At 48.2% G+C, this 71,544-nt stretch overlaps 1 protein-coding gene and 1 non-coding gene across 3 annotated transcripts; both read right to left on the reverse strand.

The window, feature by feature from the left end:
* Window positions 1-6,397: 6,397 nt before the first annotated feature.
* Window positions 6,398-32,405, reverse strand: NMUR1 (neuromedin U receptor 1). Of its 2 annotated transcripts, none has more exons than XM_060274293.1 (3): window positions 32,340-32,405; window positions 11,839-12,736; window positions 6,398-7,957 (listed from the first exon to the last, which is right to left on the reverse strand). In XM_060274293.1, the coding sequence occupies exons 1-3, from the start codon at window positions 32,352-32,354 to the stop codon at window positions 7,557-7,559; spliced, it is 1,314 nt and encodes a 437-aa protein (XP_060130276.1). In that variant the 5' UTR covers window positions 32,355-32,405; the 3' UTR covers window positions 6,398-7,556. The 2 variants fall into 2 exon arrangements, with proteins under 2 accessions (XP_060130276.1, XP_034989377.1); XM_035133486.2 differs by lacking the exon at window positions 32,340-32,405 and adding an exon at window positions 14,819-15,370.
* Window positions 11,664-11,729, reverse strand: LOC118094113 (small nucleolar RNA SNORA13). The gene has a single exon (XR_004693722.1). It is a non-coding gene; the product is annotated as a small nucleolar RNA SNORA13 (small nucleolar RNA).
* Window positions 32,406-71,544: the final 39,139 nt, after the last annotated feature.

Below are 71,544 nucleotides of genomic sequence, written 5' to 3' on the forward strand. Positions count from 1 at the left end.
TGGCAGCAACGCCACCAATTCAGACAGAAACGTTTTTTTAAAAAAATTGGGGTGGCAGGGGCGTGAGACCTGCACTTTTCATCATCATCTTTCATAGAATCGTGGAATTGCATACCCTCCAAGTGTCCCGATTTTCCAGGAACAGTCCTGGAATTACAGAAGCCATTCCGGTTTCTGATTTGATCCCAGAATGTACTGGTCTCTGCAGCCACGGCAAGGGCTGTGATTCTCCAGCAGTTTGACTTCACCCCCGGAGGCACACTCCATTGTCTCTTATATATACACCGGATTTTTCCGTGTATGAGACAACAGCTATTTTTTGGGACTACGACAAAAAATGGGGGAGGGGGGGAATTGCCCAGAGTTGTTGATCTATTTTTGGGGGGAGATTTTTCTAAGCTTTTGGGCGGGGTGGGGGGTGTCACCGCCGCCAATCGCGCTACAGCCTGCCCACAAATTTCATGCATCGTTAGCATGCTCGCTACAAATCACACGCCCAAGCGCTAATGCCAAAAGGAAAAGGATCTAGCAGTCTTGGTAGACCACAAACTTGACATGAGTCAACAGTGTGATGCAGCAGCTAAAAAAGCCAATGCAATTCTGGGCTGCATCAATAGGAGTATAGCATCTAGATCAAGGGAAGTAATAGTACCACTGTATTCTGCTCTGGTCAGACCTCACCTGGAGTACTGTGTCCAGTTCTGGGCACCACAGTTCAAGAAGGATACTGACAAGCTGGAACGTGTCCAGAGGAGGGCAACGAAAATGATCAAAGGCCTGGAAACGATGCCTTATGAGGAACGGCTTAGGGAGCTGGGTATGTTTAGCCTGGAGAAGAGAAGGTTAAGGGGTGATATGACAGCCATGTTCAAATATATAAAAGGATGTCATATAGAGGAGGGAGAAAGGTTGTTTTCTGCTGCTCCAGAGAAGCGGACACGGAGCAATGGATTCAAACTACAAGAAAGAAGATTCCACCTAAACATTAGGAAGAACTTACTGACAGTAAGAGCTGTTTGGCAGTGGAATTTGCTGCCAAGGAGTGTGGTGGAGTCTCCTTCTTTGGAGGTCTTTAAGCGGAGGCTTGACAGCCATCTGTCAAGAATGCTTTGATGGTGTTTCCTGCTTGGCAGGGGGTTGGGCTGGATGGCCCTTGTGGTCTTTTCCAACTCTATGATTCTATGATTCTATGATTCTATCTCCTGCTGGCTGCTACCACCAATCGCCTGTCTCCCCACTGCTATCTGTGTATAAGACGACCAGCAATTTTTGCCTATTATTTCTAAGGGAAAAAACATTGTCTTATACACAGAAAAATACGGTATGTATCTATAAATTTTATTTCTCAATTTTTCTGAAATACTCTGACACAAGTACAAGCCAGTATTTCCCAACAAATATATGTATTTTGACTTCCCCTCACTCCTTTTGCGGTTTCTTATACATTATTTTAAAAATTTGTAACACTGCATCTCCTTCATTACTCCAATTAATAATTTATCCCTAGTTATTTTCTCACATTAATTTTAACTGTTTGGTTTAAGTTAATCCTGCTTGTGAATTTATATGTGTACAATAACAATTCAAATAGCCACAATCCCCCCACCCCATCTTTTATTGTCTCTTGAGACAGACGCATGCTGATCCTGAAAAAGCTCTAGAGGGGTGTGTGTTTTAGGGTGGGCAATCCTGAGAGACAGGATTTGCATGGTATGAAGCTGAACCAAAACATTACGTCTGTTTTGTAGATAAATGGGTTAGAGGGAGTTAGTAGGGGCTCTTTTAGGCTTTGCCAATGCAACTGTTAGTTCATGCCATTATTAAACCAATGCAACTCCCTTTATTCATTTATTCCATTGCTTTGTTTCCCTCAAATTTCACAACGCCACTAAGCTTTGCACATCAATAAACAAACTGTTTTGTCTCATGTTGCTTCCAGGCAAGCTGTTTGTTGCTCATTTGATCCTTAATCCTCATTGGTTTGAACATGCATCAAAGCAAGTCTTTCCAGGTGTTTTCCTGCCGCTCTCTTTATCCCAAAAAGTATCATAATTTTATTACTGTATTTGCATCTCGCCCATCTGATTGGCAGCTTCCAACATATATTAAAACGTAATAAAACATTACACATTAATGTTTTTTTTGAGAAGCAGATCTATTATGCACTGCCTCCCAATCAACTGTAATTGTGCAACCCCAATTTGCCCGAAGGTGGTAGAATCCCACCCAAAAAGAGCGACAGTCCGGAAGAGCCCAGGGTCACTGCCAAGGAAATTTAACCCCTGATTAAAGGACATACTTAGCATGGACTCATTGACATATTACAAACTAGTGTAGATTGGAAACTGACACTGGATGATGGGAATTGTAGTCCATGCAGAGGACACAACGCCAGCTATTCCTGATGCAGAGTGAATGCAGCAGTTCCCTTCTCCTTCTCTACCTCTATCTACCCTGGGAGTGTTTCTTGATGAGGGAGTAGGGATCAGTTTTCCCTCGTGGTATTTCGGGAAAGGTGTCTTGTTCATTTTCCCAGGGAAATAAGAACTATTTATCCCCGGTGAGCATCTCTTGCCTGTCCAAAGCCAATTGCCACATGGCTGTTACAGTAATAGGCCTTGACATTTCAGTGGCATTTTCAAAACATGCTGTCCGAAAGCCATTTGCCACAGTGTGCGGATGAGCAATCTATGAACTATTAAAGCGGTGAATTAAAGGTGTCTGCTGCCTCCCTCTTCTAATATAGCTCTTCTGCCCACAAAACTCTGAGCATCCCTTCAGTTGCTCCAACAAAGACAGTCCACATACCTGCATATGGGGTTTTCTGGAATAGTTCACAGTTCACCAAGGGGCAGGGGCTAAGGGACTGTCTATAAAATATGGGCATCACAGAAGGCATTGCCCATTACAGTGGTACCTCGGTTTATGAACACAATTGGTTCCGGAAGTCTGTTCATAAACTGAAGCGTTCATAAACTGAAGCGAACTTTCCCATTGAAAGTAATGGAAAGTGAATTAATCCGTTCCAGACGGGTCCGCGGAGTACTCAACCTGAAGCATACTTAACCCGAAGCATGGGTGTAATTGGTTCCGGAAGTCTGTTCATAAACTGAAGCGTTCATAAACTGAAGTGAACTTTCCCATTGAAAGTAATGGAAAGTGAATTAATCCATTCCAGATGGGTACGCAGTGTTCCTAAACCGAAAATTCGTAAACCGAGGTGTTCATAAACTGAGGTACTGGCACAGGGTGTGTGTTTCTTTAAGAGCCCTTTAAAGTGACAGTATCCTTTATGGATGCTCCCTAGCCATGCCTAGTCCCTGCTGGATTCTGTTTGCATCTGTATGCAAAGGGGTTTGGCAGACTGGCTTGTTGTTGTTGTTGTTGTTATTTCTACCCCGCCCATCTGGCTGGGTTTCCCCAGCCACTCTACGTGGCTTCCATCAGAAGGTTAAAACTGCATTAAAACTTGTAAAGGTAGAAACATGAAAATAACTCATGGCTATTAATCAGTATTGCTGCTAGTTGCAGTGGATGCTCGGGTTGCGAAGTGATCCGTGAGGGACGCACGTTCGCAACCCGCAGCGTTTGCAACCCGCGAAGTCTGCTGCAACTGGATTTCTTATGGACAGTGGCAATCCTGAATGCATTGAATTTGTGACCATTATGCTCATTTGCCTTCAGTAGCAGCAAAGCTCTGCCGGATTAACTATTTTTGGGGAATCCTGCAATGTGTTTAAGCTTTTACTCTGCTAACGATACGTCCGAGTCCTGCTCTGGATCATATTGAGCAGAATTTCATGACAGAGATGGCTGTAAGCAGAGACCCCTGGCTTTTACTGGACAAAGGATAAAAGTCATATTCGCTCCTCCATCCTCTTTTGACATCACCCAGTGACATCACCCACCCACTTCTGACATCACCCAGTGACATCAGCTGATGGAGAGCCTGGCGTCATTTTGGGGAAATGGCCTCACGGCTCAGTTTGAACCCCACGAGGAACCAAGAGTGGCCTGCAGGCGAAAAACAGAAGTACTTACATGGAGGTTAGATGTCATCATAGAATCATAGAATTGTACAGTTGGAAAGGACCCCAAGGGTCATCTAGTCCAACCTCCTGCAGTTGTGTCAAAGCGAGTGATGTTCCACACTTTCCAGTGCATTTTCCTCTACCTTTCCTTGTTGCAGAGTCTGATCTTTTGGGGAAGTTGGCTTGTTTTGCACAACCTCCCAAATATCCTGAATTTGCCATTGTTTGATGGGATCATTTTGCCCCGTTTCCACCGTTATATTTTTTTTTTGTGGGCTGATCCTCTCCTTGGCCATTGTTCTTTGTTCTTTCTTTGCTTTCAAAACTATATTCCCACTTACAAATGCTGTTAGTTTTAGGGTTTTTAAGAAGGGGGGAGTTTTAAATATCTATTCTCAACAGTAATAAAGAATCAGGAATAAGTAATACCCCCAGAGACCTCTTTCACTTAGATGAAGAATGGTGGGCAGAACTGCTGGTATTATTTTTACGTATTTAGATGAAACCAGAACATTCCCTGCTGGAAGGGTAATAAGAATTGCAGCAAATCTATTTATTTCTTATTTTTTGACAAAGAAAAGAGGCAGCAATAAAAAATTCTGTGGCCTGCAGACTTGCCAGTCAAGTCTTCTCAACGCAGTTATAAATGCCAAACACACTTTTAAAAATAAATATTTGCCTGAAGGGAAAAATAAGATTTTTGTGAATGACCCAGCTGGCTTTAGAGAACTCTCTTTAATATATTTACTGAATCGCTTGACCCTGAAATCGCTTTGTATCCAACTCTGTTCTTCCAAATAAAAGAGAAACAGCTGTAGGGTTTTATCCACAAGAAAGTAGGGTTCTGATTCAATTGACAGAAATAAAGCCTGGTTTTCTAGCGGCTAGACTCTTAGAGGACTACAAATTATCAGAGAGGGCTACTGATGAATGTTAGCTTGGCTGTTGCTCTTCCTCCAGTCGGACGCAGCAATGCTTCGGAATGCCAGTTGCTGGAAACTGCAGAAGGGGAGAGGGGTCTTGTGTTCGAATCCCGCTTGCAGGTTTCCCATTGGGGCATCTGGTCAGCCCCTGTGAGAACAGGATGCTGGACAAAATGGGCCCTTGGCTTGACCAGGGGTGGACTTTGGCAGTCTTTCATATCCTGGCACCCTGTGTGAGGCCAAAATTGGGCAACCCCCCCGAATGGATATACTCATTTGCACATTTTATTTGAGAATTACTTTTTATTCTGTGCAATAAGGAATTCTGGCGGATCTGACCCTGGTTTTTCTGCATATGTAGACTGCTGTTTTGCCGTAGTCTTTAGCTAGCGATATAAAAAAAATGTTAAATTTAAATTTAATGGGGGATCTTCTCAATTTTGCACCCCCTCAGCTCAGTGCCCTGTGGGGGAACCTCCAGCACCGCCCTAAATCTCCGCAGGCTCTTCTTACCGTCTTATGATCACAGTGGCCAGCCAAAATAGATCTGAGAAGCAGCCCACAAGTGGCTCCAGACATAGCTGCCAAGTCTCCCGTATTCTTCGGGAAATCCCCGTTTTTCCAGCTGTTCTTAGCTGGAAAAATGGATTTTTTTGTTTTTCCCCGGTTTATTCTGGCGCGACGGCCATTTTGGAACTGGGCAAAGCATAATCAAAAGTCACTTCTGAGCATGCTCCGCCCAGTTCCAAAATGGCGGCAGTGCTACTTCCGGTCTGCTACTTCGGCCCGGTCCCTTATTTCTCGGACAGCAACTTGGCAGGTATGGCGCCAGAGGACCCCAGCCCCAACCTTTGGACTCCCAGAACCTGGCATTCAGGGACCTCTCGACTGTGAGTAGCCACTGATGGCCTTCATCCTTCCTGGATGTGTCCAGTCTTCATTCTACTTGGTGGCCATTGCTCCATCCTTGTGGGAGGGAGTTCCGCAGTTAAACTAGGCACTGTGTGACAAATCTCTTTTGCCTGCCCCCAATCGTCCAACAATCGGCTTCATTGCCCCTGAGTTCTAGTATGGTGAGACAGGGAGAAAAAAATTATCAATATCCATCTTCTCCAAGGGCCCCCCCCCATGCATAATCTTTCCCACCTCAGTCATGCCCCTAGCCCTGCATTTGCCTTTGAGGATTTAAAAAAAGCATGGCAGATGACAGAATACAAAATATAGATGTTGTATTCAGGTCCTCCTTGGGCACTAAGTTTTGGAGCTCCTGGTCAGGATGAGCTTTTGGCCTGATCAGGGGTGTGTGTGTCTTTTCTGGAGTTTATTTGCCATATTTCAAAAAGTGAAAATCAAAGTTTTGGCGTTTATTTTTTTAGTTTTGCCCAAAGTTGCTGAGTTTTTTTGTTTCTTGCAAAATCTCAAAAAAAAACCCAACTCCCCCCACAGAGTTTTTGAGCTGTTTTTAAGGGAAATCACCAGCAATGACAGTGCCGACATGAGTTGCCCTACATTTGGATTTTCTTGGAAGTTTAATGCGATTTCCAACCGGACGCTGTTTCCGATGGCTGATTTCTGGCTATGTCTGGAAAAATTCCGGAGGTATGGCAACCCTGAGTTATGCTTACTTTTTTAAAAAGTGAAAAATACTTTCTTTTGGGTTAAGCCACCTGAAACATCTTGAGGGAAAGGCGGGGTACTGAAGCCTAGAAAAATAAAGAAACAAATGTACAGTTATGTAGATTTTAGAGCAGCAGCAGGCCAGTACACACAGGCATGAATTTGGAGACGAGGGTTCAAGTCCCTAATCCTCCGTGGAGCACAATGGGTGATCTTCTGAAAGAGCTGAAGGATGCATACGGCCTCCAGTGTCTTCTTTCCTCGCCACCCCTCAGCCCGGCCTACCTCGCAGGGGTTTTGTGCTGGGGATAAACCAGGAGGAAAGGAGGAGACCCACATATGCTGCCTTTGGAGAAAAAGGTGGGAATATCGCCACAACAAAATAAATAAATAAATAGGTTCAAACCAAGCACATGGCAGTCGCGAGGCAACCACAGTTAGAAAAACAGGGACGATGGGAGAGACATGAACCGCCAAGAGCGAACTCCCCTCCCCTAATCTCTTTTAGATTAAATCCAAAATTGGAAAGGGTAGAGGGTGTGGGAATCCCACAGAACTTTCTAGAACCTCCCGCCATGCGCCTTGCCGAGCATGGATTTGGGAGCAGCCTCAAGCCCCGCCCTCTTTGTGGCCGCCATTTTGACGGAGGCGTCAGAAGTGGCCATTTTGAAAAGCGCAAGCCGAACCAGGGAGCCTGGGGACGAGGCTCCCCTTTGCACTCACATCCACACACCCTTTATGACGGTGATGATTTTACAACTAGGGGCCGAGAAAGACAGTTCTGTGCGACCCCTTACAAAAGAAAGCCCTCTGTTCATAACACGGTTGAGTTCCTCAGGGCAAAGCAGCCGGGAACGGATGCAGGTCCAGGCAAGACCAGACCCATTATTTTACATAATGCTGCCAAGTGTCGGTGGTGCCTTGCGGTCCAAGAGGAAAGCTCCGTCCTCCAAAGACATGTGCGGCTGGACTAGTGGCTTCCTCCTCAGAGGAAAGGGCCCTCACACTCCTCGGCCTTGTCCCTCTCCGGGTCGGCCTCATAGTCCTCCAGGTCGGACAGCGGCTGCCCATCGCCTCCACCGACGTGCTCAGAGACGGTGCTGCGCATGGTGACGCGGGTGCTGCTGGGCGAGTGCTTGCGCGAGCGCAGCTTCTGGAAGCGCCGGCGGCACATCACGTCCTTGAACATCTCCCGGAAGCGGGTGGACATCAGGTTGTAGAGGATGGGGTTGGCGGCCGAGCTCAGGTAGAAGAAGACACCCGAGATGATGTGCACGTACTGGAACATCCTCAGCATCCGGTCGGTCCAGTGGGTCACGAAGCTCCAGACCAGGCGGTCGGTGTGGAAGGGAGCCCAGCAGATCCCAAAGACGACCACAAGCGCAACTGAGGGGCAGAGAGAAGAACGTGAGGGAGGAGAACATCTGTCCTCGAGGTGGCCGACTGGGTGCCACCTGTGGGAAACCCGCAAGCGGGATTTGAACACAAGACCACTCTTTCCCTGTGGAACATCGCCATCATGGCTAATAGCCATCGAGAGCCTTCCCCTGCGGGAATTTTTCTTAATCCTCTTTTAAAGCAATGGAGGAAATGGCGGTTAGGAACCAAAGGCCCCTTGGTGGTAGTAGCAAAGTACTGGAAAGTTCTGGAAGGAGCGTGGTGTAAGAGAGCATGGCAGTTAGCTGTGGCACAAAACCTAACAAATTAAAGCTTGTGAGGGGTTTGAAGCAAAAGGGCACATTTACAGCGGATCAGTATATCTTTATTGTGTACAGTGGAACCTCGGTTTATGAACACCTCGGTTTACGAACTTTCGGTTTACGAACTATCCTAACCCGGAAGTTAGTAAACCAAGGTGCCCGAGGCCTACTGAGCGTCCGATGCCTTCGGGGAGGCCAGGACTTCATTCCGATGCCTCCCAGAGGCCGGGGAGCGCTTTCGCGGCTGTAGCCCAGTCGCGGAAACGCTCCCCGGCCTCCGCAAAGGCATCGGAGCGAAGCCCCAGCCTCCGGAAGGCATCGGAGCCGGGACTTCATTCCGATGCCTTCGCGGAGGCTGGGGAGCGCTTTCGCGACTGGGCTGCAGCCGCGAAAGCGCTCCCCAGCCTCCGCAAAGGCATCGGAGCAAAGCAGTTAATCCTTCTAGACGAGGGAAAACACCCCCTAAAGCAGCAGGGCCTTCTCTCCGATGCCTTCGCGGAGGCCAGGGAGCACTCCCCGGCCTCCGCGAAGGCATCGGAGTGAAGGCCCTGCTGCTTTAGGGGGTGTTTTTCGTCGTCTAGAACGGATTAATCAACTTCCCATTACTTTCAATGGGAAAGTTCGCTTCGGTTTATGAACACTTCGGTTTATGAACAGATTTCTGGAACCAATTGTGTTCGTAAACCGAGGTTCCACTGTATTTAGCTAAGGCAGACATGGAAGAACCTTCCCTCACATCGGGAAATATTCTGGCGTATATAATTTTTAGCTAGAATCTGTTTATTCATTTGGATTGGGCTGGAATTGCGTTGCTCCAAGGGGTGTTAGCCTCTGCTGTGACAGGTGGAAATTTAATGACAAAATCAGAGAGAGGCAGAGAATTCTCTATGCTGATTAGCAACTGGGGGGGGGGGGGAATGAACAAGAAAAGCTCTCTGCCCCCCCCCCCAAGCAAGGGAGGTGAGGTGGGGGAAGAAGGAAAGTATTCTGTCTTAAATCCAGCACTTGGGTTTCCGCCAGCTTTCCTACAGACAGAGCCGTCTTAAGCATATCAGGCGCCATGGCGCAAAAATCCCTCTGGCGCCCCCTCCCTTTCCCAGAATGTAGAACTTGGGGCCCAACTTGCGGACCACCTCGTAGCCCCAGGAGCTGCCGCCCACAGAAGACGCCCCCGATGTGGTGGCCGCGGCGCAGCTGGCCAGCCCGCTGGAAACCTGCACTCGCTTGCGAGGCTCCGGGGCGCCTCCTCCTTCTCCGCTGCCTGACAATGACAGCTCGCTGCCGGCGCTCTCGCTGCTGCCCAGTGGCCCGAGGAGCAGGAAGTGGTTGCCATGCCGCCGCCTGTGCTCCGGGGAGTGGTGGTTAGTGGGGCGGCGGGCACTGGTGACGCAGAGGAGGCCCCTTTGAAGCCGCTCCTGCCACCGCCGCTCCCTCAGATGACAGGGGCTCAGCGGGCGGCGGCTGAGGGGATTCCCGCGGCCGAGGGAGAGAAGGCAGCGTCGGCGGTGGAGGAGCCATAGGGCTTAGTGGCTCGTTGCGCTCTGCCAACTATCTGGTGGCATGCAGGGAAAGGGGAGGCTGCCGGCAAAGGTCCCCCACTCACTGGGGCACCCCTGAGAGGCCGGCGCCCTGGCGCGGCGAGCCACTAGGTCCTATGGGAAAGACGGCTCTGCCTACAGAAAGTCCCCTGCCATGTCCCTCTTTGCTTCTCAGCTTATAAGAAGCTTTGAAGCAGATCCCCGCCCTTCAAATATTGAGTTTGCTTTTCCCTGTCCCAAAGTTTCCCCGTCATCCTCCCCACAACCCCCATTGTTCCGCCTATGCTGAAATTAATGTTAAATTTAAACTACATACCCAGTGCTTTCTTTCAGCCGGAACTCAGTTCCGACCCTTCTCAGGTAGGTGCCATTGTCGCTTTAAGAGAACAAGGGTGGTATTCATGGTGAGTTCCAGCACCATGCATGTGTGTGCGCGTGCGTGCGTGCATGCACACATTTACAAAAGGTTCTACTTTAGCTGAAATACAGTGGTACATTGGTTCTCAAATGCCTTGGTACTCAAAACGCCTTGGTTCTCAAACGCCGAAAACCCGGAGGTAAGGTCCAGATTTTGAACGTTTTTCGGAAGCCAAACATCCAATGCGGCTGTCGGCTATTATTTCCGGGGCGCCTGCACCAATCAGAAGCTGTGCCTTGGTTTTCGAACATTTCGGAAGTCAAACAGACCTCAGGAACGGATTAAGTTTGGCGCTTTTGTTTTTGCTATTTGTTTTTGAGGCTTTTTCGGTTAATTTGCTTTTGTGACTGTGTAGAACCCAGTTCAGCAACTGATTGATTGATTGAGTGTGTGACTGCGGAAATGGATAAAAAGCCCCCCCCCATCCAAACAATGACTATCATCAGTGCAGATTAAAAAAATAATAATAATTTTAATTTTTATCATCTACAATACTGTCTTATTTATTTTATAGTGCAGTACATTGATTATTGCTTTCATTTTATGGATCAATGGTCTCGTTAGATAGTAAAATTCATGTTAAATTGCTGTTTTAGGGCTTGTTTTTAAAAGTCTGGAATGGATTAGTCCGTTTTGCATTGCTTTCTAATGGAAAGTGCGCCTTGGTTTTGGAAAGCTTTGGTTTTGGAACAGAATTCTGGAACAAATTAAGCTTGAGAACCAAGGTGCCACTGTACAGAGAAGATACATAACCAATTCCTGGTAGTATGACAGCTAAAGATAATACAGGTAAAACTCGGAAAATTAGAATATCGTCAAAAAGTGCATTTATTTCTGTAACGCAACTTAAAAGGTGAAACCAATATATGAGATAGATGCATGACATGCAAAGCAAGATATGTCAAGCCTTTATTTGCTGTAATTGTAATTATTTGTCGTTAGACGGGTCAATTATAAATGGAGTGTAATTAATGAAATGTAATAGCGGTGTTCACTGAGTGCTCACTGGAAGGACAGATCGTGAAGCTGAGGCTCCAATACTTTGGCCACCTCATGAGAAGAGAAGAATCCTTGGAAAAGACCCTGATGTTGGGAAAGATTGAGGGCACAAGGAGAAGGGGACGACAGAGGACGAGATGGTTGGACAGTGTTCTCGAAGCTACGAACATGAGTTTGACCAAACTGCGGGAGGCAGTGCAAGACAAGAGTGCCTGGCGTGCTCTGGTCCATGGGGTCACGAAGAGTTGGACACGACTAAACGACTAAACAACAATAGCGGTGTTTATTTTTGTATTACTGTATTGTAACTATTTGTTTTATTACTGTGGAATTTCCAAAAGAAAGCATTTGTAAAAATTAAAAGAAAAATAAAAAACAATAAGTTGCATTACTGAAATAAATGCACTTTTTGACAATATTCTAATTTCCCGAGTTTCACCTGTATATGCCTTTTCTGACACCACATTCACTGGTGAAAGTAATGAATGGGCAACATAAAGGCAAAGACTGTAGCCCTAGTTCTGGGAATAAGAAGAATGCAAGTAACGCGTCCCCCCCCCCCACAATATTTCCCCCACAATCCCACACGGCTCCCGGGGTCCCTTGACTCACACAGCATGTTGGTCACCTGCCTCCTGCGGACTTTCTTCTGCTGGAGGCGGACGCTGTGGTAGTCGCAGTTGCTTGCCGACTTGGCCTCCAGAGCCTCGAGCATCTTCTCCTTCCTCAGCTGCAGGCCGATGAGCAGGTACAAGACACTGATGACTCCCATGGGCACAAAGAAGAAGATGATGGTGGTCACCTGGATGATGAGGTTGTACATCAGGCGGGACTTGACCAGGGTGCAGGTGGCTGAGTCGGGGACCACCCCCCGGGCGGGGACGCGGAGGGTCTGGATGCCGTGCAGGCTGGTGTTGGGGATGGAGCAGACGATGGACAGGACCCAGACAGTGACGATGACCCTCTTGGCGTGGTTCTTGGTCACCACGTACTTGGCCTTGAGAGGGTGCACCACGGCAATGTAGCGCTCCACGCTGAGCGCCGTCACGTTGAGGATGGAGGCGAAGCAGACGGCTTCAAAGAGCAGTGTCTTGAAGCAGCAGCCGGCCGCACCCAGCAGGAACGGGTAGTTGCTCCACATCTCGTAGATCTCCAGCGGCATGCCCAGCAGGAGGACCAGCAGGTCGGAGACGGCCAGGCTGAAGAGGTAATAGTTGGTAGGCGTCCTCATGAATCGGTGCTGGATGATGACCAGGCAGGTGAGGGCGTTGCCCACCGCACCAACCACGAAAATCAGGAGGTACGTGGTGCAGATGGGGACGAAGAACCCCGACCGGCGCGGCCCCAAGTACTTCAGGCGGAGCTGCTCTATGGTCATGTTCAGGTCTTCGGGGTCAAAGTAAGGCTCTTCTCGACTGCTATCATTGCACAGGTCCTTCTCCAGCACCTCCAGGGCGGACAGCTTTAATCCCAAATGGGAGCAGTTGACAGAGGAATACATGGCCCCGAGCTGGAAAAAAGAGAGAAGAGGAGTTAAGAAGAGCCTGGTTGCTGGATCAGGCCAAAGACCATTCTGATCCTGCCTCCTTATGAGGAACAGCTGAGTCAGTTGGTTATGCTTAACCTGCAAAAGAGGAGACTGACAGGAAATAAGATAGCCACCTTCAAATATCTCAAGGGCTGTAACAGGGAAGATGGAGCAAGCTTGTTTTCTCCTGCTCTGGAGGGTAGGACTCGAACCAATGGCTTCAAGTTAGATGAAAGGAGATCCCAACCGTTATGTATTCAGTGGTCTGTGCTTGCCTGAGCTTGAGTCTGGACTAAGGATTCTGAGCTCCTGTGTTCTGATTCGATATATGATGTCCAATCACAAAACATTTCAGGATTTGGCCCTCTGTCATTGGCCCTTGAACTCTTGAGTCGTGATTCGCAGCTTGGAAGCTTAGACAGCCAATCACGCTGGGAGTGGGAGTGGCCCAGGTTTCCAGGAATGTATATATGAGCAGTTGCTTTGCCCCCCGTTTCCCAGTTATGTAGTTCAATAAAGGTTCTTGCTGTTATTGATGTGTCTTGCCTTGTGAGAACCCACCTACACTTCACCATCTAAACATATGGAAAAGGTTTCTGATGGCAAAAGAGCTGTTTTACAGTGAAACAGTCTCCCTCGGAGGAGGTGGACTCTCCTTCCCGGGAGGTTTTTAAAGCAGAGGTTGGATGGTAATTTGCCATGGATGTTTCAGCTGAGATTTCTGCATTGCACGGGGTTGGACTAGATGACCCTCGGGGGTCCCTTCCAACTCTACCGTTCTATGATTCTACCGTATGCCTGTTCTCACAGTGGCCAGCCAGATGCCTTTGGGAATCCCACAAGCAGGACCTTCATGCGATGGCACATTCTCCACCTGTGATTCCCACTACCTCTCATGGTGAAATGCATGGCCATCGTGACTAGCAGCCATTGAGAGCCTGATCCTCCACGGAGTCATCTAATCCTCTTCTGCAGCTGTCCTGTCCAAGTTGGCAAACTGCTAGTGAAGCCTCTGCCTGTGGGGATCCTATGGGACTAAACCAGAATAAAACTAGCAAATGCTTAAGCCAAACAGAGTTGGAAGCATTCATTACAGCAAACAATACAAAGAGATGAATGTGCAAGTAGTTTGTCTGAACATGAGTGACGCTATTGATACGGCAAGTCCCTCGGAACCCAAAGGGAAGACAAGTAGGCAACGCATGCCTGCAAAAGCCACCGTCAGCCAGTCCAAAGGACCCTGTAATCCATCACGGTGCTGGACACAACTCCTTCTCTGCAAATGGCCTGAGTCCCAGAGCAACGGGATAAACCCGCAGCAAGCGGCAAACTTTCTAAATTGCAGCTTGTACGGGACGCAGCCCTGCAATTGTAACTCAGTTGTATGGAACAATGCCGGGTGATGAAGGACGAAGATTCCCCACCCCCTTGATAATCAACCGTGCATATACATTAATTAATTTGCATTATGCAAGATGGTAAGAGCCCAGAAATATTATTGAGCTCTGCTGTAGAACAAGCTCCAGCCCCAAGCCTTCTCGTCCTCCACTGAATGATCTTGCCCCTGCAGGGGCTTAGATGAGCAAGAGCACAGAGCAGGATCAAGCTCGGCTTGCCCCTGCTTCCCCAACGTGTTTGACAGATACCGTAGGATGATTCAGTCACCAGACCTGCTCCTTGCCTCCGCCCCTCCATGCTCCAGGCAGACTGTCTGCCTTTTTTATTAGTAAAACTAGCTGGCCCGGCCACGCGTTGCTGTGGGTTTTTGTGTTAAATGGACCTTTTTCTCTGTTCAATGGACCTTCGGAGTCTCCCTTTAGAGTCCCCTCACCTGCCCTGTCCCAACCCTGACTCCCCTACTGTAAGTTTCAAAAATAAGACTCCCCCACCCACGCGTGTTCCTGAAAATGTCCCCACCCCCCACTGCTTTGGCTGACTCAGGGTCCTACCCCCCCCAATGGCTATGTGTTTTCCCCCTCCTTTTGTTGTGCCTCATCCCTGTGATTCCCCCACGCTGTGAAAGGCCCATAAAATGCCGCACACACATTACTGAATTAAATTTACATTTGCTCGTCTCCTTTCTTTTTCCAAAAGCAGAATCAGAACTGGGAGGTGGGTTAGTGACGTTATTGGTTTCTTGCCAGTCGGAGCTGTACACAACTGACTTTGGCCACAGATGCACCGAACTTCTTCTTTTTCTTCCTGCGAGAGAAGAGTCACATCTAAACAACACAGGGAGCAGACTCAGCCTCACTACTCCTATTACACCCATCCATTTATACCAGGGGTCAGCAAACGTTTCCAGCAGGGGGCCAGTCCACTGTCCCTCAGACCTTGTGGGGGGCCGGACTATATTTGGAAAAAAAAATGAACGAATTCCTATGCCCCACAAATAACCCAGAGATGCATTTTAAATAAAAGGGCACATTCTACTCATGTAAAAACATGCTGATTCCCGGACCATCCGCGGGCCGGATTGAGAAGGCAATTGGGCTGCATCCGGCCCCCGGGCCTTAGTTTGGGGACCCCTGATTTATACTCTTTGTCCTTGGAGAGCTCCTTTATTGTATACTGACTCAGACTAAAGATCTATCTAGCTGAGCCCAGCCCAGGATGACTTGGAGGCATAAGGAATTGAACCCGGGGCTTTGCATTGCAGGGGGTTGGACTAGATGACCCATGGGAACCCTTCCAACTCTACGATTCTATGATTCTGCATGCAGAGCTTGTGCCCCACCCTCTGGGAACATGGGAAGCTGTTGCATGCTGGGAAGGGACTCTGTCACGAAACTAGTTCAAAATGCCTGCAGGGCAGCAGGTTCGAGAAGGGAAGGATAAGCAGCAGCAGAGAAACAGAAAAACTGGCTGGTTGTTTCTTTATGTGTGTGTGTGTGAGGGAGAGAAAGAGAGTGAGAGAGTGCTTGAGGACAGGCTTTTATCACCAATTGCATTTCCAGTTGTTGGCATTTGATTTAATCGTTAAAGCTATACTGGAATAGGTGGACAACAACTGATGTCAGAGATATTTTTCTCTCTCTATTAAAATGGTGGGAAAGCATGTAAGCTTTCGAGTTGTGCAGACTGTTCGTTGTGTTGAAGCAAACGAAAGGTGCTCGGAAGGTGGCAGGCTCTCCTTCCTTTTTTGCAATTGTTTTTATATATTTATACATTCTTACAATATTAGTGTGGGACATGGGTGGCCAGCTCCTGCCCACCTAGCAGTTCGAAAGCACGTAAAAGTGCAAGTAGATAAATAGGTACCACTCCGGCGGGAAGGTAAACGGCGTTTCCGTGCGCTGCTCTGGTTCGCCAGAAGCGGCTTAGTCATGCTGGCCACATGACCTGGAAGGTGTCTGCGGACAAACGCCAGCTCCCTCGGCTTATGGAGCAAGATGAGCGCTGCAACCCCAGAGTCATCAGCGACTGGACCTAACGGTCAGGGGTACATTTACCTTGACAATATTAGTAACCTAAAACTCTCAGGATTACCACTTCCCTCTACCCCTCTTCTGGTTTTCTTGTTTCCACACTATAATATTTACACACTGATTTATATCAGCATACTGTTCATATCTCTTGTCTTTGTCCATGGAGTTTTCTTGGCAGGGATACTGGAGTGGCTTGCCGGTTCCTTCTCCAGGTGGATCACGTTTGGTCAAAACATAACTTCTCTAAATTATTTAAGCCCCTTCGCCATGACAAGGTAGTGATCCATGAAGGGGTTTTCCCAGTAGTGATGTATGGAAGTGAGAGCTGGACCATAAAGAAGGCTGATCGCCAAAGAATTGATGCTTTTGAATTATGGTGCTGGAGGAGACTCTTGAGAGTCCCATGGACTGCAAGAAGATCAAACCTATCCATTCTGAAGGAAATCGGCCCTGAGTGCTCACTGGAAGGACAGATCGTGAATCTGAGGCTCCAATACTTTGGCCATCTCATGAGAAGAGAAGACTCCCTGGAAAAGACCCTGATGTTGGGAAAGATGGAGGGCACAAGGAGAAGGGGACGACAGAGGACGAGATGGTTGGACAGTGTTCTCGAAGCTACCAACATGAATTTGACCAAACTGTGAGAGGCAGTGGAAGACAGGAGTGCCTGGCATGCTCTGGTCCATGGGGTCACAAAGAGTCGGACACGACTAAACGACTAAACAACAACAACTGTTCATATCTATACATGGTTCTTTCTATAATCTCATATAGAATGCTCCATCAATTATACGTTGTAAGGTTTATCTCAGACCTGCCAGTGTTCTTATATGTAAACAGTGTTTCTCAAGGTAAGTTATAAATTTCTTCCAGTCTTTTTGGAACGTCTGGTCATCCTGCTCACGAATTCGTCCCGTCAGCCTGGCTAATTCTGCGTGCTCTACCATCTTTGTTTGCCATTCCTCGATAGTCGGCAGATCTTAATGTTTCCATCCTTGATCTATCAAAACTCTGGCCGCTGTTGTCGCATACAGAAATAGATTTTTGTCTTCTTTTTCGGGCTCTTCTTCCTTGGAGATTTTAAAGCAGAGGTTGGATGGCCATCTGCCAGGGATTTTTCAGTTGCGATTCCTGCATTCCAGGGGGTTGGACTAGATGACCCTTGGGTCCTGTCCAATTCTACGATTCAATGAATGCAGCCGAAGAGCAGCTGTGACGATAGCTTTAGAAAATTCAAAACTGGCCTTAGATGCAGTTGACGGGGAGGGAGGGGGAAGCAAATTGAACTGTCCCCTCAAAAGGCTTAAGAAGGGAGATTCCAGAGGCTCAACTTGAGAAATAAAACCAAGGTATCACACAAGCTAAAAACTGACGAGTTGACCCGTGATGGTGGAAAATGGCAATATGCTTTCTCTTCTTTATTTCTGCCTTCGTGAGAGTCTGTACACAGTTATGAGTTTGTGGGTGTCGGATTCCTGTAATTAATCCCTAGATCCAGCAAGTGTTGAAATCTATCTAATCAGGCCAAATTACCTTCTTCTTCGTCAAATATAGTTTTATTAAAACTTTTCAACATACAACAAAAAACAGAAGCAGAACAAGAAATAAGATAGATAGAAAGAAAGAAAATGAAGAAGATAGCAAATAAGCAAAGAGATAAGAATAATAACAGGAAAGATAAGTAAAAGCAACTTTCAGCCATCCATTTGTCAGTTGTGCCCGCAAGAATTCCTCATAATGGGAAGAAGATAGCCATACTTTTTAGAGAAACACACAGCGCAGAAAATAAATATCCCCAAAACTGAGCAGCTACAATGAAGCTCAAGCTTCCCTGGGGAAGTTCAAAAACTGCCACTTGCATTTTTTAATTAACCCCACATTGGCATTTGTCCAAACCCGACAGACAGCGGTTAATTGAAAAAAGTCAACTGCAAACTATAGCTTATGAATGAAATTGGCTGCTATCAAGCAAGCCGTAGTTAAGGTAAATAGGCAGGGTCTCTTTGTCACACGACAGCATGACCAAAGGCTGCAAACTAAGAGCAATCCATAGGAGAGCTTTCTCCCACTCCTCAAATTTCTATTCTAGGTGCCGGAGCATGGGGTGGGGGGGTGGGGAGATACCCCTCAGTTATTTTTCCAGGCTCTCTCATCTTTATTGTTGACTTCGACCCAAATACATTTAATTAGAGAGTTGATAGACAGCATAAGGTGGCTGGTGCTATTAGTTCGGGCTGTGCCAAAGTGGCTCTCTCTGGTTTTGGACTGTGATGGTTGGGAACTGTAGTCCACATCTGGAGGGCTCTCGGTGGGTGAAGGACATGACAGCTCATTGAAAGCCCTGGCGCTTTTCTTTCGACTTGGCAAGTGATCCTGGCTGCCATCGTCTGCGTGCCGGCCTGGGAGCAAGCGCCGCTGAACGCAGTCTGACTTCTCTGCAAGCAATCTCCTGCACTCCCTGGCTGGCCAGCAGGCATGGGGAGAATCCAGGGGGACAGCAAAAGACAGAGAAGGGTTCAATCATTTTCATGGCAGAGAGTGGACAGGCCAGAGGCCGCAGGGAAGACTAAACAAGCACCTGTCCGATACTTGAGATACCAGACTGGCTTAAGTGATGGATTCACGAGTGGGCCATTATCCGATTACTGGGTTAAATGAAAATTCAAAATGGAGATGTAATGAATTGCAGCCGGTTGATTGTAATCTCTCCAGAGCCCTGGCAGGTTTGTCACTTTGCCCCGTACTGACTTCTCGGTATCCTGTCCCCCTGGGCGAGAGATGAGAAGGGAGTGTGTATACATTCGGTGAGAGGGAGAGATGGGGCTGGAACAATGGATGGATCTTCTGTGTCTTTTGCCACAAGGTGAACTGGCACTCCTAAAACATTTCCTGTTTGCATGGTGGGCTATTTTGCGATATTTGGCATTCTATACTCTTTTTGATTGATTGATTGATTGAGTCCATTGTACTTCTGCTGTCTCTTTCCTTTGTATTCATACACAGTTCTTCACTTTGGGCCAGGCAGTAGAATTTCTAATCAAACCGTAAGGTAACATAGCACACCCAAACCTTGCTTCGAAGTACGGTATATTTTTAGCCAGGCCTCCGTCATCAGGGAACTGGTTTATTAAAACTTTTCAACATATAACAAAAAACAGAAACAGAACAAGAAATAAGAAAGAAAGAAAATGAAGAAGATAAAAAATAAGCAAAGGGATAAAAATAATAACAGTAAAGAGACCATAAGTGAAAAATAAGTTTCTTATCTTTCCCGGAAAGATCTGGTCCCGGAACTCAACCCTGTTATGTATGCAGCAGTAAAATGATCTCTGTGGCTGCAGGGCAGACAAAACACTTTGCAAACAGATGTCATGGATGATAGGAGTTGTAGTCAGAAATATCTGGAAGACAGGTGGATTGGGAGAAGGCTGGCTTAGTGGCTTTGTGGTGGAGCATTTGCTTTGAATACAGAAGGTGGCAAGTTGTATCCCCAGGTAAGGCTGGAAGGATCTGCAAATTTCATTTCTCTCCATTTCTCAATTTTTCCAGCCTTAAATTCAGCTCTCCAAAGTTTTCGTTCTGCAGCAATTTGCAATTTTTAATTTATTTTTAAAAACCTCATGGATATTATTCCACTTTTAGGGCCGAATTCTCCTCAATAGACACATTTTTTGCTTGTAGTCTTAACCAATGTCCACACTATTGCCAGCAATTGCTCCTAATATGATGATTTTTGTATGCTGTTTTCATATTGATTTTTTTGCACATTTCCCTCTACTCATTGTTGATTTCCTTCATCCGAGGACCACATGGCGACATACAGTATAAAAACACAAAAACACATATCATAATAACATTTTTGTAAATGTTTGCTTGGCTGGAGAACAGTGTTGCAGATTCAAATAAGTGTGAACTTGGAAGATGGTGGTACTTCAGTTCTCATATTGTTTCGGGACCTGGGAATTTAATAAATTCAACTTAAAATGCAAACTGAATCCAATTCCCCACCCCCAGAGAGACCCTTGTCTGAACCCTGGTATTTATATAGCACCCTCTCAAACCATCAGGGCAGCGTAAAGCACTTAAAACCCCCTCAATAACTGCAGTTCTGGTGGGGCAGGACAGTCAAAGAAACAGACCCCCGTTTCAGGCAGACATAAGCCTCAAATCGCCCTTTTTCTTAAACAGATATCACTGCTTGCAAGTCTTCAGAAGCTGCTCTGCCTGGGAAGGAAAGCTCCCCTGTGTTTAACCTGCAACGTAGTAAAGCAAAGGGCTTCTGGGCGCCTGTAGGATGCCTCTCCCAGTGAGCTGTTGCCATCATTGGGTGATGCCGGCAGGGGGGTTGATATTGGTGTGGGGCTGGCCCCAGAAAGCAGCAAGCTCAAGCATTTTCTGGGAATCCAAGACATAAAATGAGGCATGTTTAGGAACATAGGAAGCTGAATTTTACTGCCTTTTGCAGAATATCAGACCATTAGGAAGAACCTCCTGACAGTAAGAGCTGTTCGGCAGTGGAATTTGCTACCAAGGAGTGTGGTGGAGTCTCCTTCTTTGGAGGTCTTTAAGCAGAGGCTTGACAGCCGTATGTCAAGAATGCTTTGATGGTGTTTCCTGCTTGGCAGGGGGTTGGACTGGATGGCCCTTGTGGTCTCTTCCAACTCTATGATTCTATGATTAGGCCCGTCTAGCTCAATATTGCCTGCACAGACTGGCAGCAGCTCTCCAAGGTCTCTCCCAGCCCTACCCGGAGATGCTGCCAGGATCTGAACATGGGACCTTCTTCAATCAAAGCAGCTGCTCTGCCACCAAGTTTTATGCAAGGGACATAGGAAGAGGCAGGCCAGATCAGACTAGTTCCCTGGGTCTGCCTCTCGCATATGAAGGGGACCAACTGAAGAGTATATAGACATGCATACCGTATTGGAGCCAGCAGAGGTTTGGGTTTGTTTATAGATTTTGCAATGCTCTATATCCTTCTTCTTTAAAAACATCCCTATTTAAAACAACCCCTTTAACGCACCTGACAACCTCACCCATCAAAAGCCCAGAAGATTGCTTACCTGTTTCCCCATATCTGGCCAAACCACCCACCTTCCTCCAATTGACAATTTAGCACTGATATTAATCACGCTTGTGTACATACCCGGAGCGCAAAGTGAGTTACGGTCTATCCATCCATCTGCGGAAATCTACCCTGTCAGAGAGCTGACAGGTTGTCTCGTGGCAAGGAATTGCTTTCATTTGCCTGTCCACAAGCATTCATCAAGGCATGGGTGGGGGGCGGAGGGGGGGCTATATCTTGGGTACCTGTCTCCCCACCTGCACTAGCTGTGCAATATTCCAGCTGGGCATTGTGGAAAGTGCAGGGGGGGAAGAGGGGCATCTTGGCCAGCATCTCCTGGCTAAAGTCTTCCCCAAACAACCCTCCTCTTCAATTGTGGGAGCAGAGATGCCATTTTAAAGGGGGAGGGAAAGAAGTTCCAGGTATATCCCTTCTCCTTTTTATGTAAGAGCATCAGAAAAGCCTGCTGGATCAGGCCAGTGGCCCATCTAAGTCCAGCATCCTGTTCTGCATCCTGTTCTCAGAGTGGCCAACCAAATGCCCAAATGGGAAACTGGGAAACCTTGTAAGCAGGATTCGAACACAGGAGCAACTGTCCCCTCCTGGAGGGGAAGGGTTAAAGTCTCACTAACATATAGCTTCTCCTTTTGCGGTTGCCAAACAACACCCACCCACGGGGTGGGGGTGGGGGTGGGGGGTGGAATGGCTCAGATGTTGTTTTGGTTTAAAAGAACCGAATGTCTGGACTGGCTGCCAAAATGTATGTGCAAAAGACAGAATCCTGGAGAAGCTGCCAGAACTTTTCAGAGCAAAAAGCATCACGATGGCTTAAGCAAGTCAGCTTGAGCTGCAGAAATATTTTACAAGCGTTTTGGATATAAAGTGCAGTAAGTAAATAAATGAAATCAAACTGCGCCGCTCGGGTTGCGAGCTTAGCCGGAGAGCGCCCCGTTTCCCCTGTCGCCGCCTAGAGAGATGATGGGGTGCCATAGGCGCCCCCCCCCAAAAAAAAACAGGGCCTGCCCACTCCCAGGCACAGCTCCCCACCCAGCCTGGGCTCAACTCAGTGACAGAAGAGGAGAGAGATTTCCTTATTCGCCCCTGTTCCACCAGCCTTTGGCTCCTGAAGCACCGGATGCTCTGAGTCAGAGCCAGTCTAGCTCAGCACTCTTGACATCGGGTGAGGAGACATACCTTTGGTTCTCCAGATATTGCTGAACTACAAGTCCCATCAGATCCAGCCAGCAGAGCCATCGGTAAAAGCCGATGGGCGTTGCAGCCCAACGACATTCGGAATCAAGAAATTGTAGAGTTGGAAGGGACCCCGAGGGTCATCTAGTCCAACCCCCTGCAATGCAGGAATCGTAGCTGAAGTATCCCTGACCGATGGCCACCCAACCTCTGTTTAAAAACCTCCAGTGAAGGAGAGTCCACCACCTCCAAGGGAGTCCTCTCCCCAACCTCCTTCCTAAACTGTGGCATCCAGAACTGGACCCTGGACTCCCGGCGTGGTCTGACCAAGGCAGAAGAGAGCGAGACTATTGCCTCCCTTGATTTGCAGACTAGACTTCTGCTGATGCAGCCTAGAATCGCCTTGGCCTTTTTTGCTGCTGCATCACACTGTTGACCAGTCTCTCCCCGCTTTCCCTGGAGATGCCAGGCATGGAACTGGTCCCGAGGTTTTTGCATGCACAGCCTCTGAGCTATAGCCCTTCCCTTCCCCAGATGCTAAGTCCTTTTGAAGGCAGAAATGGGCAATTCTGATCTCCCCTGCGGTTCTGCTTCTCTTCCCCATTTTGCAGTGATCTGCTCCTTGTGGAGAGTGCAAAACAGAGAGCAACGGCTTGGCTTTGCCCTCCTTCATTCCGACAAGCCACCTCTCTCCCTTTACTTGCAAGCATGCAATTGCTCTAAACTTGCCTCAATCCCAACAGCAGGGGACACAGACACTCAACAAAACGCATTGCTTATTGCAAAACACACACACAAAGAGAACACAAGTGTTGAAAAGGAGAGGGGAGCGGACAACTTTCCGAGATTTTCTTCTTATTCTAAAATTAAGCGTGGTTTGAATGTAGGACATTACTACTGTACTGGCCTGGGGAAATAGTTATGAAGAATTGGCATGGACTTAAAGGGCTTCACAAGCACACACACATACACACACCCCAAGTTTGAGCACTCAGCTTCTGAAAATGGAAAAATAATGACAGATTACAGGCAAAAGGGCACCATAGCTCTACACATTAACATGCATTTTATAGAACACATACACGACCCCATCAGAAAGAGGATGCTCTGCTAGATGGGCCTGTTAAACAGCCTTGCACTTTTTCCTCTCGCCGCTCCCTCTTCCCAAACATTTCAGGTCTTCCTCCTGCTGCTCCGGAGGGCAGGATCAGAACCAGTGGATTCAAATGGCAAAGGAGATTCCGACTTAAGATCGGGAAGAACTTTCCGGCAGTCAGAGCTGTTCAGCAGTGGAGCAGACTCCCAGAAGAGGTGGTGGGTTCTCCTTCCTTGGAGGTTTCTAAGCCGAGGACGGGTGGCCGCCTGCCAGGGATTCCTGTAGCTGCGATTTCTGCATTGCAGAGGGTTGGGCTAGATGACCCGTGGGGTCCCTTCCAACTCTACAATTCTATGATTCTATGAAACCAATCTTTCCCCAGCTCTGCCTTCCTCTCCCTGCATCCCGAGACAGCCAAAGAGATCTGCACACAAGCCGTTGTCCACTTCCTGGGCAGGGAATTAACTGCATTGCTTTCGATAGGCTGTGCATTTTGGATCGCATTTGCATGTCCCTGTCCACCTTTTCGGCACAACCCATCGCTAATAAATACATTTTTACAGCACAGATTGAGGAATATATGTGGTCCCCCTCCTCTCTTTCCTCTGATGCTCTGCTAAAGCTTACTTAGACAAAGATATTCAGTTAAACCAAACTAACCCAAGTCTTCCATTATCTGCATAATGCTAAGCATACCATAAGAAAACAAGGATTTCCCTGCTGGGTCAGAGCAAAGGACCATCCAACTCAAGATCGTACAAAAGGGATGCTTTGGGGAAGCCCCTTCCCTCCATCGAAAAAGCAGGGCAACAAAAGGCAAGAGCCCAGCAATAACTCCCCCTCCAGGTATACTGCAGCCGAACTGGAGGCTCCATAGAGCCATCGTGGCAAATATACAGGGAGAAACCCGTTTCCCTCCACAAATTTGCCACATCCCTCTTTAAAACCCCGGCTTTAAGCCCTTTAAAGGTCTCACCCCTTTGTCGAGTGTTTTACTTTAAGCCATGGGTGTCAAACACAAGGCCCGGGGGCCAAATCCGGCCCGCCAGACCTCGTCATGCGGCCCGCCGAGCGCCCCAGCCAGCGAGACCCAGCAGCGGGACCTTGCTGCTGAACCGCCGCGCCGACAAAGCTCCGACAAACAGCTGGGGCCAGGGGGGGTAGAAAGGCAGCCGGAGCAGCGCTGCGTGGAGCGCCCCGAGCCACAGCAGGAGAAGGAGGAGGCAGCTTGCCAGGTCAGCGCCCGGCAGCACCGCACTGAGAGTCCTGAGCCTCTGCAACACAGCAGTGCTCTGTAGCACTTTGAATCCTCCTCCTCCTGCCATGGCTCGGCGCCTGGAAACTGCTGCTGCTGCTGCTGCTGAAGCACAGACAAAGCACCCAGCAGCGCCGCGTGGAGGAGGAGGAGGATTCAAAGTGCTACAGAGCACTGCTGCGTCCCAGAGGCTCGGGACTCTCCGCACGGCGCTGCCGGGCACCGACTCGGCAAGCCTCCTCCTCCTCTTCCTCTTGCCTCACCTCCTCCTCCTGCCACGGCTCAGCCTCATGAACGTGAGCTCAGCAGCGGCTCAGCCTCACAAACGTGCAACTCTGAGGCTTTACGCACTTCTCCTAAAACGGACACCCGCTGCCTCACGCTGCACGGTAAATGCTTTTTGCCCCTGGGTCCCTTCACGCTCTTTTCTGGTGCTGAATCAAGGCGGCGACCCCCCCCTTCCCTTTCTTTCTTCCTCTCTCTCGTTCTTATTCTTTCTTTCCCTCTCCTTCCTTCCTTCTTTATCTCTGTCTTCTCTCCCTCTTTCTTTTTCTTTCCTTCTTTATTCCTTCTTTCCTACTCTTCTTTCTCTCACCTCTTTCCTTCCTCTCTCCCTCCTGCTCCCTCTTTTCTTTCTTTCTTTCTTCCTTCCTTACTTCCTTCCTTTCTTCCTTCCGTCCTTCCCATCTTTCTTCCTCTCCCTCATTCTTATTCTTTCTTTCCCTCTACTTCCTTCCTTCTTTCTCCCTTTCCATCTTCTCTCCCTCTTTCTTTTTCTTTCCTTCTTTATTCCCTTCCTTATTTCCTACTCTTCTCTCTCTCCCCTCTTTCCTTCCTTCCTCTCTCCCTCCCACTCCCTCTTTTCTTCCTTTCTCCCTTCCTTCCTTCCTCCCCTCCCCTCCCCTCCTCTCCCCTCCCTCTCCTCAGAAACATAGGATGCTGCTTTATACTTCTGGCCCTTAAACCCTGGAACCAGGAGAGCAGCTCCAGTGAGTCAACCTCAGCCAGTCCCTTTGGTGAAGGGTGGTGGCTCACTGGCAGAACATCTGTCATGCATGCAGAAGGTCCCCAGCATCTCCAGGTACTAGTAGCTCTGCAAAGGTCCTGCATGAAACCCCAGTGAGCCTCCACCACCCAGTGCAGTTACCAAAAATAATTTTTCAATAAATTGTACAATAATTGTACATTTGAATATCTACTTGCCATTATTCTGACTATGTTTCTGCTTTCAGAGCTAGTTATTACTTACATTATTACAAAAAACAGTAATAATTGAATGCAGTGACAATAATTTATGATAATAAAGAGTGGACACATAGTCCTACAGATACAACCGGCCCTTTGAGGGTGACCAAACTGCTGATGCGGCCCCCGATGAATTTGAGTTTGACACCCCTGCTTTAAGCGTATTAGGTAGGAGCAGTCGTTCAATATTATTATTAAGCAACGGAAAGCTACGGACCGCTTTCTCTCGTACTGTTATGTTATCAGCGTTGCAACATCGCCGAGGGAGCACTCGGAGCAGGAGTCCAGGACCCCACTTTGCAGAAGCAACAGGAGGTCTGCAAACACAGCACCCCACATTCCAGAGCAAGTGAAATAACACAAAAGACCATTTAAGGGGGGGGCATTTACCGTAAGACCATTAAATCCAAATTTCTCTATGTTCACTGCTGAGCATTGCACAGACCTAATCGCATTTTGTGCCCTGTGCTGATTTTCTATGAAAAAGGGACCTTGTTTTTCCAGCCTGTCTGCGAGATTGAGGAGCCCCACACCCTCCTGCTTGCAAATCCTTTCCCTGGCCATTGATCTGTGCAAACTCCTTCCAATTTACCGAATATTGAAAGAAAGGGACTCTGCACACGCTCAGGGGCGCTGTCTTCTATTCCCGGTTCAAGTATTTCCCTACAATTACCCTCCCCCCCCCCGCACCAGAAGCAGATTCCAATGGCACCATATCAAAGCTTTACCTGTGTCCCGTCGAAGGCGGCCAGGAGCTCAGGAGATGTCCAGAGAATACACACGAGGGGGGGGTCTTTTCCCTCCCTCCCTCCCAGCCCAGACACACACCCCTGGGATGGGGAATCAGCTCTTCAAGCAGCCCACACTCTTCCCACAGCTGGCATGGCCAGGAGCGCTCAGCGCAACTGATGTGCAATTCCATGCACGCTGACTCAGAAGCGAGTCCAGCGCAGCTCTCACAGGCATTAAGTGGGTGATGGGTGCTGAGGGCTTTCCCCGCCTCCCCGAAGGTGTTTTATCACACTGCAAGCTGAGTGGTGGGTGCCCCACCCAACTGCCCTCGCAATGTTGCAGAGGCTGGACTGGTGGCAAGGAGAGGGGAGCTGCACGCAGCTTCACGGGCGTCTCTAAACATCACATACACACATACCCCAAGGAGATTTTTCCAGGACCAGGAGCCAGAAGACCGGCGCAACATAGTGGGGGGAGACCCAGGTTCAAATCTCCTCGCAGCCACGGAGCTCGCTTTTGTGACCTGGCTTCAGCTTCTCTCTCTCTGAGCCAGCCTAACCTACCTCGCAGGGTTGTGGGAAAGGTACAGCGGCGAGGCACAAACACCACCTCCAGCTCTTTAGAGAGAAGGTGCGCTATAAATACCAAGGCGGTGAACTCCCCCTTCCTTGGAGGTTTATATGCAGAGATTGGACGGCCACCTGCCAGGGACTCTTTAGTTGTGATTCCTGCATCGAAGGGGGTTGGGCTAGATGACCTCTGGGTTCCTTGCTGGTCTCCTTAGTCGCTTGGTGCATTTTGAATATAAATATTCAGGCTTTCTGAACAGCAAAGGCAAAACTGATCTGCGCTCAGGCTGTGATCCTGCTGTTTAAGAACAAGGCATCATTGCCTCATCCTTCCTAAATCCTCTGGTTACAATTCCCTCCATCCTGCCAACCATGGCTAAAAGACGAGGCCAAGGCAGAAACTTGCAGGGCATTTTCTTATCTCCATCCGTATGGATAAACTGCAGATTTCGGATGGCTTTTGGAGGGACCCTGTAAGCAGCAACGGGAAGAGGAGAAATGGCGCAGAAGGACACTGTATGTACGAAGCTGACTTATTTTCAGCCAGATCCATTCAGCTCCCCAGCCCAATGCTGTCAACTCTGGCTGGCAGTAGCTCTCAAGAGTTTCAGACAGGGGGCATCTCTTAACCCTACTGGAAGGTGCTGCCTTGGGACTGAACCTGGGACTTCAGGTGTTCTACTCCTGAGCCACCACACTCCTGTAGCCCAAAGCCTGTTTTAGGAACCTAGAAAGCTGAGCATTGGGTCCATCTAGCTCAATACTGTCTACACTGACTGGCAGCAGCTCCCCAGAGTTTCAAGCGGGCGACGCTTCCTGCCCTATTTATTGCCTTGATATCCAAGCTTTCCCTCCAAGGAGGTGGCCTACACAGCTCTCCCCCTCATTTAATCCCCCCCCACAACAGCCCTGCGAGGTGGGCGAAGGTGAGGGGCAGTGATTGGCCCCCAAGGTTATCCAGTGAGTTGGGAATTTGAACCCTGGTCTCCTGGGTACTAATCTGACATTCTCTAACCACTACACCACACAGCCCTGCCTGGAGATACTGCCAGGGATTGAACATGGGACCTTCTGGATGCAAAGCAGGTGTGCTACCACTGAGTCCCTGACCTCCCCAAGAACACTTCCGTTACTGACCATTTGCACGTATTTAGTATTGCAACACCCCTTCATGGATCAATGCCTTGTCGTGGCGAAGGGGCTTGAATAACTCAGAGAAGCTATGAGCTATGCCATGCAGAGCCACCCAAGATGGACAGGTCATAGTGGAGAGTTTTGACTAAACGTGATCCACCTGGAGAAGGAACTGGCAAGCCACTCCAGTATCCCTGCCAAGAAAACTCCATGGACAAAGACAACAGGCATATAAAAGTTATGACGCTGGAAGATGAGCCCCTCAGGTCGGAAGGCGTCCAACATGCTACTGAGGAAGAGCGGAGGACAAGTACAAGTAGATTCAGAGCTGATGAAGCGGCTGGGCCAAAGCCGAAAGGACGCTCAGTTGCGGATATGCCTGGAAGCGAAAGGAAAGTCCGATGCTGTAAAGAAAAATATTGCATAGGAACCTGGAATGTAAGAACCATGAATAGAGGTAAGCTGGATGTGGTCAAAAATGAGATGACAAGAATAAATATCGACATCCTGGGCATCAGTGAACTAAAATGGAAGGGAATGGGTGAATTCAGTTCGGGTGACTATCATATCTACTACTGTGGGCAAGAATCCTGTAGAAGAAATGGAGTGGCCCTCATAGTCAACAAAAGAGTGGCAAAAGCTGTGATGGGATGCAATCTCAAAAATGACAGAATGATCTCGATACGAATCCAAGGCAGACCTTTTAACATCACAGTAATCCAAGTTTATGCACCAACTACCGGTGCTGAAGAAAGGGAAATTGACCAATTCTATGAAGACCTACAACACCTTCTAGAAATGACACCAAAGAAGGATGTCCTTCTCATTACAGGGGATTGGAATGCTAAAGTAGGGAATCAAGAGATAAAAGGAACAACTGGCAAGTTTGGCCTTGGAGTTCAAAATGAAGCAGGGCAAAGGCTAATAGAGTTCTGTCAAGAGAACAAGCTGGTCATCACAAACACTCTCTTCCAACAACACAAGAGACGACTCTACACATGGATATCACCAAATGGGCAGCATCGAAATCAGATTGATTATATTCTCTGCAGCCAAAGATGGAGAAGCTCTATACAGTCAGCAAAAACAAGACCTGGAGCTGACTGTAACTCAGATCATCAGCTTCTTATAGCAAAATTCCAGCTTAAACTGAAGAAAGTAGGAAAAACCACTGGGCCAGTAAGATACAATCTGAATCAAATCCCTTATGAATACACAGTGGAAGTGAGGAACAGGTTTAAGGATTTAGATTTGGTGGACAGAGTGCCTGAAGAACTATGGATGGAGGCTCGTAACATTATACAGGAGGCAGCAACGAAAACCATCCCAAGGAAAAGGAAATGCAAGAAAGCAAAATGGCTGTCCAACGAGGCCTTACAAATAGCGGAGGAGAGGAGGCAAGCAAAATGCAAGGGAGATAGGGAAAGATACAGGAAACTGAATGCAGATTTCCAAAAAACAGCAAGGAGAGACAAGAGGGTCTTCTTAAATGAGCAATGCAAAGAAATAGAGGAAAACAATAGAATGGGGAAAACCAGAGATCTGTTCAAGAAAATTGGAGATATGAAAGGAACATTTCGTACAAAGATTACCATAATCAAGGACAAAAGTGGTAAGGACCTAACAGAAGCAGAAGACATCAAGAAGAGGTGGCAAGAATACACAGAGGAATTATACCAGAAAGATATGGAGGTCTCGTACACCCCAGGTAGTGTGGTTGCTGACCTTGAGCCAGACATCTTGGAGAGTGAAGTCAAATGGGCCTTAGAAAGCACTGCTAATAACAAGGCCAGTGGAAGTGATGATATTCCAGCTGAACTATTTAAAATTTTAAAAGATGATGCTGTTAAGGTGCTACACCCAATATGCCAGCAAGTTTGGAAAACTCAGCAATGGCCAGAGGATTGGAGAAGATCAGTCTACATCCCAATTCCAAAGAAGGGCAGTGCCAAAGAATGCTCCAACTACCGCACAATTGCCCTCATTTCACACGCTAGCAAGGTTATGCTTAAAATTCTACAAGGCAGGCTTAGGCAGTATGTGGACCGAGAACTCCCAGAAGTGCAAGCTGGATTTCGAAAGGGCAGAGGAACCAGAGACCAAATAGCAAACATGCGCTGGATTATGGAGAAAGCTAGAGAGTTCCAGAAAAACGTCTACTTCTGCTTCATTGACTATGCAAAAGCCTTTGACTGTGTCGACCACAGCAAACTATGGCAAGTTCTTAAAGAAATGGGAGTGCCTGATCACCTCATCTGTCTCCTGAGAAATCTCTATGTGGGACAAGAAGCTACAGTTAGAACTGGATATGGAACAACTGAGTGGTTCAAAATTGGGAAAGGAGTACGACAAGGTTGTATATTGTCTCCCTGCTTATTTAACTTATATGCAGAATTCATCATGCGAAAGGCTGGACTAGATGAATCCCAAGCAGGAATTAAGATTGCCGGAAGAAATATCAACAACCTCAGATATGCAGATGACACAACCTTGATGGCAGAAAGTGAGGAGGAATTAAAGAACCTTTTAATGAGGGTGAAAGAGGAGAGCGCAAAATATGGTCTGAAGCTCAACATCAAAAAAACCAAGATCATGGCCACTGGTCCCATCACCTCCTGGCAAATAGAAGGGGAAGAAATGGAGGCAGTGAGAGATTTTACTTTCTTGGGTTCCTTGATCACTGCAGATGGTGACAGCAGTCACGAAATTAAAAGACGCCTGCTTCTTGGGAGAAAAGCAATGACAAACCTAGACAGCATCTTAAAAAGCAGAGACATCACCTTGCCGACAAAGGTCCGTATAGTTAAAGCTATGGTTTTCCCAATAGTGATGTATGGAAGCGAGAGCTGGACCATAAAGAAGGCTGATCGCCGAAGAATTGATGCTTTTGAATTATGGTGCTGGAGGAGACTCTTGAGAGTCCCATGGACTGCAAGAAGATCAAACCTATCCATTCTTAAGGAAATCAGCCCTGAGTGCTCCCTGGAAGGACAGATCGTGAAGCTGAGGCTCCAATACTTTGGCCACCTCATGAGAAGAGAAGAATCCTTGGAAAAGACCCTGATGTTGGGAAAGATTGAGGGCACTAGGAGAAGGGGACGACAGAGGACAAGATGGTTGGACAGTGTTCTCGAAGCTACGAACATGAGTTTGACCAAACTACGGGAGGCAGTGGAAGACAGGAGTGCCTGGCGTGCTATGGTCCATGGGGTCACGAAGAGTCGGACACGACTAAACGACTAAACAACAACAACAAGTATTGCAACAAGCAGTCTTTTGCTGCCCCCAATGTCCAAAGGCAGCTCCTAAGGATCTAGTTTAGCACCCTCGCTGTCTGCCTACTAGATCTCTCCGGGTCCTCCTTCCATCCAGCCGCCACCCCAACCTCCCTGTCGATCCGGCTCACCTCTTGCTCCCTAACCCCTCATCACCTCCACTTGCAGCCGGGGTTGGACTAGGGTTGGACCCGTGGTGTCCCTTCCACCTCGACCTTCCGCTTTCTTCATCGGATGAACAGGCTCCCCCCCCCCAACCGGGCTTATTCATCCCGCGCCTCAGCCGAGCCCCCCAAAACCACTGGGCAAAGATGAAAGAGAATCGCCTCTAGGCATGTGCAGAGTGCATGCCGCCTTCCGCTTGGCAATTCCAGAATAACCACCATTTAGGATTCATGGACAGGGCTTTCGAGAGCGCACGTCGAGTGCCCAGAGCCCAAACTCTCTCTCTCTCCTAACCGCCGCTCGCCCCGATCTCTCCCCGCAGTCCCCGCGCCCCTTCCCGCGAGCAAGGCAGGCAGCAGGCACGTCCGTCCGCCTCGACGGCTGCCAGGGGGGCTTCCCCTGCAGCCACCCCAAGAGGGACCGCGCTCACCTCGGCTCCGTCCATCGCCCGTCTCCTGTCGCCGCCGCCGCCGCTGCATCTTCGCCCGGTGCCCCGGCCGTCGGAAGCGCCTGCCTGCCGCTCGCTCCGCCGCTTGCAGGGCTTTTAAAGCGCCGCCAGAGGGCGTGCCCGCGCCACGAGACGCCCGACGGGACGGCGAGGCGGAGCAGGATCGCGCCGGCTCCTTCTCTGCTGCTAAAAGCTCCGCCCTCGGATGGGAGGGAAGGAGGGGGCAGTGGCTCTGCCATGGGGAGAGGGTCGCGCTCTGCATATGCCCAGGGGCACGCTGCTGTTTTCCCCCCTTTTCTTTTCAGATTGATTTTTTTTTAAGTGCAAACATGACAAAAGAAAAGCAAACAGAACAAAAAAAAATCTAACCCCCAAAGCGTCCCAGGCTGGAAGGACCTAAGTGCAAAGAATAATAGAGTTGGAAGGGAAACCTGAGGGTCATCTAGTCCAACCCCCTGCAATGTAGGAGTATGGGAAAGGAGTACGACAAGGTTGTATATTGTCTCCCTGCTTATTTAACTTATATGCAGAATTCATCATGCGGAAGGCTGGACTGGATGAATCCCAAGCCGGAATTAAGATTGCCGGAAGAAATATCAACAACCTCAGATATGCAGATGACACAACCTTGATGGCAGAAAGGGAGGAGGAATTAAAGAACCTTTTAATGAGGGTGAAAGAGGAGAGCGCAAAATATGGTCTGAAGCTCAACATCAAAAAAACCAAGATCATGGCCACTGGTCCCATCACCTCCTGGCAAATAGAAGGGGAAGAAATGGAGGCAGTGAGAGATTTTACTTTCTTGGGCTCCTTGATCACTGCAGATGGTGACAGCAGTCACGAAATTAAAAGACGCCTGCTTCTTGGGAGAAAAGCAATGACAAACCTAGACAGCATCTTAAAAAGCAGAGACATCACCTTGCCTACAAAGGTCCGTATAGTTAAAGCTATGGTTTTCCCAGTAGTGATGTATGGAAGTGAGAGCTGGACCATAAAGAAGGCTGATCGCCGAAGAATTGATGCTTTTGAATTATGGTGCTGGAGGAGACTCTTGAGAGTCCCATGGACTGCAAGAAGATCAAACCTATCCATTCTGAAGGAAATCAGCCCTGAGTGCTCACTGGAAGGACAGATCCTGAAGCTGAGGCTCCAAGACTTTGGCCACCTCATGAGAAGAGAAGACTCCTTGGAAAAGACCCTGATGTTGGGAAAGATGGAGGGCACAAGGAGAAGGGGACGACAGAGGACGAGATGGTTGGACAGTGTTCTTGAAGCTACGAACATGAGTTTGACCAAACTGTGGGAGGCAGTGCAAGACAGGAGTGCCTGGCGTGCTATGGTCCATGGGGTCACGAAGAGTCGGACACGACTAAACGACTAAACAACAACAACAAGCAATACTGGGATCGAACCTGCAACCTGGGTGTTATCAGCACCATGCTCTAACCAACTGAGCCATCCAGGCTAATGACATGTTACTGCATTGACCGGGAATTGAATCCAGACCTACTGCTTGGCAGGCGAGAATTCTACCACTGAACAACCAATGCTGTAGAAAAGGAAATAGAAGGGGGGGGGGCACCTTTGTGGTTCCACTGGGGATCGAACCCATGGCCTCCAACATACACACCATCCATTTAAAGTTACAGGTAGGTAGCCGTGTTGGTCTGACGTAGTTGAAACAAAATAAAAAAATTCCTTCCAGCAGCACCTTAGAGACCAACTACGTTTGCATGCACACGAAAGCGCATACCAATGACAAACTTACAGTAAAATAAAAAAATTCTTTCAGTAGCATCTTAAAGACCAACTAAGTTTTTATTTTGGTATGAGCTTTCGTGTGCATGCACAATTATTATTTTTATTTTTTATTTTGCTTCGACTCAGACCAACACGGCTACCTACCTGTAACTAAAACTTACAGTAGTTGGTCTCTAAGGTGTTGCTGGAAGGAATTTTCATACATTTAAAGCACATCTCCCCCTGCCCCGCCAATAATTCTGGGAACGACGGAAGTTGCTTCTCACAGAACTACAGTTCCCAGCACCCTCGAACTACAATTCCCAAGAATCTTGGAAACGTGCTTTCAATGTATGGTGTGTGCATGCAGCCAAAGCAATAAACCTATCCCCCCCCCCCAACTCTGACAGGCATCGTTCCGGTCACGCGATCCAATTTTCCGTTTGCAATCCTCCCGGCTACGCTTATTACTCTGAGTAGCTGCTGCTGCTGCAGGTACACAAGAAGCTTTGCGCAGCAGGGGAGCCGCCACCAGGATGAGCACAATGTGCGCCTTGGTCATGTGGCAATGCTGCAGACAGGGCCATCTTAAGCGTATCCGGCGCCGTGGTGCAAAGATCCCTCCGGTGCCCCACCCCCCTGTTTCTCAGAGTTGTTGTCAACCTTTTCCCAAGCCTCTGCGGGGATCACTCTCCTCCCACAGGGGCTTGGGAAGGAAGCTGTGCGCCCGCCATCCATATAGTTGGCGGGGCGCAGCTTCCATCCTAAACCTCTGCAGGGATCGCTCTCCTCCCGCGGAGGCATGGGAAGGAAGCTGCATGCCTGCCAGCTGGTGGGTATGAAGGAGGGAAAGGGGAGACCGGCGGCAAAGCCACGCAGCTCCCCCACTTGCTGGGGCACCCCTGAGAGGCCAGCACCCTGGCGCAATGAACCACTAAAGCCCAATGGGAAAGACAGCTCTGGCTGCAGAGCCTGCCCAGGTGCGTGGCAACAACAGTGACTGCTACAGCACCCACGGTTTCTGCAGCCCATTGCAGGCAGCAGATATGCGCAGGCAGAGAGATGCACATTCGTACCTGACTGGGTTGGTGCTTTACCAGTTACTGAGGCCTCTCTCACATAGGCATAGAGACGTAGAATCATCCAGTTGGAAGGGACACCCCAAAGGTCATCCAGTCCAACCCCCTGCAATGCAGGAATCTCAGCTAAAGCATCTGCGACAGATGGCCATCCGACCTCTGCTTGAAACCTCCAAGGAAGGAGAGTCCGCCACCTTCCAAGGTAGCTTGTTCCAATGTCAAACTTAACGTCTCCTTACGTTTAGTTGGAATCTGCTTCCTTGTCCTCTTGTTCCATTGGTTCAGGACCCACCCTCCAGAGCAGGAGAAAACAAGCTTGCTCCATCTTCCATGTGACAGCCCTTGGGATATTTGAAGATGGCTCTCATGTCACCTGTCCGTCTTCCCTTCTGCAGGCTAAACACCCTCATCCGTTCCTCAGAAGGCTTGTCACCCTCTTCTGCATACATGGGCCAGAAAACTTTGTGGAAGACCAACGCAGACCTCGCCCGTGAAGGATCCAGACTTTTCTGGGACGCTTCGGACAGCACACATGCCATTATTTGCACATTTCAGCGAGGCCAACAAAGAGAAACAAGGTTCCTTGGGTGCGGGAATTCAAGGCAAATATTTGTCGTGCCACATGGAGGCAACGGGTAAATCTCCTTGAGTCTCCTTGGGTGGGATCTGGTTTGTGGGCAGAGAATTCTAGGATCAGAGAGCAGGGTTTTTCTTTTTCTTTTTAAAAGGGCCTCTCTCTCTCTTCCCGTTCCAGAGGCTGAGATTCGCTCAGGTGCAGGAGGCAGAAGACATGCGAGTCTCCAGCCCCGGGGACATTCTTCTAAGTGAAAAGCCGGGCTGGTAATTGTCCGGATCCTCATTTATCACACATGCAGTTTACATTGCAAATTCCCCCTTTTTTTAAAAAAACAATATTTATTAAAGATTTTTCCAAACAACAAAAACATACAAAAATACAAAACACAAAAAAGAAATACAAAACACAAAAAATACAAAATACAAGAAATACAAAAATGCAAAAACAAAAATTCTAACTTACTGTATAACCCTTATTTCTAATCTATTGACTTCCTCTTTCCACCTCCTACTGCGGTTCTTTACATTTCATGCTTAGTAAATTCTAAATCTTATATAAACTCTAATTACATAGCTGCCAAGTTATCCCTTTTTTTAAGGGATTTTCCCTTATGCTGAATAGGCTTCCTCACGAGAAAAGGGAAAACTTGGCAGCTATGTAATTATTACCTCAATATTACCTTATTACCATACAAGGGCGTACCCACCGCGGGGCAGGGAGGGGCCGCTGCCCTACTCTAGAGGCAGGGCCGGTCGGGCAGCTGCGGGCAAGAGTGGCGCTGCCGGCGGGGCTGGTGGGCAGAGGCGGAGGACAGCCCAGCGGAGCGCGAGTTCGGCGCCCGCAGCAGTCTCTTGCGCCCGAGCCGTGCGGAGCCCACACAGCCGCGCTGTGTGGGAGGGGGCAAGGGCTGACGCTCCCGACGTTCGGGAGACCTTTGCGCATGCGCAAAGCGGGGCGCATGCGCACAGCGCGGCTGTGGACTCCGGCGGCCGCCGTGCAGGGCGTATGTGCACAGCGCGGCTGTGCTCAAAGGTCTCCCGAACGTCGGGAGTCGTTCAGCGCCTGCCAGACCGCTGCAGCAACGGAGCCTCGGATAGCTTCGCGGAGGCCGGGGCTTTGCTCCAGACCTCCGCGGAGGCCCCGATCCAAGCCTGGTTCCCTTCTCTCCCCCCCCGCCCACCCCAGACTTCCCTCTTCTCCTCTAGGCGGCCGCTGGTTTTCTCCCCTTCGCCGCCGTCGCTTCAGGTTTATTTTGATTTCACCTGGGCTCTGTAGCCCCGCCCACATCCCCACTTTGTGGCCCCTCCCCTCCCGTGCCTTGGCCCCGCCCCTTGCCCCCCCTAGTTTTGATCCTGGGTACGCCCCTGTAACCATATCTTTTATATCTTGTCCATATAAACTCAATCTATATCTACTTCTTAATTAATTTATCCTTATCTTCTTTCAATACATATTTCACACCCTTGTATTATCTACAACCTCTTTGTATCTCCCTCACTTCCATTGGTTCAATCTATTATACGCTTATTTTTCAAATAAATTTTGAATTTCTTCCAATCTTCTTCCGCTGCTTCTTTACTCCGATCCTGAAGTCTCCCCGTCAATTCAGACAGTTCCATATATTCTATCAATTTCTTCTGCCATTCATCCACGCAAATTCCCTTCTTTTCACCCTCTGCTTGGCCAGCCAAAAGGATCTCCCAGCCAGCTTTTACAGCCTGAAAATGGAGGCAAATGATGAAGTCCCGTGGTTTCAGATACAGACATGCAAGGGGTTGCTGCTAGATGACCTGTTTACTGAGCAATGCAGAGTTAAACTATGGAACTCGCTTCCGCAGGAAGAGACGGTGATGGCCAGCAACTGGGATGGCTTTAAAAGAAGGACAAATTCACAAAGGAGGATAAAGCTACAAATGGTGATTAGGTGATTCAGCAGGATGGCTCTGTTCTGCCTCCAGTTGCTGGAAACCGCAGGAGGGGAGAGGGCTCTTGCTTGCTGGTTTCTGACAGGCATCTGGCCGGCCCCTGGATGGGAGGGAGGTGGTTATGTACTCTGTTGCCCCCTGAAATCTACACATTGTAAGCTTTATATGAGAAATCGAGTTGGCAGAAACGGAACTCCACAGCGCCATCTGGTGTCACTGTGTTATAATGCACATGCAACACATATTAAGTGCTTTTTCTTTGCCAGTGTAGCTGAGTCCAGAGGGTCGCATAGAGGTGATAATAATAATAATAATAATAATAATAATAATAATAATAATAATAATGTGGTTGTCCCCACTTAAAAGGCCCAGTGTTGGAGCAAATTAAAAGTTCTGTCAGTAGCTATAAGGAATAACATCACATATTCTGCAGCAAAATGCCTCTCTAATTTGCTTATTCAAAGTTCAGAGTCCCCCGCCTGGGTTATAATGAGGCAATAAGGGATTTAATTGCAGATGCAACGTGAGGGTAATGAGTTACATGACAATTTAAGATGAAAACCAAAATAAAGGCCAAAAACAGACCATTGCTTGGAGATTCCAAATGCCGAGTACAAAGGGTTACACATCCACAATACACCCCAAAGGGAGGAAAGTCAGAAGAAATGTTTCAACCAGCTTTGATCTATAAAATATCCAGAACTGGATGAGTTTGAAACTTGCTGATCTTAGACAACAAGAGAAAATGAAAACACAGCCCATTTTGCATCGAGGCAATTTGCCTCATCATGCAGCCAGGTAATTGCATATTATTATTTTTACTATTTCCCCCTTACGTTCTCTTATCCTCCAGGTTAGATATATCAAAACATACTCATTTGCAATAAAAACTGTGTTTTTATTTAGCCAGGGGACTCTGTGGTTTTGGGTGGGATTATTTCCTTTGGCCACAGAGCAACGATTTGCAGGCCCCTATAAAGCTTTTCATATGTGCGAGTTTTTATTTTATTTTCATAGGCAGCTCTTGAAAGCTGCTGGGAGATCTTGGCATCGAGCTGAGTTTTACCCTAAGGCTGTAATCTTGGAAGAGCACTAATGTGGAACCGGGGTGCCCAGTGGGAGTCACAGAGGCAGGGGGAAGGAAATTTGGGAGCCTCCTGTCCTTGTGAAATCTGGAGCTTGCAGCCGGAGCAACAGAGAGAGTAAATTCCAGCTTGTAATCTGAGTTCCCGGGAAGGCAAAAGAGTTGATGGATCTCTTTGCATTTGATGGAGGAAAACAAATACTGTATGTACCTGTTTTACATTTTTTAAAAATACTCCCATATTCTTTTAAAACAGTGGCTTTCGAGCTACATTTCAGAACTTCTTACATGGCTTCTTTATTCCGAGGCCTCATCCTCACTCCCCCCCCCCCCCCAATCTCCACCGCCATCATTCAGCCCGGACACTGAGATCCAGCTCCGAGGGCCTTCTGGCAGTTCCCTCCCTGCAAGAAGTGAGGTTGCAGGGAACCAGGCAGAGGGCCTGTACAGGGAAGTTTTTAATGTTTGACGTTTTGTTCTGTTTTTAGTGTTTTGTTGGGAACCGCCCAGAGTGGGTGGGGAAACCCAGCCAGATGGGTGGGGTAATAAAAATAATAATTATAATACGGCTTCATGTGCATGCACACACACGAAAGCTCGTACCAATAATAAACTTAGTTGGTCTCTAAGGTGCTACTGGAAGGATTTTTTAAAATATAAATTACAGTGTTCTCAATGTATTTAATATTATTTTATATATGCAATTAATATATTTAATTACATATAGACACAATTAAATGCACAATTAATAGATTTAATAGATTTAATTATTAAACCATTTTAATGAACAAACCGATCTATGTGCTTTTGTTAAATATGCACAACACAAAGGCTTTAAGATGTTTTTTTTCTTTGAATATTGCCTCCAAAAAAGGCCTTGTGGGCCACAGGTTGGAAAACCTTGCTCTACATCATAAAAGAGTCCTCTTGCCTGGGATGCCATTATCACAGTGGGCAACCCGATCCCTGTGGCAAGTTTGCTGTCTCGCCACTTGCGAATCCTAGCAACTGGGATTTTATTTATCTGTTTATTCCATTCCATTTATTTGTTTCCATCATTTCCCATCCTACTTCTTGTAATTATTTTTATTAAAAAACCCAATAACCTCGGAGCAATTTAGAGGCCGACTTTGAGCTCCAAATGGAACACTGCAAAATATCAGACTGAAACATTATAAATAAAAGTTCAAACATGAAACACGCATTTAAGGCAGCGTGATGAACAGGCCACAAAATATTCTCTTAAAACACAAAAACGTTACAGGAGTCCTTTCCCCTGTCAAACAGCTCTCTCTTACTGTCAGAAAGTCCTTCCTGATGTTTAGTCGGAATCTCCTTTCTTGTAATCTGGAGCTAGGGAGCTTGAAAACCACAGATTTAACCAGGAGAGGAAGGAGTAGTTAGTTGAAAGAGCCTCTTCCAAAAATTGCATCCCTTCCCTGGGGAAGAAGAGAAGAGTTTGGCTTTGATATCCCACTTTATCACTACCCGAAGGAGTCTCAAAGCGGCTAACAATCTCCTTTCCCTTCCTCCCCCACAACAAACACTCTGTGAGGTGGGTGGGGCTGAGAGACTTCAGAGAAGTGTGACTAGCCCAAGGTCACCCAGCAGCTGCATGTGGAGGAGCGGAGACGCGAACCCGGTTCCCCAGATTATGAGTCTACCGCTCTTAACCACTACACCACACTGGGGAAGGGAATTCACTAGTTAAAGGGCACACTGCCTATATTTTCTCACAGTGGCCTACTTTAATTATATTGCTTTGCTCTTCTTTTGCCAAATAATACAAGATTCCTTGATCCTGGTGTCACTTAAATTTCTCTGCTATCTTCCTGTGGGCCGTGATCTTCACATGCTATTCTCATAGCTGCCAAGTACCCCGTTTTCCCCGGAAAAGCCCCGTTTTTCCCGGTGGTCCCCCGTATCACTTCGTCTCCCGTTTTTCTCCGTTATTTTCTCCTGCCGGCGGCCATTTTTCCCCTTTCCGATTTGCCCTTCTATGGGCACAAAAAATGGCCGCCGCCAGCTTCAAAAGTCACATCTACGCATGTCCGGAAGTGCATAGACGCGACTTCCGGTGCCGGTGCCGGCCATTTTTGGTGCCCATAGATGGGCGGAGCGACACTGAAAGTTGCGTCTACGCACTTCCTGACATGCGTACAAGTGACTTTCGAAGCCGGCGGCGGCCATTTTAGGTGCCCATAGAAGGGCAAAGCGACACCGGAAGTTACGTTGACGTAACTTCCAGTGCCACACGGCTGCTGGTCCTGGATTCTGCAGTCCGGGACTTGGAAGGTAAGTATTCTGCCAGAGTTTTCGATACAACCCCCTCCCCTTCTCTTTGATCTCAGTGTTGGGTTTTGCATCTAGAATCCCATTCACAACAAAGCTGACTTCAGCACCAAGCCGGTTCCACTGCATAAATGGATTAGCTATTCCCAAGGTATATCCCATGGCATTGCTGAATCAGGAAGAAAACGTTAATTGGAGGAATTAGCAGCGGTCCAATTGAATAAACATGTTGCTTTTTTGGGCAGGGGAATGCATAATTAGTTGCATAGTTGAAGGAACAGTTTGATTTGATTCACCCCAAGCTCACGTAATGCAAAATGATGGTTTGCAGCACCATCTAAGGGATTCTCGGGCGCAAACCCGGAAACTACAACTAATCCAGAATGCGGCAACTAGACCGGTGACTGGGAGTAGCCGCTGAGACCATATAACACTGGTCCTGAAAGACCTACATTGGCTCCCAGTACGTTTCTGGGCACAATTCAAAGTCTTGGTGTTGACCTTTAAAACCCTAAACGGCCTTGGCCCAGTATACTTGAAGGAGTGTCTCCACCCCCATCGTTCTGCCCGGACACTGAGGTCCAGCTCTGAGGGCCTTCTGGCTCTTCCCTCACTGTGAGAAGTAAGGTTACAGGGAACCAGGCAGAGGGCCTTGCCTTCTCGGTGGTGGCGCCTGCCCTGTGGAACGCCCTCCTGTCAGATGTCAAGGAAATAAACAACTATCTGACTTTTAGAAGACATCTGAAGGCAGCCCTGTACAGGGAAGTTTTTAATGTAGGAGCCGCCCACAGTGGCTGGGGAAACCCAGCCAGATGGGCAAGGTATAAATAATAATTTATTATTATTATTATTATTAATAATAATAATAATTAATTAATTAGAGGGCAGCTGCCCAAATGATGGGTTGCCTGCGTCCCTGGAACACAAACCACAATTACATTAGGTGCAAACCATAACTCTTGGCCTTCTGATTTCAATTCCCATCGCAAAAGAATCCCATTTTTAATCCAGGTTCACTGACCGTTTTAAAGGCAAACAGGAGGACTTGGTTTAATGAGCCGTTTATTAAGAAATCCAGATTTCTCCCAAAGGCGCTCTTTAGCTCTTCACAGAGGAGGACGTCTGGTCTTTATATGTTATTTTAAATCACGTGGAATCTACTTGAAAGAGCCTTTGATACGGGCATTTAGCTGATTCTTTAGTGCTCCACTGAGTCTCTTTCTGGGTGGAGAGGAAAGGTCAGAGGAGCCTTTTTGAAAGCCCAGCTTTATTACGTTATTAAATTGCCACAGCAGGGTGGCTGGCGCAAAGATTCTGTCGTTTTTATTCCTGTGAAGTAGGAAAAGAAGAATGCTTTATATATATCTTGGGAGTCATGGAAGATGAAGTGGGAAGCAATGCAAGGACCCAAGCCAAGCGCAGCTCAAACAGCCTGCCACCCCGCAAGGCTGAAATCTATAGTGAAGAAACTTTGAAGAAACCTTTCTGAGACTAACAGAGGAGGAACTTGCCTTTTCACTGTGTGATGGACCCCGGCAGGCTGAACGTCCCGGCTTCAAATCCTGGTTTTATTTTGGGAGTAGGGAATGGGGTCCTTGGTTCAAAATCCCAACTCCTCAGATTGAACAAAATCTCATGTACCAGAGCAGCAAAGGGCTCGTCTGCTCCAGCCCTTGGAGAGATGCTCTTGGAGAGAACACAGAGAGCTCACAGCTGTATGGATCAATGGGGCATGAGGGTGTGTATCAGTTATAAAAATATCTGTAGACTTCTGTATTATTTTAAAAAAAAATCAAAGTGGTTTACAGCAATAAGAACATAAAACCAGTGCTTTTTTTTCCTTAAAAAAATGTTTAGGGGTAATCTTGTTTTGACTCATGAAAACCACCATTTTATAGTTCAAATCAGGGGAAAATAAATACAGTAAATGGATAAAAGTACAAAGATTCACAAAATGTATAGGGCAGGCACTCCCAACCTTCAGCCCTCCAGATGTTTGGGACTACAATTCCCATCATCCCTGACCACTGGTCCTGTTAGCTAGGGATCATGGGAGTTGTAGGCCAAAACATCTGGAGGGCCGCAGGTTGGGGGTGCCTGGTTTAGGGGTATCTGCATCCCCCCCCCAGGAAAAAACACTGCACAAAACCCTTTGATTTTTTAAAAAAGTTAAGATCAGGCATCAATTAGGCATTGTGGAAAGATGTATTCCTGATTGCCTGCATTTAGGAACAAAGACTTTTTCAGCAAGCATTTAAAAGTTGGCACAGAAAGAGCTTGCTGGATCTCTCTGGGAAGAGTAGTCCACAGGACTGGGCTGGCGACCCTAAATATTCATTTTATTGTTGTCAAATGAGCTTCAACAACTCGGGGAACGAACGCTCCTGCAGATGATCTCTGTGACTGAGCTGGGATATGAGATCATTTGGGTGATCCCAGAGCTATTCTGGACCTGAGATGTTCAGGGCTTTGCAAATTAATACACGGACCCTGAACCAGGGCAGGAAGGGAGCAGCCAGTGCAGCTGTTTCAACTATGATATCACATGTTCTCAGCCAGAAACTGCCGTCTGCGATCTGGCCGCCGCATTGTGCACCAGCTGCAGTTTCCGAACCAGACCCTTTGTTTTATAGTGTTATGAGCGTGCGGGGGCAACGGGCTGTATGCCTGGGCTGTCTTCTAATTCCTGGACCCAGCAAGTGTTCAAATCTAAGCAAGGATTCCAATGTCATAGAATCATAGAATCATAGAGTTGGAAGAGACCACAAGGGTCATCCAGTCCAACCCCCTGCCAAGCAGGAAACACCATCAAAGCATTCTTGACATATGCCTGTCAAGCCTCTGCTTAAAGACCTCCAAAGAAGGAGACTCCACCACACTTCTTGGCAGCAAATTCCACTGCCGAACAGCTCTTACTGTCAGGAAGGTCTTCCTAAAGTTTAGGTGGAATCTTCTTTCTTGAAGTTTGAATCCATTGCTCCGTGTCCGCTTCTCTGGAGCAGTAGAAAACAATCTTTCTCCCTCCTCCATATGACATCCTTTCATATACTTGAACATGGCTATCATATCACCCCTTAACCTTCTCTTCTCCAGGCTAAACATACCCAGCTCCCTAAGCCGTTCCTCATAAGGCATCGTTTCCAGGCCTTTGACCATTTTGGTTGCCCTCCTCTGGACACGTTCCAGCTTGTCAGGCTAGCTTCCTGGCGAGGTGGTGTCCTGCGTATGGGTTGTTAAGGTAACAAAGGAAGTGGGTCTGTGCCAGAGAGAAAATGGGTGGTCTCCCCTCCCACAACTCACTGGTAGTTTTTGTTGTTGTTGTTGTTGTTGTTTACCGTAGTAGTAGTAACACTCATTGGGGTGTTAATGCTGTGAAGTCCTCCTCCTTCGTAGGCTCAGGTGGTAGATATGTGTGAATAAACCATATATCAGAAAGACACCACAGTCTCTGCTGTGCCTCATTGCAAAGGAAACATGAAATCTGGGTATTTGCCTGAAACCCCTGGAATCTTGCACCGCTTGGAGAAAGGGGTGGCGTGCAGCAATATGTATAAAACAACGAAACTGAAAAACTACAACACCAAACAAAACAATACAATCTCGCAAAAGCAAAAACACAACAGCAGATTTTGGAAACACCTGGAGAGAGAGAGCCAAGAATCACACTTCAAAATGACCTTAACAGATTAGACAACTGGGCCAAAGCAAACAAGATGGTTTTTAACAGGGAGAAATGTAAAATACTATACTGGGGGGGAGATGAAAGGCACAAATACAGGATGGGAGACACCTGGCTTGAGAGCAGTACATGTGAAAAGGATCTAGGAGTCTTGGTAGACCACAAACTTGACATGAGTCAACAGTGTGATGCAGCAGCTAAAAAAGCCAATGCAATTATGGGCTGCATCAATAGGAGTGTAGCATCTAGATCAAGGGAAGTAATAGTACCACTGTATTCTGCTCTGGTCAGACCTCACCTGGAGTACTGTGTCCAGTTCTGGGCACCACAGTTCAAGAAGGATACTGACAAACTGGAACGTGTCCAGAGGAGGGCAACCAAAATGGTCAAAGTCCTGGAAACGATGCCTTATGAGGAACAGCTTAGGGAGCTGGGTATGTTTAGCCTGGAGAAGAGAAGGTTAAGGGGTGATATGATAGCCATGTTCAAATCTATTAAAGGATGTCATATAGACGAGGGAGAAAGGTTGTTTTCTGCTGCTCCAGAGAAGCAGACACGGACCAATGGATTCAAACTACAAGAAAGAAGATTCCACCTAAACATTAGGAAGAACTTCCTGACAGTAAGAGCTGTTCAGCAATGGAATTTGCTACCAAGGAGTGTGGTGGAGTCTCCTTCTTCGGAGGTCTTTAAGCAGAGGCTTGACAGGCATATGTCAGGAATGCTTTGATGGTGTTTCCTGCTTGGCAGGGGGTTGGACTGGATGGCCCTTGTGGTCTCTTCCAACTCTATGATTCTATGATTCTAAGAATCCTTTTTCATGCTCGCTTTTGCTAAGCCACATTCTGCTCACAACGTGGAGTGATCACCCCACTAAGTCTGACTCATCGCACCCAGATTCCATCTCACACCTGCCGCCAGCTCATTTCCCTACTACACAAACACAAATCTTGCTGTTCCCGCCTACTCTTCCAATATCACTCATTCCGTTCGAAAAACACACTGCAAGAACAGCAGGAGACACTCACCGAGTGAACTGTATAAAATAGCGTATCGTAATTGTCAGAGATGCAGATGCGGCTACTCTAGAGTAACGACTCCTCACAGCATTGTCCTTTTAGGCTTTTATTAAGTGCTGATTATTTACAGTGCTCCCCCTTCATGGATCAATGCCTTGTCGTGGCGAAGGGGCTTGAATAACTCAGAGAAGCTATGAGCTATGCCATGCAGGGCCACCCAAGATGGACAGGTCATAGTGGAGAGTTTTGACTAAACGTGATCCACCTGGAGAAGGAACTGGCAAGCCACTCCAGTATCCCTGCCAAGAAAACTCCATGGACAAAGACAACAGGCATATAAAAGTTATGACGCTGGAAGATGAGCCCCTCAGGTCGGAAGGCGTCCAACATGCTACTGAGGAAGAGCGGAGGACAAGTACAAGTAGATTCAGAGCTGATGAAGCGGCTGGGCCAAAGCCGAAAGGACGCTCAGTTGCGGATATGCCTGGAAGCGAAAGGAAAGTCCGATGCTGTAAAGAAAAATATTGCATAGGAACCTGGAATGTAAGAACCATGAATGGAGGTAAGCTGGATGTGGTCAAAAATGAGATGACAAGAATAAATATCGACATCCTGGGCATCAGTGAACTAAAATGGAAGGGAATGGGCGAATTCAGTTCGGGTGACTATCATATCTACTACTGTGGGCAAGAATCCTGTAGAAGAAATGGAGTGGCCCTCATAGTCAACAAAAGAGTGGCAAAAGCTGTAATGGGATGCAATCTCAAAAATGACAGAATGATCTCGATACGAATCCAAGGCAGACCTTTTAACATCACAGTAATCCAAGTTTATGCACCAACTACCGGAGCTGAAGAAAGTGAAATTGACCAATTCTATGAAGATCTACAACACCTTCTAGAAATGACACCAAAGAAGGATGTTCTTCTCATTACAGGGGATTGGAATGCTAAAGTAGGGAATCAAGAGATAAAAGGAACAACTGGCAAGTTTGGCCTTGGAGTTCAAAATGAAGCAGGGCAAAGGCTAATAGAGTTCTGTCAAGAGAACAAGCTGGTCATCACAAACACTCTCTTCCAACAACACAAGAGACGACTCTACACATGGATATCACCAAATGGGCAGCATCGAAATCAGATTGATTATATTCTCTGCAGCCAAAGATGGAGAAGCTCTATACAATCAGCAAAAACAAGACCTGGAGCTGACTGTAACTCAGATCATCAGCTTCTTATAGCAAAATTCCAGCTTAAACTGAAGAAAGTAGGAAAAACCACTGGGCCAGTAAGATACAATCTGAATCAAATCCCTTATGAATACACAGTGGAAGTGAGGAACAGGTTTAAGGATTTAGATTTGGTGGACAGAGTGCCTGAAGAACTATGGATGGAGGCTCGTAACATTATACAGGAGGCAGCAACGAAAACCATCCCAAGGAAAAGGAAATGCAAGAAAGCAAAATGGCTGTCCAACGAGGCCTTACAAATAGCGGAGGAGAGGAGGCAAGCAAAATGCAAGGGAGATAGGGAAAGATACAGGAAACTGAATGCAGATTTCCAAAAAACAGCAAGGAGAGACAAGAGGGTCTTCTTAAATTTTAAAAGATGATGCTGTTAAGGTGCTACACCCAATATGCCAGCAAGTTTGGAAAACTCAGCAATGGCCAGAGGATTGGAGAAGATCAGTCTACATCCCAATTCCAAAGAAGGGCAGTGCCAAAGAATGCTCCAACTACCGCACAATTGCGCTCATTTCACACGCTAGCAAGGTTATGCTTAAAATTCTACAAGGCAGGCTTAGGCAGTATGTGGACCGAGAACTCCCAGAAGTGCAAGCTGGATTTCGAAAGGGCAGAGGAACCAGAGACCAAATAGCAAACATGCGCTGGATTATGGAGAAAGCTAGAGAGTTCCAGAAAAACGTCTACTTCTGCTTCATTGACTATGCAAAAGCCTTTGACTGTGTCGACCACAGCAAACTATGGCAAGTTCTTAAAGAAATGGGAGTGCCTGATCACCTCATCTGTCTCCTGAGAAATCTCTATGTGGGACAAGAAGCTACAGTTAGAACTGGATATAGAACAACTGAGTGGTTCAAAATTGGGAAAGGAGTACGACAAGGTTGTATATTGTCTCCCTGCTTATTTAACTTATATGCAGAATTCATCATGCGAAAGGCTGGACTAGATGAATCCCAAGCCGGAATTAAGATTGCCGGAAGAAATATCAACAACCTCAGATATGCAGATGACACAACCTTGATGGCAGAAAGCGAGGAGGAATTAAAGAACCTTTTAATGAGGGTGAAAGAGGAGAGCGCAAAATATGGTCTGAAGCTCAACATCAAAAAAACCAAGATCATGGCCACTGGTCCCATCACCTCCTGGCAAATAGAAGGGGAAGAAATGGAGGCAGTGAGAGATTTTACCTTCTTGGGCTCCTTGATCACTGCAGATGGTGACAGCAGTCACGAAATTAAAAGACGCCTGCTTCTTGGGAGGAAAGCAATGACAAACCTAGACAGCATCTTAAAAAGCAGAGACATCACCTTGCCGACAAAGGTCCGTATAGTTAAAGCTATGGTTTTCCCAGTAGTGATGTATGGAAGTGAGAGCTGGACCATAAAGAAGGCTGATCGCCGAAGAATTGATGCTTTTGAATTATGGTGCTGGAGGAGACTGTTGAGAGTCCCATGGACTGCAAGAAGATCAAACCTATCCATTCTTAAGGAAATCAGCCCTGAGTGCTCCCTGGAAGGACAGATCGTGAAGCTGAGGCTCCAATACTTTGGCCACCTCATGAGAAGAGAAGAATCCTTGGAAAAGACCCTGATGTTGGGAAAGATTGAGGGCACTAGGAGAAGGGGACGTCAGAGGACAAGATGGTTGGACAGTGTTCTCGAAGCTACGAACATGAGTTTGACCAAACTGCGGGAGGCAGTGCAAGACAGGAGTGCCTGGCGTGCTATGGTCCATGGGGTCACGAAGAGTCGGACACGACTAAACGACTAAACAACAACAACAACATTTACAGTGCTCAGAGCGATCTATATACATGTTGTCAGTCAGGTGTCAGTACCTCCGAATGGAGGTTGGCGCGTTTTCTTCCAGCAAAGAAGTTTGGGAAGACCTAATCGCCTCCCACGACGTTTCTTGCGTAATTCCGGGGTCGGCGGGATCGGCCTTCCCCCCTTGCTCCCCCCTTCCTGTCCTACCTTGTGCATGGGCTCTGCTACCTTGCCGGAGCCTCAGTCACCACTTCCTGAGTCTCCGCTTGAGGCGGAACTCTCCCTGCTTTCCCCAGCGCTTGGCGATGAGCTGGTACTTAAGATGGGAGGGACCTCCCGGTATCCCCTGTCCCTCACATCCACCCCCCTCCCAGGCCCCCCTTCCCCCCTCCCTAGGGGCTCCGAGGGTGCCGGGGACGACTGGAAACCTAAAAAATCCGTGTTGTCAGAGCCAGTGGGTGTGAAGATCTCCCCCCAATCCGGCGAGCGTTCTCCTTCCCCCTGAGAAGACGGAAAGCCCAAAAAGTCTGTGGCGTCAGAGCTGGTGGGGGTAAAAATCTGCTTCCAGTCTTCCCCTGACTCTGATGTTCCGGACTCCGGGTAAACCCACAACTCTTCCTCAGGTTCCTCAAACTCCGCTTCCCACCTCCATGGAGAGCTGCTCCCTGAGACCCCTTCCTCAGATACCTCCCCCTCTCCTTCCCTGGCCATGCGCCAGGGCTTGGGCCTGTGGGGGAAAAGGGCGTGGAATTCTTCCACTAAGAATTCCTCCTGTATTTCCGTGGCCGGTACCCACTCGTTGTGGGATGGCGGAGTGTCTTCCCATGCCATGAGATACTCCAGCCCTCTTACACCTCTCCTGGAATCCAGAATCTCAGTGGCCACGTTGAGTTGCTGGGTGCCTCCCTGTTCCTCCCTCCCTCTGTGGGCTGGTTGCTGTCGGTGAACCTGGTGCTTTCCTTATAGGGCGACAGCAACGACCTGTGGAACACTGGGTGTACCCTCATGGATTCCGGCAACTCCAGTCTGAAAGCCACCGGATTGACCTGCTGCGTGACCTTAAAGGATCCCAGCTGTCTGGGTGCTGACTTCTTACACCTCCCCCTGGTTGGAAGCCCCTCTGAGGACAGCCACACCCTATCGCCCACCCTGATGACCTCCCCTGGTCTCCGATGGCGATCCGCCCCCTCCTTGTACGCCGCCTTAGCCCTGTCCAAGTGTTCTCTGAGTTGCTGGTGCACCGTCTCCAGATCGTCCGCCCAATCCTCAGCTGCGGGACCCTCCTCCTCCTCTTCCCATTCCCTCCCCGGGAACGATCTGAGATCCCGCCCATAGTTGGCCTTGAAAGGTGACACCCCTGTGGAGACGTGCACAGCATTGTTGTAGGCGAACTCCGCCAGTGGCAGGCGATCTACCCAGTCCGTTTGTCGCTGGCTGACATAACATCTCAGGTACTGCTGAAGAATGGCGTTGGCCCGCTCCGCCTGTCCGTTGGTCTGCGGGTGCCTTGCCGTGGATAGGCTGACCTCCACCTGCAGGAGGTTCATGAGCCTGCGCCAGAACCTGGAAACAAATTGGCGCCCCCTATCTGATATAACCCTTAAAGGCAAACCGTGCAGCCGAAACACGTGGTCCACGAACAATTTGGCCGTCTCTTCCGCCGAGACCCCCCTTGCACATGGTATGAAGTGGCACATTTTGGAGAAGAGGTCCACCACCACCAGCACTGCCGTCTTGCCCCTGGACGAAGGCAGGTCGGTGATGAAGTCCATGGAGAGGACCTCCCACGGCTTGTGGGGGGTGGGTAGGGGTTCCAGTAATCCTGCTGGCGCTGCCCTGACCACCTTGGCCCTCTGGCAGGTGTCGCAGCCCCTCACGTAATCCTGAATGTCCTCCCTCACCCCCGGCCACCAAAAGTGTCTCATGACTAAGTGTGTGGTCTTGTCCCTACCAAAGTGGCCGGCCGTCGGGTTGTCATGCATCTGCTTGAGGACCTTACCTCTGAGCTGGGCGGTAGGCAGGTATAGGGCTCCCTTGTAAAAGAGTAGCCCCCTACGCTCCTCAAAGTCCTTGGCTTGTCCCCTCCCCCCTTGTAGCTCTCTGAAGATGCGGGTGGCGAACTCATCTCCTGCCGTTAGGGCTGTGAGTTCTGCCTCACTCACTACTGCTGCCCCACATGTCCAAGCTGATGGTGGGAAAATGTGCCTGGGTGCTGGTGGCAACTCCTCCTGAGCGGCAAGCAATTGCTGCTGGGCCTGCGCTGTCAGGTTCCGTATCTCCTGCTTCGCTGCTTCGGCCTCCAGCCTCCAACGCTCCGCGTCTTGCGCGCTCATCGCGGCAACTCCAAAGTAGCCAGAAAGATTCGGAGGTAGCTGTCAGAGATGCAGATGCGGCTACTCTAGAGTAACGACTCCTCACAGCATTGTCCTTTTAGGCTTTTATTAAGTCCTGATTATTTACAGTGCTCGGAGCGATCTATATACATGTTGTCAGTCAGGTGTCAGTACCTCCGAATGGAGGTTGGCGCGTTTTCTTCCAGCAAAGAAGTTTGGGAAGACCTAATCTCCTCCCACGACGTTTCTTGCGTAATTCCGGGGTCGGCGGGATCGGCCTTCCCCCCTTGCTCCCCCCTTCCTGTCCTACCTTGTGCATGGGCTCTGCTACCTTGCCGGAGCCTCAGTCACCACTTCCTGAGTCTCCGCTTGAGGCGGAACTCTCCCTGCTTTCCCCAGCGCTTGGCAATGAGCTGGTACTTAAGATGGGAGGGACCTCCCGGTATCCCCTGTCCCTCACAGTAGTGAATAGGGTTACAAGATTCCACCCATCAATCTCACTTGTATTCGTGTCCTAGACAGCAACCCGGCTCTCACCGATAGTGTTGGCTCCCACCCGAGACTCTCACCCAAAGGTGGCTGGAACTGCACTCCCCCCTCTCGGGTACGCCTTCTTCACACAAACAGGCACCCCGCAAAAACCATAATAGCCCAACTTGAAGGGGGAACTAGATACGCGTTTCGTCTGATCTTGCAAGGCTTTTTCTGTATTTATTGTCATGGCCTTCCCGAAGATTACTAGAACACCCAGGACAGAAACAAATGAGTACAACAACTCATTGTCCCATCTCAGGAAGCCACCAAGGTCGGCCCCGTAACTCATGTCAAAGTAGGACTGGAGAAATTCACGATGGGCATTGCCCTCAAAGGCTACGCTCCAAGGTGACGCAGGTACCTTGCTGGGTTTATCAGCCTCAGACTGCCCAAGGCAAGGCCTTTTTCTGGTGATTAACACAAGACTGACTTTCTTGACTCGTGCTAATTCTGTTCAGGGATGTCGGAAGGCATTCTTCCATTGCAAGCAGCAATGCTTCCGTTCTGCTGCAGTTTGGTTTCTGCCAAAACCTGCACGATTCGTCTCACCGTCTGCTGTGGCAAAATAGCATAACACAAGTCATTACATAAGTTACGTAAATTTCATTGTCATTACGTTATACCACTCCATTAATCTTAATGCAAGGGGGAAACCATGCAAATGGTGGAAGGTCGTGATTCATTGTGACTTGTTTGTGGACTGAGAGCAGCAACAGTAGGGAATACCCGTCCTCAAGAGAGGACCCCTTCAATACCTCTCCGGATAGACCAAAATTGTCAGGCTTGTAGGAGACAGAGTTACTTTGTCAGTGATTCCGTCTAGGAACTGCTTCCGAATCCCAGTTGCAGGAAACCACAGGAGGGGAGAGTTGCTCTTGTGGTCGGATCCTGCTTGCAGATTTCCCACGGGCATCTGGCTGGCCACTGTGAGAACAGGATGTTGGACTAGGTGGGCCATTGGCCTGATCCAGCAGGCTCTTCTTATGTTCTTTTGTGCACTTCCATTGGGGATGATATTTCAGACCCTCCAAGTGTCCCTATTTTTGAGGGACAGTCCCAGATTTACAGAAGCCGTCCTGGTTTCTGATCTGATCCTGGAATGTCCCGCTTTTCCTTAGGATGTCGCTATTTTAATCGGAGAAATGTTGGAGGGTATGGAGTTATGCGACCCCCGAGCCAAGGAGATAAGCAACTAAACAACCTTTAGAAAACATCTGAAGGCAGCTCTGTATAGGGACGTTTTTCAATATTCCATGTTTTATTATGTTTTTATATAGGTTGGAAGCTGCCCAGAGTGGCTGCGGCAACCCAGTCAGATGGGCAGAGTACGAATAATAAAATTAGGATAAATGTTGGAGGGTATGTTATTTCAGTGACTGTAAGTCGTTTTAAACTGTTTTTACCACGTGTTTCAATTGAACAGGGCGTTGGAGCGCTTCTTCTCTGCTTGGAAGAAAGAGAACAAAAGTTGCAGGAGAAGGTGCAAGTGGGAATCTCTCATAGGAGCTGCAAGGCACGGCCTGAGATACAGAAGGTTGAGTGCTGAGCTCTGGGAAGAGAGGAAAATACAGTTTGGAAGTTAGAAGAAGAGACTGTAAGCCCATGGTTGGAGAAGCACCTGACGGCAAATATTATGTTTTAATTCATCTATAACTTTAAGTTATAGATGAATACCTAGACAGCATCTTAAAAAGGAGAGACACCACCTTGCCTACAAAGGTCCGTATAGTTAAAGCTATGGTTTTCCCAGTAGTGATGTATGGAAGTGAGAGCTGGACCATAAAGAAGGCTGATCGCCGAAGAATTGATGCTTTTGAATTATGGTGCTGGAGGAGACTCTTGAGAGTCCCATGGACTGCAAGAAGATCAAACCTATCCATTCTTCAGGAAATCAGCCCTGAGTGCTCACTGGAAGGACAGATCGTGAAGCTGAGTCTCTAAGACTTTGGCCACCTCATGAGAAGAGAAGAATCCTTGGAAAAGACCCTGATGTTGGGAAAGATTGAGGGCACAAGGAGAAGGGGACGACAGAGGACGAGATGGTTGGACAGTGTTCTTGAAGCTACCAACATGAGTCTGACCAAACTGCGGGAGGCAGTGCAAGACAGGAGTGCCTGGCGTGCTATGGTCCATGGGGTCACGAAGAGTCGGACACGACTAAACGACTAAACAACAACAACTTTAAGTTTCTGCAAGTAAAGCTTTTGAATGTTCGCCCAGGCGACTTCCTTAGGTCCTAGAATCATTTGAGCGACTCTGCAGCAGTGGCCCAGACCAACTTTTCGCTCAAGGATGTGGAGAGAGAGCATATAATGATATGTGCCTTCACTACGGCATTGCAGAACTCAACATATCTCTGCGCTCCGCTTTGCAACCATTATGCTTCAGATTCATTTTGCAGCATTGCTGCATCTCCACATCCACGGCCGTTTCAATTCCAGCACAATGGCACCCAATTCCGCCGCACTCTGCTGCCTAGATTACATCTATTTTTCTCAATGACATAAATCAGTTCTTGCCCAGTGCCTCCTCTGACTGACACAGCTGTAGTCTGTTGAGTGCTATATCAATAACGCGGACACTACTGAGTCTGTAGCAATTGCTTTGTTCGTCCTGAAGATGACAGAAGGAAAAGATGCGGGCTTTGCAGAACTCTTTATCCAGCATCGGGGAATCTAATTGTTTATGACTGAGAAGGATGCTCGGCTGATGTTTCCTGAGGGGGAGTTAATGAGAAGAGATGGTCTCCTGATAGCTGTGAGTCTCTCTGCAGTGGTTGGAATGAAACACCCATTCAAAGAACATCTACTCAGTAGAATAAACAGCTCCTGTAACTGGCCCCAAATTGTTAAGGGCCTTATAGACAAACAGTAATACCTCGAACTTGGCAACAGGGCTTATCATGCCGCAGCGACTAGCCTGCCCATTTGCTCTGGGCAAGTGGAGTGGGAAAGTTATGGTATCGGCATTGATGGATAGCTTAAGGTGGAGGTGTTCAACCTTTTTGAGTCCACGGCTCCCTTGACCAACTACCTTCTTTCTGGGGTACCCCTGTGGGGTCCAGGAGCCCAGTTAGCTCACCCTTTGCCTGCTGAGCTGGCAACCCCTCAACCCTTTTCAAACACCCTCCCTTTTGGAGTGTTCCGTCAGCCCTCTCCCCTCTCCTTGGGAGTCGTAGCCACTGCTGCCGCCCCTGGTCTGTGGCCCCCCTGCCCCAAAGAGAGGTGCCTCCTAACACTGCCCCACAGGGGCCTGGGACTTGTCTGTCCATTCCCAACAGCAAGGGCTGGCGGACTGGCAGGCCTGACTCCGTTGCCCGCTTGCTTGCCTACTCTGAGGCCACCTCAGCTCCTGGCAACCAGTACCCCCTGGCCAGCCCCAGAGGCACCATTCACCTGGGGAGCTTATAGCCAGGGCTGCTGCAAGAAACAGCTATGCAAGCCTTTGGGAGGCAGAGATCATAGAATCATAGAATCACAGAGTTGGAAGAGACCACAAGGGCCATCCAGTCCAACCCCCTGCCAAGCAGGAAACACCATCAAAGCATTCTTGACATATGCCCGTCAAGCCTCTGCTTAAAGACCTCCAAAGAAGGAGACTCCACCACACTCCTTGGCAGCAAATTCCACTGCCGAACAGCTCTTACTGTCAGGAAGTTCTTCCTAATGTTTAGGTAGAAACTTCTTTCTTGTTGTTTGATGCAAGAGGGCATCATAGGAGGCAGGGAAGGAAAGAGGCCAGTGGCCACGGTTGCCTGCAGCACCCTTGCCCGGCATTCAAGGCACGCCAGGATGCCACAACACACTGGTTGAAAACCACTGGCCTAAGACGTTAAGGCAACCAAAGAAAGTGCAAACAGGATGAAAGGATAAAGTTGAGATTTCGGTGAAGAAGCGTGAAGGAATTTGCTGACACCGAAAGATGAATCTGCAGCCTCGACCCTTCCTCGCATCTTCCCTGTGTCGTTGCTTTTCGTTCCATCCGATAAGGTCGCTGCTCGGTTGACGGATTGCAACCCGTTATGCGATTTGGAAAGTGAAGATGTGCTTAGCGCTGTTCAGTTGGAAGTTTATAAAAGTTGGTGTGTCCTGGCGGTGGGATTCATTTCCCCAGAAGCCACTGCATTAGCCAAAATAAAGATGGGTTGAGCATCACAGTGGTGTGGTTTTTGAGCAAACCCACCACACAAAAAACGTGCACCTTTCTCTGCCGCTTGAAACTTCAAGATGTGGCTAAAGTAAAGAGGAATCAGGAGCACATTCAGTGGGTCAGCCTGACTTCAGTAGAATAATAATTGTATTATTATTTATGCCTCTCGGAGATACCAGAATAGATTATAAAGGAGTCGCTTTGTAGGGAGTCTTCATAACAATTCATCAATTCATAAAAAGTGTCAAAAAGTGCCAGATGCAATTTATCTTTTATCTCAGCCAAGCATTTGAGATAAGTTCATCGTGCTATTTTGGGTTCTCAAACGGGTCAGATGGGGGGTAGAGAGGGTACAGATCACAGCAGGTTGAAGAGCCGTCCTCGAAGAGGTTGCTCATCAGCCGTTTCTCATCAACGTGGCAGGAGGCTCTGAAAGGAACGTCACAGAGCTCTTTCCGAGGTTCTGGCCTGTTGTAATGGCAAAGACGACACGACTCAAGGCAGGTTGAACTCAATGGGAAGGCGACCAAGAGCAGAGCTCGAGCGCTTCCTTTTATTGAAAGCTCAGGATGACAGTTAATCATTACAAGGACAGTGTAACTTCTAGCCAATTACAGCAGTGCAGTCCCATACAAGGTGATGTTTCCTGTAACGTCACAACCGGTCACTCCCTAAGACATCCTCCATAGCCCACATGTTGTTTTGCCATGCCCTCTGTCCATGCTCCAAGCACATGGCACTCTGTAAACACCCCCTCCTAGTTCCCATTGTGTTGCCCTCCTTGGCTTGACCCATCTGGTTTGTCCTGATTCATCCAGTTCCGTCCAGATCCTCCTAGATCCTTCTAGCTCTGTTGTGACCTGTTGCCCTGCTGACCTGAGCCTCTGACCTGTCCTTCTTCACGTGTTTCCCATTCTGACATTAGCCGGTTTGCTGCACTAATGCCCACACTGTCAAAGATCGGTGTGGCTTGCCAGCACCAGATCTCAGTCATTCCCACACATGCCAGCGCCATTTCCTCATGTAATCCCCACACTGGCCCTTTGATCGACGACTTGGAGGAATAGGTGGAGGAATCGTGATCAGATGCGCAGAACTCCTGCACACTTTTGCAGAAGACAGGAATAAAAAGTGGCCTTCACGGAAGGGAAGACACAGGTGAAACTGACCAAAAGAAAGGTAAAGTTATGAATGCGTCAAGGCCATGATTAAATATATGATCGATGATAATTCCTGGCTTGATAGTAGTGCATGTGAAAAGGATCTTTCGAGTGGAGACAGTGACGACCACCAACTGAGATGACTTTAGATAATAATAATAATAATAATAATAATAATAATAATAATAATAATAATTTTATTTATACCCTGCCCTTCCCAGTCAAGACCGGGCTCAGGGCGGCTAACAACAAGAATATCAAAGCAAGCATAAAAGAAACAATTCAATTAAAATGCAGATTAAATACAATGTTAAAATTCAATTTTAAAATTAGGAATCTACAAGTGCAACCTCATTTAAATATCTGTAGGATAAAACCTGAGTCAGTCCAAAGGCCAAGCAGAACAGCTCTGTCTTGCAGGCCCTACGTAAAGATGACAACTCCCGCTGGGCCCTAGTCTCCTGAGAGAGAGCGTTCCACCAGGTCGGGGCCAGTACTGAGAAGGCCCTGGTCCTGGTCGAGGCCAGTCTAACCACCTTGTGACTCGGGATCTCCAGTATGTTATTAATGTCCTCTGCGGGGCATACAGGGAGAGGCGGTCCCGCAGGTACGAAGATTAGAGAGGTTCATGAAGGAGAGAGAAACCATTGTGGCTCTGTTCTGCTTCTACAGTCAGAGGCAGCTATGCTTCTGAATTGTGCTCGATTGCTGCCTCTGGGTTCCCACAGGCTCCTGTGAGAACAAGATGCAGGAATACACCAGCCCTTGGCCTGATCCAGCAGGCTCTCCTTAGCTTATTATGCTCTAAAAGTAAAGTAAACGCCGTGAAGAGCCAAAGGTTCCCCACACCTGATGTAGATTTATGAAGCTGCCTGCTTCGCAGGGGGTTGGAGTAGATGACCTTTGGGGTTCCCTTCCAATGCCACGATTCTATGTTTCTAAGCTGGGATGTAAAGGCGAAGCTGGTCCTGGACCCAAGTTGTATATCAGCGTCACTGTAATAGGAGAAATGAGGAACTGGGGTGTCAGGCACTGGAATGCTCTACCTGAGCTCCCTACAGGTCATCTGGAGGAGGCCACAGGTGACTGGAATGCTAAGGATGTGCTGCAACATTTTGTTGCAGGTCTCGCTGTTTTTATAGGCTCGTTCTCTTTGGCTTTGTCCTATACATTGCAATATTTCCTGGCCAGTTCTCCATGAAATAACAGGTCATTAGGCAGCGTTAATGCTAACTGTGTCTCTTCCCAGCCTCTCCAGGGGATCTGCTTGGATCCTGCCACCTTGCTGGTGAGATCAATCAGCCACATGCTGCCTCAGGGGGTCCCAGAAGCTCCCCCCCCCTCTGCAAAATGTTGATGCAGAAAATAGGCTCATCATAGCTGAAGTATTGCTGCCTTTTCCGCTGTCGGCTCCTTCTGCAAAACCGACGTTGTTCCAGACGGCGGCTTTGTGCTTCATCTCCTTCCCTCTGAAGCTCATCTGATCTGCGAAGTGATTAACCAATCATTTAATTGCACAAGAGTCTTTAATTAGACAGCCACAATGAGCTATCTTCGAAAGGCTGCCACATCCACCTCTCAACCTTGAATTTTGGAGCGGCAGCGCTGGAAGGGGATCAACATCCGGAAGAGTTACGCCTCTCCCCAAAGAACTCGCTTTTTCTGATATCGTGGAACGGATATTAAATGCGTACCAAAGTGGGGAGAAGTTCAAGTAGCAAAGTTTGAGTCAAATAGAGGAAGGAGGGCAATGTCAGGGCAGGGCATAGCTCTCTTGGATGGGTGTGGGTGCAGCTACAGAGAAGGCCCTGCTACTTATAATGTCACACACACACCCCCGGAAGGTAAAGATAAAGTACACCTGGATGTCCAGTCAAAGGTGACTATGGAGTATGGCGCTCATCTCATTTTCAGGCCGAAGGAGCCAGCGTTTGTCCACGGACAGATTTCCGGGTCATGTGGCCAGCAGGACTAAACTGCTTCCGGCGCAAAGGAACACCGTGACAAGAGCCAGAGCGCATGGAAATGCCGTTTACCTTCCCCGCCGGACTGGTACCTATTTATCTACTTGGGCTGACGTGCTTTAAAAATACCAGGTTGGCAGAAGCTGGGACAGAGCAACGGGAGCTCACCCCATAGTGCGGATTTGAACCGCTGACCTTCCAATCAGCAAGCCCAAGAGGCTCAGTGGTTTAGACTGCAGTACCACCTGCATCCCTATTCTCTCTCTCCCCCCCAACACTCTAAAGTGGTAGAGCCCAGGTAGGTGCCAGCCCACAGTCTAGAAACTTTAAGCACTTTCTCACACAATTAAGGGAAGATGGAAGAGGAGTCTTTTTGTAATGCAAAGGACTGTGCCAGGGGTCAGCAAACTTTTTCAGCAAGGGGCCCGGTCCACTGTCCCTCAGACCTTGTGGGGGGCCGGACTATTTTTTTGGGGGGGGGGATGAACGAATTCCTATGCCCCACAAATAACCCAGAGATGCATTTTAAATAATAGCACACATTTTAATCATGTAAAAACACGCTGATTCCCGGACCGTCCGTGGGCGGACTGAGAAGGCGATTGGGCTGGATCCGGCCCACGGGCCTTAGTTTGCCTACCCACGGACTATGCTGTTCACAGTAAGATTTACAAATTTAACAAACTCTTTAAGAGAGAAGTCAAAGGAGAAATTTATGGGAAATTGGGGAAGATACAAACAATACGTGCAAACATATAGTAAAGGTTTGTTGTCTATGCAAGCATTTGATTGATCTTGGAGAATGGATTATTAGAATCTTTGTTTAACCGAGATGCCCTAAGTCTAGAGAAAGTAATGTATTAGATGTTGAATGTAGAAAATCTTATTGAGTTATGTACATCTGGGTTAAAATTTTGACCATATATCAGGTACCGACAGGAGGTCCAGGGGGGGGGGGTAGGGGTAGAGGGAGGGGAAAAAGAAGGGGGGATGAAAAGGGAGAGGGTCTCTTTCCCCCTTTTTTTTATTTGGTTTTTTTTTTGTAAAAATGAAGATTACTGTTGTTATGGAATATGATGTAAGTTTTCTTTGTGTTGTGTTTTGTTTTGAAATGAAATGAATAAAATGTTTTTTTTGGGGGGGGGGAGATTTACAAATGGGAAACTCAACGAGCTTCCCTGAAGGTGTTTTAGAATCACAGAATTTTGGAGAATTTCTGTGTTTTGTGTGAGCCGCCCTGTGATCTTTGGAGGAAGGGCGGCATATAAATAAATAAATAAAATAGGTGGTGTCTTTGCAAAAAAAAAAGGATTTTGTCCTTCGGCAAACATTGGGGTGCCCTCCCCCCAGCATACAGATACTTCCCATACCTTTCTCCAAGGACCTCTTTTGTCTCCCATTCTGGGAGGTGGTGGAGTCTCCTTCCTTGGAGGTTTCTAAGGCAACCAGGCCCCGAGTTGCTTAGGTCTTTGTTATACCAGTACTAAGACCTCAAAAAGGGTTTGGTTGCAAACTGAGCAGCCCATGCGGTGCTTTCAGAACGGAGCGTTATATGCTCCCACCAGCTGCAAATACAGGTATAACATTTTAAGTGTGTTTTAAGTGCATTAGACAAATGTGACACTAGATGGCGATGGTGAGCTTATGGCAAATTCAACATACCATATTGACCTGAATATAAGACGCACCAACAAATAAGAAGCACCTTTAAAATTCAAGGCTTTTTTGTTGGTGCAGCCTGCCTCCCAGCTGATCCTGAACGGGGGATGGGGGGGAGGCTGGTGTTTGGCAACCCGCTCCCCAACATAGCTGCCAAGTTATCCCTTTTTAAAAGGGATTTTCCCTTATGCTGAATAGGCTTCCTCGCGAGAAAAGGGAGAACTTGGCAGCTATGCTCCCCTAGCTGGTGCTGGGGGAGGCGCGGTGGCAGCGCTCAGTTCCGAATATAAGTCACATTTTAACTTTTCACAGCCGGAATTTGGAAAAAAGTGTGGCTTATTTTCAGGCCAATACGGAAAGGCCTCCACCTCATGAATCAAATAATAATATATCCAATGATAATAAATGCCAGTCAGGCACTGAAGTCACGGAAATTAACTCCTCTACACCTCGACAGAAGGAAAGTCCCCTTGTGGTCAGGAAACTGTCCTTAAAGAGAAAGCGACAAGTACAAAAAAAGAAAAAGCCCAAGAATATCAAAATGGGCCACCGCTCCGGAAAATTGTACTACCAGACCAGGAAAATGAACTTCCCAAAGCTCTTCAAATTGCTGGAGGACTCAATAACAAACAACCCTTCCACAATAACGAAGAAAACTGTCCAAAAGCCAAGCTCTTCAACAAAACACTCTCTGGCCATGCTACAAAACAGTATAGAACCTACACTGCTACCAAGCGATGACTCTGAAAAACAAAAGGACCCCTCGTCGCTTAAGCAAACAAGTTTACATAAGATGTCCGAAGGAATCATTGCCCATTCAAATCAATCCAAAAAGGTGTGTGATAAATTAATCCAAAATGGCTGGAATTTAATTTTAAACAAGCATAAACTTGTTTTTACAATCCCACACAATAATAGAAACTTCCTAATGTACAACCACAGGGAAAGTAACTTTCGGACGAAAATTGACCTTGCTATTGGGGGCTTTATGAGATTAGACAATATTAGAAAGGTAACATTTCTCTCAAATGATAAGTTATACAGCAGGGCAGTGGTGACTTTTAAAGACTGGATGGCAGTTAAGCAAGTATTATCAAACAGAGATAAATTCCTGAAGTCTGGACTGCGGATAAATCGCCTTTTTGAAAACATTGGAGCTCCCTCACCAGTTTTAGAGAACTACAAGTCTGGCAGATCCAACATTGGTTCTACAGAGTCTAGCAGTATGGCAAATCTTAAGTCTTCACAATCAGACACAGTTATAGCCTACACCCGGGAGGTCAAGCTCCCCAAAACTCAAATATCTATTAACAAGCCCAGCAAGGTGGAAAATCCTAAGCCACCACAGCCAGACATTACAAAAAATGAAACCCGCCTCCAGGATAATCCTAAATCACCACACCCAGTCACTGTTAAAACCCATCTCCATGAGAATAAGCCCCCCAAACCCCAAACATCATTTAGCAAGGAAGGAAATGATTTTATTCTAAAGAATGGGCAATGCCTGATGGCCAATCTAGAGCAACTTCAGCAGTCTCAGGATACACTGATCGATGAACTCTCAGCCCTAAGAAAACATATTTTCCTTCTAGCTCCTCCGGCCCCTTTGGATTATTATTACGCCAATCACAAAACAAAGCCCCTATCTAATGAGGAGTGGTTGGCATGTCAATACCTGACCCCGGAAGAAATGGGCCCCCCAACACTTCCTTCAACACCAAAATTGACAACACACCAAGTTGAACTGGTGCAGCCTAGGCCTGGAAATGGTTCAGTCTTTGTGGACAAACTTGGCACTTTAGAAACCATTCAGGCAGAAGACTGACACAGGAACCCAGGGGACGGGTGCCTTGATGGACAAACTGTGCACTTTAATTTAATCCGGGATGTGGCGGGAGGGGCTATACTTATACCTATTGGAGATGTCTGTCCATCCGATTCTACATATCATCATTATATCCTTCCTATTCAAGAGACTGGGCCTAGGGCAGATCTGTTATTGAAGGGACATCACTCCTTTGGGGAGGACGCTGACACGGGGCTAGGGATCACCACTGTCGATGGGCGAGGGAGGTATGGTGGTGGGGGTAGATTTCACAGGCGAAGGGTTTTGAGATGTGGTGATGCTCGAATCCCTTCCAATCTACGCCCCATCCCGAGGGACGAGGGTAGGGTGAGCAGGGATTATCCACCTCCGTCACTGGTGTTGTGCAATGCCAGGTCCATAGGCAATAAAACCGCCACTATGCGAGACTTTTTTATCTCACTGGGGGTTGACCTGGCTTGTGTGACGGAGACCTGGGTACGTGAAGGTGAAGTAGTTGCATTACATGAAATAACACCCCCTGGGTTCTCCGTCCTCCACCAGTCACGGACTGTGGGTCGGGGGGGAGGGGTGGCGTTGTTAATCCGGGAGGATTGCTCTTTCAGGGCTCTGCCATCACCATCAATCACCGGCATTGAATGTGTTGGCCTAGTGTGGGGCACCAAGGAGGGCTTGGCTGTCTGGCTGGTGTACCGACCACCCAGCGCACCAGCAGCCACCCTGTCGGACCTGTTGGAGGTGGTGGCCGGCTGGGCCTTGGAGTTCCCTAACTTATTGGTTTTGGGGGACTTCAACATCCATGCTGATGCCACCCCCTCCTCACGGGTTCCGGACCTGGTGTCTTCCATGGCGACATTAGGGCTCTCCCAGTTTGTTTTGGGTCCCACACACCAAGCAGGCCACACGCTGGATTTGATTTTTGGTGCAGGTATAGATGTGATCATGTCCCCAATTATGGAAGTGCCATGGTCTGATCACTACGCTCTGAAAGCCAGGATTGACTTACCGCCTCTGCCCCGCTTGGGTGGTGAGCCGATTTGGGCTCGTCCGCGAAGGCTGATGGATCCTGATAGATTCCGTCAGGCTTTACGGGACCCTGCTCCCCCTGGTGGCTCGTTAAATGAGCTGGTCGAGAACTGGAATAACCGGCTCTTGGCGGCCATTGATGAGATCGCACCTAAGCGCCCTCTGCAACCCCGCCGAAACCGGGCCCCTTGGTTCACCGAGGAACTTCGGAAAATGAAGCGGGACCTCAGACGGCTTGAGCGAGTATGGCGGCATACTCGCGACGGAGCCTCAAGAACATCTTATAGGTCGCTTATGAAAACCTACGAGATGGCGGTGAAAGCCACAAAGAAGTCTTACTTCTCAGCTTCCATCGCATCCGCTAGCTCTCGCCCGGCACAACTTTTTCGAACAATCAGGTCTCTAACAACCCTTGAGGATCAGTCAAATTTAGGCACTAATTCGACCCATAGCTGTGAGGCATTTGCGAGCTTTTTTGCGGAGAAAGTCTTGACACTTCGCCGTGACCTTTCTGCCAATTTTGATACAATAGCGGAACTAGAGGCCCCTCGACTGTCTTCGAGTTTAGTATTGGACCATTTCGACCACATACTCCCCGCTGATGTAGACAGATTCCTCCAGGCTGGGAGGCCCACCACTTGCTCCCTAGACCCCTGCCCGTCCTGGCTGATTAGAGCGTGTCCAGACGAGGTACGGGGCCCCCTGGTTGAGATTATCAACTTGTCTCTCAGTTCAGGGACTTTCCCAGAGGAGTTGAAGGAAGCAGTGGTGCGTCCGCTCTTAAAGAAAGCATCGTCAGATCCGCTAGATCTATCCAATTATCGCCCTGTTTCAAATCTTCCATACTTGGGTAAGATAATTGAAAGAGCGGTTGCCGAACAGCTCGGTAGGTTTCTGGATGAAACATTGGCTTTAGATCCATTCCAGTCCGGCTTTCGTCCCGGCCACGGGACCGAGACAGCACTGGTCGCCCTAACAGATGACCTCCGTAAACAGCTGGATCAAGGCGGGTCGGGGCTGCTGATTCTTCTAGATCTGTCAGCCGCCTTCGACATGGTCGATTATGAGCTTTTAGACCACCGCCTTGCCGACGTGGGGATTCAGGGTACAGTCCAACAATGGCTGCGTTCCTTTATCTCAGGTCGGGGACAGAGGGTGGCGCTAGGGAGGGGGTTGTCACTGCGGCACTCCTTGGTGTGTGGAGTCCCGCAAGGTGCAATCCTTTCCCCAATGCTTTTTAATATCTTCATGCGCCCCCTTGCCCAGATTGTCCGGAGTTTTGGGCTGGGTTGTCATCAATATGCTGATGACACCCAGATTTATCTGTTGATGGATGACCGTCCTGCCTCGGCCCCGGACATATTGACCAAGTGCCTGGAAGCTGTTGCTGGATGGCTACGTGGGAGTCGGCTGAAGCTAAATCCTTCGAAGACAGAGGTCCTCTGGCTGGGTCGGGATGACATGGGGCGGGGGGGCCAACTTCCATCTTTCGCTGGGGCCCAATTAGTGTCAGCCCCTTCTGTCAAGAGCTTGGGGGTAACCTTGGATGCCTCCCTTTCCATGGAGGCACAGGTTGCAACCACAGCCAAGGTGGCATTTTTCCATCTCCGCCGCATTAAGCAGTTGGTCCCCTATCTCTCTCAACCTGATCTAGCCACAGTGATCCATGCGATGGTCACCTCTAGGCTTGATTATTGTAATTCGCTCTACGCGGGGCTGCCCTTGAAACTGACCCAGAAACTCCAGCGGGTGCAGAATGCCGCGGCGAGGCTCCTTACGGGGTCCCGGCTGCGGGATCATATTCATCCAGTGCTTTACCAACTGCACTGGCTCCCGGTGGAGTACAGGATCAGGTTCAAGGTGCTGGTTTTGACCTTTAAAGCCCTATGCGGCTTAGGACCCTCGTACCTACGGGACCGCCTCTCCCGGTATGACCCACAGAGGACATTACGGTCCACAAATAATAACATATTGGAGATCCCGAGTCACAAGGTGGCTAGGCTGGCCTCGACCAGGACCAGGGCCTTCTCAGTACTGGCCCCGACCTGGTGGAACGCTCTGTCCCAGGAGACTAGGGCCCTGCGGGATTTGTCATCTTTTCGTAGGGCCTGCAAGACAGAGCTGTTTCGTTTGGCCTTCGGACTGACGCAGTCTGACCCCACGGTTACCCTCCCCTAAGGTTTTATTTATAATGGTTTTATCTTATTCGTAGATTTTTAATTTTAAAATTGAATTTTAACATTGTATTATTCTGTTGTTTTAACTGAAATGTTTCTTTTATATTTGTGTTGATATTATTTGTTGTTAGCCGCCCTGAGCCCGGTCTTGACTGGGAAGGGCGGGGTATAAATAAAAATTATTATTATTATTATTATTATTATTATTATTATATTTTCAAAATGCTTTTTTCAAAAAAAGCATTTTCACAGCATTTTTAAAATATGTGTCTAGATTCCACCAGGAGCTGACAGGAGCCTAGAGAGGAGAATTCTGCACCAGCTGCAGCTTCCAAGGCAGCTCCACACAGAGTGTTTTAAAGTAATCTACGAACCTCATAAAACCTCCGCAGGATCACAGTTGGTCTATTGCAGGGTGCTATTTCCAACAGCAGCCAATTAGATGCCTTAAGGAAACCCACAAGGCGGGCATGAGCACAATAGCCCACCTGTTCGGGTATTCCTAGCAGCTCATATTTAGAGGTAGACTGCTTCTGAATGTGGAAGCTCCATTTTCAGTGATCCTTGCATTTCTTTAATCAGCCTTGTACGTAATAAGGGGGGGCTTAGCGAAAATCTGCGAAATTGTTCCTATGAACTAACCTACCTGTCAGGGTTGTAGTGACTACTCTTGAGTAACGACCTTCCACATACTTGTCTTTCAGACGTTTTTATTGGTGCACATTATTTACAGTGTAACGAACTGCTGATTCCATGTCTACCCGCTCGAGTCAGATTCCTGCACTGCCCCCCTCCGCGTTTTGGACCAACATAAAAGCCTCGGAACTGAGAAGCGCCTCCCTCCCTTTCCTCCTCCTCCTCAATTCCGGTGTCGGGGGGGGGGATGGGTCTTCTGTCTGACCAATTCCTGTCCTCTCTTTCCGCCTCCCTCTCTTCCTGCCTATGGAGCTGGGGCTCTTGGATGTTGCCAGAGCCCTGGCACTCCCTCTCCGTTTCCTGACTCCCTCCATCAGACCCTTCCCTCTCATGACTGCTGGGAGGTGGGGGAGGGGGTTCGGATGGGGGGGGGTTCTCTATAAGCCCCCCCCTTACACTACCAAAGAAAATCAACAACTAACTGACAAGGAGGTCTAAATTTATAGAAACACTAGCTGATTTTAAGGGGGGAAATAATGATAGTGATTAATTCTTTCCCATGAACATAACCTTCTTCTCCCTCCCCTCTCATCACCTGCTCATATTTATAGCTCTGATTCTCTATGTTTATTTATAAACCTTTATTATTAGACACTTTAAGGAGTAAGATAAGCAGGGGGGAAACAGTTACACTTCCTGGGAAAGCTGTTTCTGAGCAAGGAGTAGTAAGCCCTGGCCTTGAATGGCTGCCTGAAGAGCTTTTCTTGTGACAGCCAGCCGCTCGCTTTGCCCCCATGCAAGAGTCAATGGCATCATTTGCACCCAATGTGGGCAAATTAGCTGACGCAAACCAGCCGTGTGTAGTAGAGAGGCAAGGGGCTTTGGTGGCCAGGTAGGTACAAATATGAATGGGTAGGAATAAAGGAAAGACTGCAAGTCGCCTTCTTGCCATTGCCTGTAATAGCAGCCATTAGCCGGAATCACATATTTTATGTCTCTGCTGATGCTGTACATAAAAAAGGCTGTTTCTCAATATTGCTCCAAACAAGACATTCAGGAAAAGGTAATTGCCTGTGTGGTGGTGAAAGCAGGGGGAAGGAGCATTTGCAGACAGTGCAGATCACTGGAGTGTGACAGGCATCTGAAGCTATCATACAATCATAGAAGTGTAGAGTTGGAAAGGACCCCCAAGGGTCATCTAGTCCAACCCCTCTGCAATACAGGAATCTCAGCCAAAGCATCCGCGACAGATGACCATCCAGCCTCTGCTTAAAAACCTCCAAGGAAGGAGGGTCCTCTTCTGGGCCACTGCTGAACAGCTCTTCTTACCGCCAGAAAGTTTTTCTGCGTGTTTAGTCGGAATCTCCTTTCTTGTAACTTAGAATCATAGAATCGTAGAGTTGGAAGAGACCACAAGGGCCATCCAGTCCAACCCCCTGCCAAGCAGGAAACACCATCAAAGCATTCTTGACATATGCCCGTCAAGCCTCTGCTTAAAGACCTCCAAAGAAGAAGACTCCACCACACTCCTTGGTAGCAAATTCCACTGCCGAACAGCTCTTACTGTCAGGAAGTTCTTCCTAATGTTTAGGTGGAATCTTCTTTCTTGTAGTTTGAATCCATTGCTCCGTGTCCGCTTCCCTGGAACAGCAGAAAACAATCTTTCTCCCTCCTCTATATGACATCCTTTTATATATTTGAACATGGCTATCATATCACCCCTTAACCTTCTCTTCTCCAGGCTAAACATACCCAGCTCCCTAAGCCGTTCCTCATAAGGCATTGTTTCCAGGCCTTTGACCATTTTGGTTGCCCTCTTCTGGACACGTTCCAGCTTGTCAGTATCTTTCTTGAACTGTGGTGCCCAGAACTGGACACAGTACTCCAGCTGAGGTCTGACCAGAGCAGAATACAGTGGTACTATTACTTCCCTTGATCTAGATGCTATACTCCTATTGATGCAGCCCAGAATTGCATTTGTTGGAAGCCGCCCAGAGTGGCGGGGGAAACCCAGCCAGATGGCCGGGGTAATAATAATAATAATAATAATAATAATAATAATAATAATAGACACAATGGCTATGTTTTGCTGCCACTGCATTTCGGCGGGTTGGCATCCGGCTTTCCTGCCATATAACTTCCAGACCGGCGCTCAATATTGCCAATGAGTTGGTCAGAAGATGCCACAAATGGGTGCTAGCAATAGGGCTTTAAAAAAAAGTTATCTGATTTTCCGTGTAAAGGGGAAAACTGGATTAAATGGTTGGGGGGAATCAGGCTGGCAGGTGCTGTTGTGGATGCTCACTGCCAAAAAAAACACCCCTGGTTGTATGTATGGTTGCTGGGATCCCATAATAAGCACCCAGCTGGAAGCCCAATGAGCCCTAGATCATCATTTGTGGCTCTTTGCCTCCCTCTGGTGGGGATGTACCAAACTGGAAGAACATTTAAATTTCATATGAGAGACCGGCTACACCCACATTCATAGAATCCTGGGTTTGTCGACTTGGAAAGGACCCAAGGGTCATCCAGTCCAACCCCCAGCAAGGCAGGTATCCTACCCACAACCATTCCTGGGTGGGCTCGAACTGCCAACCTTCTGGTTAACAACCAGACGCACCGACTCACTGTGCCGCTTAAAACGCAGGAGCGTTGAACTCGGTGCTTTTGCGCATTGACATGCACGCCAGGTCGTTAGCAGGGATGTCTTTGCCCAATGTGCATGACCTGTTTGGTTCTCAAATAAGCTTCACTCAGCACCAGATGGCCGTCCTCCTGCTTGCTTGAACACGGAGGCCCTGCTATGGCTGGACAAAAGGCGGTCATTTCCTCTAAGAACCATAATGGCCATCAAGGAGTATTGGCCACCCGACGCCATGGGGCCTGGGAGTGGGCAAAGGGAGGATCCCCTGTCAAATTTGGCCCGTGGGAGAGGTAAGGATCTGTTCCACCAGCCAGATCCAGTCACTGTCATCCCCCATGCCTTAGGGGGAAGTTCGGCCCCATCTAGAACAGGCCCAATATCCTTCACCTTCTGGGTGCATGGAGATGCCTCCATCTTGTCTGGTCCAAGTCTCTGGTCCAAGTTATCCTGCCTCACCTGGCTCAGGCCTGGCACTTGCGTTTGATGGAGAAGAGAGGTGAAGCTGGTTTGTTGCCATTGGCTGCTTTGGAAAGGGGAGCAGGGATGCCAATGCCTTCCTGGCAGAGGCTGGGGAGGGCCATGGGCTGCTGACGGGAGAAGTAACAGAGACTGATCAGGAGTCTTAAAAGGAGGGTGCAGGATTATCACCTAAACCCAGGCGCTGCCTCTGCAGGTGGGAGCAGACCCAGCCCCAAGCTTGCAAAGGGTGCAAGTTTTGCAAGTGTGCACATCACGGCACATCTTTGACAGCTCGGCAGGCAGGGCGTGGAAGCCGTTGGGTCATCTTCGTTGCTGCTGATTGCCTCACCTCAGAAGGGACATTGGAGAGTTGGATAAGGTTCGGAAAAAGGAAGCCAGAATGATCCAAGGGATGGAACGACTCCCCTGTGAGGAACGGTCATAGCATTTTGGACTTTTTCGTTTAGATTTAAAGGCGAGAGAGAGACGACATGATTACAAAATCATGCATGGCACAGAGAAAGATGGGGGGGGGGGTTTCTCCCTCTCTCATAACACTCAGACTCGTGGACATCCCGTGAAGCTGAATGTTGGACAATTCAGGGCAGGTCAAAGAAAGGACTTTCCCCTGCAGCGCAGATTTGTGAAACCTGCTGCTTCAAGAAACAAAGAATTGCCACCAACCTAGACGCTTTAAAGGAGAATTAGGCAAATGCATGGAGGAAGAGAGAGCTATGGAAGGCTACCAGCCACAGAGTTTATGCTCTGTTTCCACAGTTGGGCAGCAACGCTCCCAAATGCCAGTTGCTGGAAACCACAGGAGGGGAGCTTGCTCTTGTGCTCAAATCCTGCTTGCTGGTTTTCCACAGGCATCCTGTAGGGACAGGATGCTGGACGAGGTGGGCCATTGGCCTGATCCAGTGGGCTAACTTACAAGTCTCTGTCTGCATGGGTTGGGCCTGAGACAGGACAGCTGGGTGTTATCTGCATACTGGCGACACCTCCAAACGAGACTCCAGATGGCCTCAACCGAGAGTCTCATGCAGATGTTAAGCGGGGTGGGAGAAACTTCAAGGCATGCCTGCCAAGATGGTCCACCAGAACCACCTTATGGACCCAGCCACCGAGCTATGAGCAGAACCAGCATTGTGTTGTCTCCCACCATGGTAACCTGTCCAGGAGGACGGCAGGGCCATCAAAAGCCACTGAGAGGTCCAGGAGATTTAGCGGCGTCTCACCCCACTGTCAATCCCTCCAACAGAGTTCATCCCACAGGGCAACCGAGGCAGTTTCCATCTCCAAAGCAGCTCTGAAATGTGACTGAAATGGAACTAGAGAGTTGGTTTCATTCCGTGATGACTGGAGTTGCCCAGCTATCACTCCTGATCACTTTGCCCAGGTAGCGCAGGGTCCAGGTGAGTTTCTTCAGGAGAGGTCCAATTATGGTGCCTTTTAAAGAAGTTGGACCTGTGCCTCTCTAAATGAGGCACCCATAGTCTCCTGACTCTGGATACACATCCAAGACCCCTGTTGAATTTAATAAGCCATGAAGTGGAAGCATCAAGCCTTTTAAGGAAGACTTTTAATGTGTGATGTTTAATTGTGTTTTTTTAAATGTTGGAAGCCACCCACTGGGCCAACCCAGTCAAATGGGTGGGGTACAAATGATGTAATAATAATAATAATAATAATAATAATAATAATAATAATAATAATAATGTGTATGGGGTATTAGGAGAGGGGTAGTATCTCTGGTGGGGGATATGTCATGCTCCTTCTGGGGGAGTTTGTTCACCTTTGGTCCCCACCCTGCACTCAGCTCTCACCTGTAGCTCCTGGAAGTTGCCGGCATGTGACAGCAGGGACACCCAGGAAAGGCATTCGACTGGCTGGCTAAGGCAGGTGAGGGTAGCCAATGGGTCTCAAACCCCCTGCATGTGAAGACAGGTTCTGGCAGATTGAACGGACGGGACCAAGAGTGGGTCCAACAGTCAAGAAGGCAGTTTCTGCAGGTGCTGTCGAGAGAAGTGAGGGGCAGGGGGCTGGTCCACCTGGAAAGGAAGCCCAACCCAGGAGAAGAACTCTGATCCTAAATGTCTGCTGCCTTGTGGGATCTCTTCGGGAGAAAAAAAAAGGCTCAGGGGTCAACCCTACACAAATTTGGAGTGCAGTCCCTAAGGCGGTTGGGTGGGCTTTTTGGACGCCTCCTTCCGGCAACTC

Source organism: Zootoca vivipara, chromosome 5, assembly GCF_963506605.1.
Source record: "Zootoca vivipara chromosome 5, rZooViv1.1, whole genome shotgun sequence".
In the NCBI taxonomy this organism is placed as follows: Eukaryota; Metazoa; Chordata; class Lepidosauria; order Squamata; family Lacertidae; genus Zootoca; species Zootoca vivipara.

What these genes read in the sequence shown, in the direction of transcription:
- NMUR1 (XM_060274293.1), bottom strand. An exon ending in GCAGGTGACCAACATGCTGT is followed by an intron (nt 7,958 to 11,838) that starts GTGAGTCAAGGG and finishes TCTGCCCCTCAG; the next exon opens with TTGCGCTTGTGGTCGTCTTT.